The 68,142-nt window shown below is 50.6% G+C and overlaps 4 protein-coding genes across 9 annotated transcripts; all 4 read right to left on the reverse strand.

The window, feature by feature from the left end:
• Positions 1-4,325: 4,325 nt before the first annotated feature.
• On the reverse strand, positions 4,326-8,310 carry NEU1 (neuraminidase 1). Its single transcript, XM_032847289.1, has 6 exons — positions 8,135-8,310; positions 7,477-7,669; positions 6,336-6,598; positions 5,578-5,760; positions 5,169-5,391; positions 4,326-5,069 (listed from the first exon to the last, which is right to left on the reverse strand). Exons 1-6 carry the CDS (start codon positions 8,294-8,296, stop codon positions 4,843-4,845), a joined length of 1,251 nt encoding a protein of 416 aa, XP_032703180.1. The 5' UTR covers positions 8,297-8,310; the 3' UTR covers positions 4,326-4,842.
• A 427-nt stretch (positions 8,311-8,737) lies between these two features.
• SLC44A4 (solute carrier family 44 member 4) lies at positions 8,738-22,124 on the reverse strand. Of its 2 annotated transcripts, none has more exons than XM_032847256.1 (21): positions 22,045-22,124; positions 20,082-20,130; positions 19,473-19,546; positions 19,266-19,344; positions 17,753-17,852; positions 17,547-17,672; positions 17,322-17,382; positions 15,925-16,012; positions 15,755-15,838; positions 15,259-15,494; positions 15,051-15,150; positions 14,104-14,196; positions 13,729-13,831; positions 11,077-11,330; positions 10,900-10,994; positions 10,717-10,820; positions 10,532-10,605; positions 10,228-10,298; positions 10,026-10,120; positions 9,869-9,953; positions 8,738-8,979 (listed from the first exon to the last, which is right to left on the reverse strand). In XM_032847256.1, exons 1-21 carry the CDS (start codon positions 22,076-22,078, stop codon positions 8,855-8,857), a joined length of 2,130 nt encoding a protein of 709 aa, XP_032703147.1. In that variant the 5' UTR covers positions 22,079-22,124; the 3' UTR covers positions 8,738-8,854. The 2 variants fall into 2 exon arrangements, with proteins under 2 accessions (XP_032703147.1, XP_032703146.1); XM_032847255.1 differs by having other exon boundaries at positions 15,755-15,841.
• Positions 22,125-22,587: 463 nt separating this feature from the next.
• EHMT2 (euchromatic histone lysine methyltransferase 2) lies at positions 22,588-35,721 on the reverse strand. 5 transcript variants are annotated; one of them, XM_032847161.1, is made up of 28 exons: positions 35,680-35,721; positions 34,967-35,033; positions 34,652-34,870; positions 34,302-34,555; positions 33,333-33,417; positions 33,188-33,228; positions 32,910-33,065; positions 31,425-31,565; positions 31,191-31,305; positions 30,920-31,021; positions 30,543-30,691; positions 30,305-30,448; positions 29,989-30,224; positions 29,728-29,910; positions 29,536-29,618; positions 29,110-29,216; positions 28,886-29,008; positions 28,680-28,781; positions 27,529-27,633; positions 27,254-27,408; positions 27,003-27,170; positions 26,417-26,561; positions 25,982-26,059; positions 25,608-25,723; positions 25,437-25,523; positions 23,749-23,827; positions 23,432-23,607; positions 22,588-23,090 (listed from the first exon to the last, which is right to left on the reverse strand). In XM_032847161.1, exons 1-28 carry the CDS (start codon positions 35,719-35,721, stop codon positions 22,910-22,912), a joined length of 3,639 nt encoding a protein of 1,212 aa, XP_032703052.1. In that variant the 3' UTR covers positions 22,588-22,909. The 5 variants fall into 5 exon arrangements, with proteins under 5 accessions (XP_032703052.1, XP_032703053.1, XP_032703050.1 ...); XM_032847162.1 differs by lacking the exon at positions 30,920-31,021; XM_032847159.1 differs by lacking the exon at positions 35,680-35,721 and having other exon boundaries at positions 34,967-35,268.
• Positions 35,722-37,786: 2,065 nt separating this feature from the next.
• ZBTB12 (zinc finger and BTB domain containing 12) lies at positions 37,787-40,301 on the reverse strand. The gene is made up of 2 exons (XM_032847202.1): positions 39,892-40,301; positions 37,787-39,386 (listed from the first exon to the last, which is right to left on the reverse strand). Exon 2 carries the CDS (start codon positions 39,364-39,366, stop codon positions 37,987-37,989), a length of 1,380 nt encoding a protein of 459 aa, XP_032703093.1. The 5' UTR covers positions 39,367-39,386; positions 39,892-40,301; the 3' UTR covers positions 37,787-37,986.
• Positions 40,302-68,142: the final 27,841 nt, after the last annotated feature.

The raw sequence follows: 68,142 nt of genomic DNA on the forward strand, positions 1-68,142 counted from the left end.
CTCTCTTCTTTGTAGACAATGGTCCAGGAAACTTCCCCGTGGTCCCTTTGACCTTAACAAATGCCTTGCTAACACCCAGACACGCTGAGACACTGGTCTTCCTCTGATCTCTGTTTTTAAAATTGTGGCCGAGGAAATACCCATGGGGTTGGCATGGTTGTGATTTCTGGTCCCAATCCCCCAGGAGTATGAACTTCTGTTGGGAGTTTTCCAGAGAGACTTCTCTGACCTGGATCCAGAACAAAGCCAGAGGCTAGTTCATCCCCTGAAGATGTGGTCTTTTGATACTTTGTTTACAAAATGAGGCAGCCAGCTTGTGAGTTGTAGTTGGCCAATTTGATTTTTTAGAAATATTGCATTCAAACATTATTTATCTTGTTGAGTTTTTTGGTGTTCTCTTAAATTATGCATCCAAGGAGTGCCTGAGTGGCTCAGGGGCATGTCTCCTTTTGGCTCAGGTGATGATTCCAGGATCCTGGGATGGAGCCCTAAGCCCTGCTTTGGGCTCCCTGCTCAGTGGGGAGCCTGCTTCTCCCTCTCCCTCTGCCCCTCTCCCTGCTCATGTCTCTCCCTCAAATAAATTATTTAAATAAAATAAAATAAAATAAAATAAAATAAAATAAAATAAATATGCACCCAAAGTGCAGTCCTGCTTTGTTGGGGATGGGTTGGGACAGGAAGAAATTTCTTGTTTAATTTTCAGTCCTCAGGCCCTTGGCTTTATCTCCTGACTGCTAATCTGAGATCCACCGAAACCCTGATTTCAGCACTGAGCACTGGCTGATGTCCCCATGGCAAACGGAGCCTCCAGGCCCACTTCATTTCCTCATTCTTGCTTTCTATTATTTATGGGTTTTGAAGATTTCCCTTATCTTTCTGCCAGCTAAGCCTTATACTAAAAGTGTGTTCTTAAAAATATTCCATCCAGAATATAAGGAAAGGAAAAACTACTCTTTCATTGTGATAATTTGAGTGAGGTTTGTTTGGTCAAAAACAAGTGCAAACTTTTGTCTTAGATCTTCTATCCTAATTGTTCTTTTTAAAATTTTATTTAAAAGATTTTATTTATGGGGCACCTGGGTGGCTCAGTGGGTTAAAGCCTCTGCCTTTGGCTCAGGTCATGATCCCAGGGTCCTGGGATTGAGCCCCACATCAGGCTCTCTGCTTGGCAGGGAGCCTGCTTCTCTTCCTCTCTCTCTGCCTGCCTCTCTGCCTACCTGTGATCTCTGTCAAATAAATTAAAAATCTTAAAAAAAAAAAAAGGATTTTATTTATTTATTTGACACACAGCGAGAGAGCACAAGCAGGGGGAGCAACAGAGGGGGAGAGAGAAGCAGGCCACCCGCTGAGCAGGGAGCCCAACATGGGGCTCAATCTCAGGACCCCAAGATCATGACTTAGAGGGGAGTCTGCTCCAGATTCTCTCTCCCTCTCTTTCCCACTCTGCTCCTCACCCAGGGATGGAGCCTAGGGCTCTGCCTCATGCCCTCCTGGGGGAGGATCCTCTCTCAGCTGACCGTTCTTGGCTAAAAAGAAACAAGGTCACTCTTCACAAGACTTCTGCCTCATCTACTTCAGAGAAAGTAGCTCTTGGGTCAGACATTCATGGTATCATTCCCTTTTTTCCTTAGTACTTTTTTAATTTTAATTTTTTTTTAAGTAGGCTCCACACTGGGCTTAAACAGATGACCCTGAGATCAAGACCTGAGCTAAGATCAAGAGTCGGACTCTTATCCAACTGAGCCACCCAGGCACCCCTCCCCCAGTATTTTTTTTTTTTTTAAAGATTTTATTTATTTATTTGACAGACAAAGATCACAAGTAGGCAGAGAGGCAGGCAGAGAGAGAGGAGGAAGCAGGCTCCCTGCTGAGCAGAGAGCCCGATGTGGGGCTCGATCCCAGGACCCTGAGATCATGACCTGAGCAGAAGGCAGAGGCTTAACCCACTGAGCCACCCAGGCGCCCTCCCCCAGTATTTCTAATTACACTGTTAGCAAGACCTTGTCAGATGTGCAATTTTTAGTGATATTAGACAGCAGATGCCCCTGCAGACACCACTCTCTCCATTCTTCCCGCATCATACTTACCTCATGATCTGCATTAGAAAAGCAGAACCCCCCCGCTACTGCTTGGGGCCTGGGTTTCTCTCTCCTTTCTTCCCTCAGATGTCCCCCTGCCTCCTCTGCCAGCCACAGATTCTTCCTCTATATGTCCCCTGTGTGGTTGGTAACAGTGTGGTTTACCCGCCAAGACAAAGTATTACATTAATCAGTTTACTCTGAGAACTGGCAAGGAAAAGGGGGAAAGTTAATCATTCACCCTGACTTTCCCTATAAACCATGCTTCAGGGTAACCCAACACCTTCCATGAGGGAAAGCTCTTTTTTTTTACTGAAGAATTTCAGGTAATACATGGGGTAGAAATAATAGAATTAAAAAAAATCAACATTTCAGGGTGCCTGGGTGGCTCAGTCATTAGGCGTCTGCCTTCAGCTCAGGTCATGATCCCAGGGTTCTGGGATCAAGCCCAGCATTAGGCATCCTGATCTGTGGGGAGCCTGCTTCTCCCTCTGCCCCTCCCCCTGCTTGCATGTTCTCTCTCTCACTGTCTGTCAAATAAATAAATAAAATCTTTAAAAGAAAAAATTAGCATCTCACAACCCCTCAAAAATCATTCAGGCAAAATCCATCTGTGGATGAAATGATCAGTTGGAAGGTTGATGGGGGAACTTACAAAGGAGGGGTCGGGCTGTGGCCACAAGCCAAGCTCAAGCTCGGCTTTACTCAGTACTTGCCCCAGGGGGTGCAGTAGGAAGCCCACATCATCTGGGAGAGGATCCTATCGTGCAGCCCTCCCCCGCCCCCAAATGGAACTGGCAGCGGAACCTTTACGTTTGATAAATGGAAATGTGAAGGATGGAGGAAGAAGTTAAATGACAGTCTGAGGAACAAACTGACAAATCAGAGTAGAAGGTTCTATAGGACAAATGCCTCTATTTCTGCATAGGTGGTATCAAGAAAAAGGAAGAGTGGGGGCAGGCAGATTAATCTAGATTTAAGAGACATCAAAATGAAATGTGTAGGCTTTCTTTGGATCCTCATTTGAACAAAACCATAAATAAGACATTGCTGACACATTGATGAAATTTACACATTGACTAGATGGATATTAGATGATTACTGTTAATGTTTTGGGTGTGCAACAGTGTTATGGTTATATAATAAAATGTTCCATTTTTAAAAAATGAGATGCATACTTAAGAATGTAGGGTTGAGGGCACCTGGGTGGCTCAGTGGGTTAAAGCCTCTGCCTTCGGCTCAGGTCATGATCCCAGGGTCCTGGGATCTAGCCCCACATCGGGCTCTCTGCTCAGCAGGGAACCTGCTTCCTCCTCTCTCTCTGTGCCTCTCTGCCTACTTGTGATCTCTGTCTGTCAAATAAATAAATAAGTAAAATCTTAAAAAAAAAAAAAGAATGTAGGGTTGAATGTCACAAAGTCTGGGATTTGCCTCAAAATATTTCAACCGAGGAAAGGAAAAGAAAAAAGAATTAGAGGAAGCAAATGTTGGACATGTGGGGTGTACATGGGGTTCATTAAGACATTTTCTCTACCTTTGTGCTTTTAAAAATGTCTATAAGTGAGAAAAATTAAAGTATTACATTACAAATTCTGGATCAGATCACAAATTCTGGATCAAAAACAGTAAAATTGTACCATATCCTCACACACAGAAATCATTTCATTTTTTCTGAAGGAATGAATTATTCTAACGTTTCTTAGATGTTAGGGTAATTAGAGAAGCAAGTTCAAAGTAAAATGAACCTTTAACTCTAATTGAATGTGACCCTTACTCCTTAGTCATTAACATTCTTACTACCTCCTCTAGGCATCGTTATTTTTTTTCCATATGGAGGAAAGCTAAGGCTCTCCCACGCATCTGTAGGCTGCCCATTCTCTTCACAGCATCTGCCTGAGGAAGGTGCTATTTTCTCACATCATTCCTCACCGTGCTTATTCCTCTGCCACACTGGCCTGGGAGAGCCTTCCTATCTGCATGTCACACACCTGCCTCACAGAGGATTCCATCTTAGCAATATAAAACAGGGCAGATTTTTTAGTATCTCCCTGCTACTCCTCATTACACCTGTGGAGATGAATCTGTTTTCCCGTGAGAAGGAAGAATGTGAAAGGGAAAGGATTTAATTTGCCAAAATCTGATTTCCACGGGCAATAAGCACACCAACTTCCTCCCCAAAGCTCATTCCCAGCCTCTTTCAAGTGTGCACGAAGACACACACAAACAGAACCAGAGAGACTCTACAAATGCTCATTCTCTTTCATTAAAAACATTAAGTTACAAATATTTCGACTTATAAATAGTCAAGGCGGGTGGTAAACGTAGTTCTTTACCCTGAATCCAAATTTTGCCCTTCTCGAACTTTTACCAACCCGTTCCATAGCCAGCATCTTATCTCAAAGAGGAAGTTCAGCCTTCCCCAATTCCCTGAGTTCGCATTTATTCAATTCTACAGGCCTGCCTAGCCCTGCCTAAGAAAAGGACCAATCATTGCCCCAGGAAGGCAGAAGCCGTAGGGGGCCAAACCCAGCAATGATGTGGAAACAAAGTGCTCTCAAGTGAGAGCAGGACTTCCTGTGTGGAAGAAGCCAGGCTTGCAGTCCTAACAGAATGATCTCCCTATCAAAGAGAACTTGGTTTTGCAAAAGGCTAGAGTCTAAAGGAAGGTGGAACTGTTTTCTAGGCAACTCTAGCAAACCCCCTATGGACCCATAGTCCCGAAAGCTAAGTCCAAGGCCTTCTACTCCTGTGGCAGGCGTATAGGTCAGAGTGTCCCATAGACGCTGACTTTGGCCAGGGAGATGCTCTCTGTGTACTGGTTCCGGCCTTTCTCATACAGGACATAGAGCTGGGGGGCCTCGTCCTTCCCGTCCATGCTGCCCTCTAGGGCTGCCAGTGAGGAGTAGCCACTGGGGCCTGGCCACAGCTGGACTGTCTCTTTCCGCCACGAGGTACCATTGCTGAAGCTCCAGCGCAGCGTCAGGTTCACCCCTGGGGAGGGCACGAGGGTCAGGGAAGGGAGGGGCTCTGGGTGCCCCTTCTCTAGGTAATAGGGGCTCCCCTCACTGGCCCCATACAAGAGATACTCACGAAACTCGGGATGGGCTGGATTGGAGAAGAAGATGATGCCAGAGCTGGTGGCTACAGCGCCTGCAGCCACCACAGGGTCCACGAGCTCAGGGTCGAAGGTTACGTCACGGGGCCGTATTGTGTCACAGGCATCATAGCTGCGGAGGACAATTCGACAGTGGCAGTGGTAGTTGTTCTGGTTTCGGGCGTTGATGACAACTGAGCCATCTGGGAGCTCATAGGGCTAACAAGAGAGAATAGGGCTTCAGCAAGACCCAGGGAGGGGGCAGGGCAAAGGACCCTTGTCCCTGAGGAAGCAGGCTGGGTGGCACAGAGCTGAGAGGCCAGATACTGGGTCTGTGAGGGAAATGGTGCTCTGGAGGGGGCAAGGCAGGTGGGGTGGGTGGGGAGCAGCCCATGGACTTCTGACCTGGCACTCATCAGGGTTGAAATCATTCTCCCGCTTGGGCTGGCCATAGGGGATGCCGCTGATCCCACTGCCATAACGCCAGGAGGCACCATGATCATCACTGAGGAGGCAGAAGACCCCATCCCGCTCCAGTGTTCCATGGCCACACACGATGAGGCGGCCCTTCCGCGGCTCCCGCTGTTTCTGTGGGAAAGGAAGCTGGGTGTCACTGAGGGAGACACTGAAGGGGCTCACAGGCAGGGAAGGGGAACCCATCACCCCCCAAGTGTGGGAAAACACCTGGTCCCCTTCAGTTCCGTCCTGGCTACTGAACGTCCCAGGAAGATTCCATAAACACCCATGGCCTGAATTGAGCTCCTTGGAAGAATAAGCTCCTTCGGGACATCTAGGGTGTACACTGGAGGACAGGTTGTGCACAAGACAAGGGGGTCTAGCCGCAGGGGTGCATGGGAGCTTGAAGCTATGCTTGGTGTGCTCATTCACCAAGCTGTGCACCACAGTACAGGCTTGCATCTGGTCAAAGGAAGGGGTGCCTTTTTCCATTCTGCACAGCCCTGTTGACAACCCCCAAATGGGAAAGCAATGGCAAAGTCCCATCTTCCCTTGGGAGGGAGTTTCTCCCAGGATGTCCCTTTCTTCCAAGGAATCCCCAATTAAGGGGAAACCTGAATTCACAAGACCTTCTCCCCAGGGAAGAAGCCCAACTGGGGGCAGACTCCTCAAAAGGCAGCCCCCTCCACCCATCTCGGAACAGAGACCTGGATGCCGGAGCCTGGTCCAGGGGCAAACATCTCGGTGCCAATGTCCAATGAAAGATTTCGGGGAGGGCTCCAGGAAACACCGTCATCTTTGCTCCACACCAGCATAGTGGAGGCCACCTGGCAGCCAGCCTTGTGAGCGCAGAGGGAATAGAAAAGGAACACCACTCCTGTCTTCATATCGCTCACCACTGCCCCCAGGTTCAGCCCATCTGGGGTTTCCCCATCATCTACAATGAAGGCTGTTGGAGACCATGTGCTGCCTAAAGAGAAAAGAGAGGTTATCCAGGGTGAGCACTCTGAAGGTGCCCTTTCTACCACTCCCTGTCAATTTCCAGCTCTTGATAAGGACCCAAGGCCCCAGAGTGGCCCCAGAGCCCTACAAGACTACCCCACCTCCCCTCTCTGACCTTATCTATTCTACCCTTGCTCTCTCCATCTTGTCCCCTAAGCTCCTTCCCATTCCTCGAATACTTCTCTCCTGGAGGCCTCTGAACAGGCTTGTGACATCTGCCTGGTACATTCTTCTTCAGGGTAACTCTCACCTCCTTTACTCAAAAGTCACCTGTTTAAAATTGCAACCAGGGGTGCCTGGGTGGCTTAGTCGGTTAAGTGTCTGCCTTTGGCTCAGGTCATGATCCCAGGATTTTGGGGATCTGCATCAGGATCCTTGCTCAGCAGGATCTGATCTCTCCCTCTGCTGCTACCTCTGCCACTCCCCCTGCTTTGTGCTCTCTCACTCTAGATATCTCTCAAATAAATAGATAAAATCTTAAAAAAAAATTGCAACCAATCTCCAGCAGCCTGTTTTATTTTTCTCCATTATATTTATCACTTTCCAACACAAAAAAAAATAAATTTACCTATTTATTATGTTTCACAACCATAATCACAGAATCTAGAACAGGGCCCAGTATATAGCAAGTGCTCAATAAATGTTTGAATGTTCAACTCCTAGATGATCACAATTTCTAGAACACTGCTCTGGACAGCTTCCCTCATAAAGTTCCCTCTACCCCTCAGGGAACCCAGGCCTCCAGCTCTCCCAATGGTCCTATCCTATTCTCGGGGACCTTGGGCAGGTCAGGCTCCCCAGCCATGCAACCTAACACCAGCCCTTGTCACCCAGGCATCTTTATACCCTGGTCGGTGGATCTCCGAAGAGCAATGAACTTGGCCCCCTCATCCGATGTGGACATTTTCCTGGCCTCGGCGAAGGCAAGGAGAGTCCCCTGAGGAGTGGTTGTGATGAGCGGGATTCGGAAGGTGTGCACAGAACCGATCTGCTTCCCGCTCACCCACAGCAGCTGCTCCATGGTCACCAGCGGCTGAACCTGCGAAGGGAAGAGGAAGGGAGTGTCAATGGACAAACTCGACTTCGAGTTTTAGGACGGATAATAGAGGCTCCGAGTTGAGTTTCCCTGGGAAAGCGATGTTGGGGATCAGAGTGTGAGTGGGGGGCAGAATGAGGAAGGGGAACCGGAAGAGAGTTTGGAGCAAAGCTGGGGCCTCGGAGACGGGGAAGGGCTAAGAGGGGAGAAGGCGCCTTCGGGCAGCGCGGGGGTGGGGGACCTCCAAAGGGGAACGAGCGTGAATGAAGAGGAAACTCGGAGTACAGGAGGGCAGGAAGACAAGGGCCCCGGGAGAGAGAGGGGTTGGGAGCGTATGGAGGGAACGGGGTCTGAGAACGGCGAGAGAGTCCCTCGGAGGATGGGGTCTCAGCAGCCCGCGTCCCAGGGGACGCTGGGCACAGACGACCTGCGTGGGTCAGGGATGGAGATATACGAGGAGAGACTCACCAGACTGAAGTCGTTCCTTATCCCAGCCCCAAATTCTGCCAGAGACAACAGCAGCAGAAAGATCGCGGCAAATACCTGAACTCTACAGCCTCCCCAGAACCCCGGCATCTGCGGTCCCCCGGATCTGCCCGGGAGCACTGCGCCGGGTCGGCCGGCCATCATATCTCTTCCCGGGCCGCCGGAACCCCGGCCCTCAGGGCTAAACGCGGGCGGGAGTCTGTCAGCTGACCCGGCCCTTTAAATGCCAGCTACTACCGCCCACCTCACCCGCAACTCCCCTAACCCGCCCGGAGTCCAGCCACCTGCCGCACTTCCGCGACTCTAATTGGCCCTCACACACTCCAGACTCCTCACATGACCCTTCGGCGCCGTGGAGCTGGACCTTCCAATTGGCTCCTTTTGAAGCCTCGGAGCTTGTGACCCGGACTAGAAGCTTATTGGCTGGGATGAAGAAGGGCCGGCATCACTCCGCAGGAATCTTTTGATTGGCCATGGTCCTTGGGGCGGGTTTAGGGGCGTGGTCTACTTTAAAGAGCCAGGCGGCGAAGAAAAAGCTGCACGTCGTCATGGAGGCAATTAATTAGAAGTCCCGGACTTTTTGAGAAAACAAAATATCAACATTTAATAATTTGTTTTGAACTACAAATCAAGATCTGGAAGGCGGGGTGGATGCTGGGAGGCTGTACAGGAGGGGAGCAGCCCTGATCGGGGCCGCGTCTCTCACTTCTTTTTCTTCTTCTTGTCCCCGGGGAACGCCTCGTTCTTCTTGCCTAGTATCTTCAGAAGGGATGTGGGCATGTAGTAGGGCCGGTCCGGGGAGCCGTCGTTCCTCTCCAGGTCTTCCACTGAGCCGCAACATAGACCGTTAGAGTGGACCCCAAGGGCCCCCCAGTCCCCGGGAAGATCGGGGACGAGGAGACTAGCCGCACGGGTCCCGGCTGCACCAACATGGGCTGTTCTTTTGGGGGCAGTTTTGGTAACCTACTGGGCACGTTATGTAATCTCAGTTTCCCTGGGGTGACGTGGCGTCAGTAATACTGTTATTTCATAGCGTGCTTGGGCTTAACAGAAAAAATGCAGGTCAGCCGCATACGGAAGACTGTAGTGCGTACTAAACCCTGAATGGATGTAGAATTGACTCCTGAACGACACAGGGATTAGCGGCGCTGACCCCCACGCAATCAACAATCCGCCTATTACTTTTGATTCCCCCCTCCAATTTAATAGCCTACTGTTGACCGAAAGCCTTACTGATAACATAAAAAGTCGATTAGCACATTTTGTATATGTACAGTATACTGTATTCTTAAATAAAATAAGCCAAGGAAAAGAAAATGTTAAGAAAATCCTAAGGAAGAGAGAATACGTTTACAATACTGTATTTATCTGAAGAAATGGGGTTGTTCAATGGTCCTAGGAGGGTGAGAAAATCCGCACTCACTACAGCCACCTGCTGGGAAGTCTCCCGTGGTGAAGGTCTACCTTTGATTTTCTGGGGAAAGACACCAGAGGCCTCTGCCCTGGAATGCTCTTTCTTGGGAGACTCTGCCAGCCCCACAGCTCACTTTCGCTTTTCTGCAAGCCCCTGGCTTGAGGGTGGCCGAAGAGGCTTCCTCTGACTTTGGCTCCTTTAACTCCCAAAGTTGCTGTTTCTAGAAGTCCCAAGTCTCCAAAAAAATCCTAAACAATCTGGTACCTTGACATCTGGGGGAGGTGGGAGGGAGTGTTACTCACAGAAACAGAGGAAGAGCGTGTCCACACACATGCCAAAAACGCTGAAGAAGCCACTGGCAATGACGTAGGCCCCCAGGATGGAGATCTGGAAGATCCAGGGAGTGTTAGAGTTCGTTTGGGGGGTTGGACTGTAAGGCAGAGCCGGGGAGTCACTCACCATGATGGGCAGCCAGTAGTAGTTGAGGGAGGGGTTCTCAAAGTCTCTACCCAGGCCCCGGATGCGACCGGTGAAGAAAAAGAAGGACAGGACCCCTGTGGGAGAGGTCTGGAGGTCAGTGTCATCACTCCTCTGAGGTCACCTCTTTGGCTGCCCTGTGCTTCTGCCCTCTGTCCCCGTAACTCCCAGCCCCAGCTCTTACCGACACCCCCAACCACCAGCAGCTTCCCGAAGAGCAGCAGCAAGTCTGTGACTTTATCCAGAACGACCACCCTGTATGGGAAGTTAGGGTGGGTCAGGCTTGAGTGCCCTGGTAGCGCTAGGAACAGGATTGGCTATATAAGTTGCTGTGACAGATGTCAAATGAAAATCATTTGTGCTTCAAGACAAAGGCAGCAGAACATTTAACCAAGCTTGAGACCCTTCTGAGCCCACCCAGCATGCTCATGAAGCCAGCCTGGGCTGGGAGATCGCAGCAGGGGGCCAGGGAGAGCGGAGAGCCTGACCTGACAATGTTCCGCATGAGCAGCATGAAGGCATTTTTGGCAGAGACACAGAAATTCTTCCCGTAGATGGCGATCTGAGTGGGGTGGAAAGGTCAGAGTCACCTGTGTGGAGCTCACCTGGGCCAGGGCCGGGGCCTGAGCCAAGGGACCCCAGAACAAGGGGCTGCTCATTTCCCGGGGCTCACCATGATGTAGGCGTTGCGGTTTAGGAACTTGATAAACTTCTCCAGACACCAGAGGCAGCACTTAAAGCAACACATGATGCAGCGGGCCACGGGGTTCTGGGCTCCTGGGAGAAATGGGGAGCTCATGTTTGGTCATTATCCCATGGCAGCCCCTCCCCAAGAGGAGGTGAGCCAGCTGTTCACCTCTCAGTTTGTTGTCGATGTACTCCAGAACGACTCGGGCTATCTGCACAAGGCTCAGGATGAGGGCTCCGAAGGCCAGCGACCCAGTGTGGTACCTGCAGAGGAGGGAGTCAGAGGCAGCCCCAGGACCCCGAGACTCCCAGGTTCACACTTTCCAGTCCCCTGCCCCGGGCTTACCGGAGTGTGCGGATGAAGGCAGAGCTCAGGGGAAAGGTGGGGATGTCCTGGGGCTTTTGGAAGGCCCAGTAGAAGGAGGCAAAGGCGCCAGCCAGGACACACTGGCCTAGGGCCAGCACCCAGTTGAGGGTCCAGAATAGCCCCAGGATCCCGTAGATTTGCAAATTGAAGAGAGAACGCTGAACCAGGCCGGTGGATGAGTAGCTCTGGAAGACGCACCTCAGCCCCGGGCACGAGGAGTTCATGGGCTGGGACTGGTGGTGACAGAGGAGGGTCATTCCCAGCCAACTCCTGCCACTCCCGGAGGAGAGGGAGGGAAGTAGCCACCTCCCTGAGCTGGGGAAGCCATTTCCTTCCAGGAATCCTTCGTCAGGTTCTAGTTGGGTTCAGACTGCCTAATGTGTGAGAGTAATTCGTTTTCCTTCCGTCTCTATATGGGCAGGAGAGTTCCCAGGCTGCGAGTGCCAAGCCTTAACGGTGTGAAGGCAGCGTGACCAGCCCCGAGCTCTCTCCCTGGCACTCAATCAGCAAGCCCCTCTAAGACAGCCTCTGCAACGTCAACCAAAATGCTTTCTAGCAAAAATGAACAGACTGGGTATCAGATGGTATTAAGGAATTATTGTTAATCTTCGGTGTGATAATGGTATAGTGGTTATGCTTTTTATTTATTTTTATATTTATTTTATTTATTTTTGGTTGTGTGTATGTTTTTTTTTTTTAAGATTTATTTTTGGAGGGCAGGAGGATGGGTGAGCCTGGGGATGGGTATTAGGGAGGGCACGGATTGCATGGAGCACTGGGAATTACAAGCAAACAATGAATCTTGGAACATTACATCAAAAACTAATGATGTAGGTTTGCCTGGGTGGCTCAGTGGGTTTAAGCCTCTGCTTTCAGCTCAGGTCATGATCTCAGGGTCCTGGGATGGAGCCCCGCATCAGGCTCTCTGCTCAGCAGGGAGCCTGCTTCCCGCTCTCTCTGCCTACCTCTCTGCCTACTTGTGATCTCTGTCTGTCAAATAAATAAATAAAAATCTTAAAAAAACAACAACAAAAAAACCTAATGATGTACTGTATGGTGACTAACATAAGAAAAATTTTTTAAAAAATATTTATTTTTAGAAAGAGAGTGCCAGCAGGGAGAGGGTCAGATGGAAAGGGAGAGAATCTGAAGCAGACTCTTCCCTGAGCAGGGAGCCTGCCCCAGGCCTCAATCCCACCACCCTAAGGTCACCACTCTGAGATCATGATCTGAGCTGAAATCAAGAGTCAGATGCTTGACCAGCTGAGCCACCCCGGTGCCTATTTGGTTATGCTTTTAAAAGTCCTTCCGTGTCAGGGCACCGGGCTGGCTCGATCGGTAGAGCGTGCGACTCTTGATGTCAGAGTTGTGAGTCTGAGCCTCATGTTGGGGGTTGAGATTCCTTAAAAAAAAAATAAATAAAGTAAAAAGTCCTTATCTGTCAAGATCCATCCTGATGTGTTTATGGGTAAACTGGCACTTATGTCCAGAATTTACCTTAAAAAACTCCAAAAAAGAAAATAAATAAATTAATTAAAAAAACAAAACTCCAGAAAAAAAAAATTGTGGGCTTGGGGGCGTAGAGATGGATGAAACAAGGACAGTGGGAAGCTGAGGGTTTCTGTGAGTTTGAAAATTTGCATAATAAAAAGTAAAAAAAATGCAAAAGTAAAAACAAAAACCCTTTACAGGAAATGTGACAAAAATCTTGAGAATTGCTGAAATCGCTGAAAGTGTTTTAGAAATTTGAAAATAAACCACTTTCCACTTTGTAATTGTGTGTTTGTGTCAGTCTCTGCTGCTAGATCCTGAGCCCGCTGGAAGCCAGAACCATGTCGTTTGGAGATTTGCATACCTAGTGCCTGGCACAGGGTTGGGTCCTCCCTAAATGTAAACCTCCCTCCCTCCCTCCCTCTCCTGCTTTAGAGTGCCCTAATGCCTGTGAGCAAGCCCCTAGTCCCAGCTTCCAAGGGGTGGCCCCCCCACCCAAAACTCTGAGGACGGCAAACCGCCTGTAGTCCCTTGCACTTTCTGGAAACCTCACAGGGCAGAATGCGGGGAGGCGGCTTCTCTCGGTCCGCGCCACCACCTGCCTATTGCCCAAGGCACCATGCTGCTAGGAAAAAGGCTTTTAAAAAATGAAACAAAACCCATCTACAGTTATCAGCTCTTATCAGGTGCCAGACATGTACAAAGCACTTTATGTGCCTGATGTCATTCAATCTTCTCGGCCACCCCGAGGGACAGGTATTACAACTGTCTCCATTTTACAGATGAATGGACTGAGACTGGAGGCCGAAGTGGCTAACAGTTCTCCTGGCAAAGGCAAGTCCAGTCCAGGCAGGGGAGGGTGGGAAGTGCCAGTACCCAGCTTTCCCAGGGCTTCATGTCGCCTCCAGCCTCAGTTTCCTTCTCTGAGTAAGGGGTGGCTGAGGGGGAGCACTGCTGGAGGAGTCCACTGCTGGCTCCCTTCCTGGCTCTGCTGGGGGCCTGTTGTGGGATCTTGAGGGACCTCCGTTTGCTCTCCGGTCCTCCGTCTCTGCTGTGCAATGAGGGATTTGGACCAGCTGGCCCCTGAGGTCCCCTCAGCCCTGCTGTGGTCCCCTCCATGTCTACCCCAAATCCCCTCACCATGGGGTTGCATGATGTATTCATCTGCACTTTCTCACAGCCGGGCAAGCTGGCATTGGGTGCCCAGAGGACATATTGGGGTTGCCCCGATGTGGCCAGGTACCCAGAGGGGAGTCAAGGAACAAGGCATAGTCACATGGGGGTCTCCACAGGTCCCCCCCCCCCCTCAGGGACACCTTCCCAGGTTCTTGCACAGGTTGTTCACTGCACGAAGGGTGGGAAATCAGCCTGGGTTCAGTCTTTCAACTCTGTCCAGGGGCAGGCCTGTGTCTGCCCAGATGAAGGGGCACATTCTTCCAATTGCACTGTACAGGTAAATACAACCCCTTCCTCTTCCCCACCCTAGGAGGGCCAGGCCATGTGGGCAAAGGATACAGGGCGGTCATGGCCCAGTAGACAATGCAGATGAGCAAGAGGACAAAGGTGACCAGAGGGTAGAACAGGGTAGACATCATCTGCCCCACAGCCCTGTAGAAAGGTAAGAGCGTCCTTCAGTATGGCCCCAGGCCCCAGCGTCCACCCATCCTCTCCTGGGGCTGACCCTGGCAAGGTCCCCACTGCTGTCATTGCCAGGACCTCCTCTGTCCCCCAGGCTGGACACACAGTAGGTGCTCACTGAATGAACTGAATTGAATAAATCAAGCTCAAGGGACCCTTAGAAGAAATTGGAATCACAGAGAAGCCACCTGGGGCAGCTTTAGGGAGGATAAGGGAAAGAGTCTTTAAAGTATGGTCTCCTGATGGATTTGGCAGGTAGGTTCTGGGTGGGAAAAACCTGGGCTTCTGCCATTCCTCACGTCAACCACGACTGCCACAACGGCAGTTACCGTTTTGACTGATCCTCACGGAGAGCCTGCTTCCTGTTCTGGAAGCTGACAAGACACTAACTCATTTAATACTCATGAAAGCCCTACAAAGTAGGAACTATTATTGCCACCCTACCCCCCACCACGGGCCCCTGGATGGCTCGGTCAGTTAAGCGTCTGCCTTCAGCTCAGGTCATGATCCTGGAGTCTTGGAATCGAGTCCTGCATTGGGCTCCTGGCGCAGTGGGGAGTCTGCTTCTCCCTCTACCTACCACTCCTCCTGCTCATGCTCTCTCAAATAAATAAATAAATAAAATCTTAAAAAAATTATTGTCCCCATTTTACAAATGGGTAAACCGAGTCTTGGAAAACTGGAGTCACTGAGTCACATAGTGGTGTTAACCACTGTGTAACTCTGCCCTTCTCCTCCGCGGCTCCCTGCCATCTTCCCAGCACTGCCATTCCACACCTGCACCCCCATCCTCTGCCTCATCTCCCCCCCAGGCAGATGCTGACTTGCTGGCCTCTTTCAGGAGGGCGATGGCGATGCGAATCCGCTGCCTCAGGAAGATCAGCAGCATCAGCAGGGTGCCTTCAAGCACAGCCAGGACGATCACTGAGGGTGCACAGGGAGCAGACCGGCCGGGTGTCAGGGGCGGGGCTTGGCGAGGCCCCGGGCAGCCCCAGGCTGGCCTGCGGGTCCGGCAGTGGGCAGGGCACTCACCGGCAGCCAGCCAGGTCTCCTGAACCTTGCGGTAGGCACTGAGGTTGGTGGTGATGCCCAGCTGGGTGATGGAGGCACCCTTGTCCCGCAGCACGCGGTACTCCTCCCAGCAGTGGTAGATGCCGTAGGCCAGCACGCCCAGCACCCCGAGGATCAGCACCAACACCAGGGGCCCGGCCACCAGGCGCAGAAGCAGGATGAACAGCAGGCTCAGGACTAGAGCCACAGCTAGGGCTCTGTAGGCAGGGTGGGGTAGGTGAGGGTGTTCCCTGGTCCCCTAAGTTTTCTCCCTTCCAGAGGCTCCCAAATGCCTCAAGCTCCCAGTGTCCCCAGGTTAGATCCCCTTTTTCTTATGGATCTTGTTGGGTTTGGGGTCAGTTCTGAGCTCTGGCTCCTCTCCCTCTGTCCAACATTTCTGTTTCAGACATTGGACTAGGGGCCAGAGGAGGGGGGAGGGCAGCAGGGAAGGAGAGAGTAAGGGAATTGGGTGACTCACACAAGAATCCAATACCAGGACTGGGCAACGTCTTCGAAGATCTTCACAGTGATGTCACGGGCATTGAGGCTGTCAAGCACACCACTGCTGGAGGGGGTGCACAGAGTCACATGGGGCTGTTGTGGGGGGAAGGGGTATGGGACAGGGGTGTGGGGGCAGAGGAGGCCCACCTGATCCCCTGGGAGATGGAGGTGTTGCTGGAGATCCCTGGGAGTTCAGGTAGAGTGCTGTTCAACAGTGGAAGACAACGCCCCAGAGCTGGAGGGAGAGAACCGGGCTCCTGGGTGGGAGGGCCCAGAGCTTTGCCTTGAAAACCTCTGGCTCTGCCCAGCACCCCAGTGGTCTTAGGGAAGGCAGGACAGATGGGCTTTGCCCTCCTCCACCCAGACAGCTGCTCTTGACTCCACAGCCAAGAGGGAATTTCTGCCCCGCACAGCCCCGTCCAGCTTCCTTCACTGTCTCTCAGGACCCCTTCCTCCTGTCCTTGCCGCTGCCAGGTGGAGACCGCATTTCCTCTGGCCTCTTACACTCCAGCCTCCACCCACCCTCCACCCCACCCTTCAACCCACCCTCTGCCTGAGAGCCGGGGAGACCAGGCCTCATCATTCCAGGCTTTAGATCATTCGGCTGCTCAGATACTTCCAGCAACTCTGCCCTGGAGAGCCCATGCTCCCTGGCCAGGCTTCAAGGCCCCACCATCTGAGCTCAGCCCACTTTGGCCTCACCTCTGTACCTCTGCTCTTCCTGAGCCTCTCTCTGAGTGTTCTCCCTCCAGAAATCCCCTCCATTACTCCCTGCTCAACTGCATCTCCAGGTCACTTCCTCCGGGAAGCCTTCTCACCCCTTCCCCATTTCCTGCGGTGCCTATTGTTTGCCTACAGAACCCTTTATCTCCACCTTCCCAATGACTTTGCCAGGCAGGCTGGCTTTGGCATTTCTATTCTAAAGATGGGGAAACGAGGCTCAGAGAGGTTGAGTAATTGGCCCAAGACCACACAGCTCGAAAGTGTTGGAATTTGAATCTGAGTTTGGAGCATTCACTTGAGATCTTTTTATTGTAGTTATTTTGAGAATTGGTTATCTTTTCTCATGTTATAATTAAAATTTTTTCCTATTAAAAATACCATGACCACTGGAAAGAAGAACATATAGAAAAAATTAAAAAGCCAGAGGCAATCCCAGCACCCAGCCACGTTTGCTTGTGAGTCTGGCTGGACATCCAGTCTGTGCCCAGTGCACAGACATTAACGTGTGTGGGTGCATTTGCCCAGCTGTGTTTCCATGGGGTGCTCATGCAGCGTCTTTGCCAACATCTCAGATCCCTGCACCTAAAATGTAGCTCGAACCCGGAGCAGTTTCATCTGCCCTGGGTCTCGCCTGGGTGCCTGGCACTCAGCAGGTGCACAAGATGGTAGGGTCAAGGGGCAGAGAGCAAAATGAAGACCCAGTGCTAATTCCAGTTTGGCCCGACAAGCTGCATGACTCCTCTCTCTGGGCCTGGCTTCCCCATTTGAGCAGTCAGAATACAGGACTAGATGCTGTCCGAGGAAGGAGTGCAGCTTCTCACCTGGAGCAGAAGGGAGGAGGAAACTGGGGCAGAGCTCCTGCTGCAGGCTTTGGATCACTGGCTGGGGGTAGGGGGAGGACATACAGAGGCGCAGACACAGAGCAGGATGAAAGAGGGAGCCCCCGCACCACCCCCACCATGACCATAGTACCTATCCAACTGCCCCTCTCCCCACCCACATGACTCCTCCTTGACCACAGCGATGACACTGGAGGCAACTCTCACCATATCCCAAGGCACCCCTGGCAGACAGAAGTTCCTGTTTGCCGTGTAGAAGACCTCCCCAACATTCTGTGAGAACTGGCTGACTTCCACCGTCCATGCGACCTCGGGGCAGGAGGACACACACACCTGAGGCCAGAGAGCATGCAAAGGTGCTGGTACCCGCACCCGCGGGGCAATCTGGGTAGAGGGGTGTCCCAGGCTCTGACCTGGGATGTGGGACACTGCAGGCCGTTCTCAGCGACCGTGATGATGTTGGTGGCCAGAATACAGCTGAAGATGTTGAAGTAGAGAAGATACGGTTTATCTCTGTTGAGGGGAAGGAAACGTGGGCATCAGGGTCTGGTCGGTCAGGTGTGGGGAGAGGAATGTCAGGGCCATACCTCGAGACTACAGTGGGCCCAGTGAAAGTGTGGGGGGGGGCCCCACACCCTGACCCATAGCACTCAGCTCCTGGCCTTAGGAAGCTCAGTTCTCCTGGGGAGATACAGGAGGCACTCGGAAGATTTCCCAGAGTAATTGAGCCTCGAAACTGCTACCAAATGGCTGAGAGTTTTATGACCTTGAGCAAGTCACTTAACCGCCCACTGCCTCAATTCCATCAGGTGTAACGTAATAGGACCTGCTTCATAGGGTTTAAATGAGTTTGTGTGTGCAAAGTACACCATCTGCCTGGAACATAGTAAACGCCCATGTCGTTGTTAAGGTTTTATTATTTACTGAAAGTTTCCTGCCAGTGGAACTGATGGCAGTTCGGGGACACCCCCCTGAACTTCAGAAGAAAAGATCAAAGCTCAGAGAAGTTGACTACCTTGCCCAAGGCCATACGACCAGAACTTAGCTCAGTTGGGGAATCAAATGTCAAACTCTGAACTTTAAAACCCATGCACTTAACCATGGCCCTGCCTCCCATTTTTGGAGGGAATCAGAAGCTAACTGCCCAGAGATGGAGGCTGCTCAATGTGGCCTCGAGTGGGGAGGCCGTGGCTTGTGGGCAACGAAGGAAGGATCTGGAGCCCAAGTGTTGGGATCCTGTTTTCTGCCCGCTGCCCACCTTACCTCCTGTGGGCCTCCCCTTTAATATTTATTTATTTATTTATTTATTTATTTATTAAGATTTCATTTATTGATTTGTTGGAGAGAGAATAAGCAGGGGGAGCACCAGGCAGAAGGAGGAGCAGGATCCCTGCTGAGCAAGGAGCCTGATGCAGGACTCCATCTCAGGACCCTGGGATAATGACCTGAGCCAAAGGCAGATACTTAACCGACTGAGCCACCTGGGCATCCCCCTCTTTTATTTATCTATCTATCTATTTAAATATTTAATTTATTTATTTAACAGAGAGATAGAGAGAGCACAAGTAAGCAGAGAGGCAGGCAGAGGGAGAGAGAGAAACAGGCTCTCCGCTGAGCAGGGAGCCTGATGCAAGGACTTGATTCCAGGACCCTGGAATCATGACCTGAGCCAAAGGCAGACCCTTAACCGACTGAGCCACCCAGGGGCCCCAGGTTTTTAAAAGATTTTATTTATTTATTTGTGAGAGAGAGGGGGCACAAGCAGGGGACATGGGAGGCAGAGGGGGAAGAAGGCTCAGGCTCCCTGCTGAGCAAGGACTCAATCCCAGGACCCTCAGGATCATGACCCGAGCAAAAGGCAGACGCTTAACCGACTGAGACACCCAGGGGTCCCCCATCTGGTCCTTTTCCTGCCATTGTACTCACTTGTTAGCCCCTACCCCGCAGTAGGCCCCGGTAGAGTTCCTGGGGTAAAGGACTTGCCGGGGGTCTCCGTACACCCAAGCTGGAAGCAAACAGAGAGATGAATCACCAGAGGGTGGGATTTGGGGGTGGGGGGAGAGCAGCTTCTGGGATGGTCCCTGCCCCTCCCCACCTGCCAGGGCCCCAGCACCGTGCCTGCTGGAAACTCACCCACGATCCCCACCACGATGTAACCCAGAATGAAGACAAGGAAGAGGATACAGCAGATGATGTCTGTGCAGTTCCTGGGGGAGAAATGGGGGAAGCTGTTGGAGAGGGGTGGGTGTTGGTCTGGGGGAGTCCTGGGTTGGAGTTGGGGGATGCTAGAGAATGGGTGTTGGTAGGTTTTATTTTATTTTTCTAAGAAAACCTTTTTCTCACAAAAATAAATTCTCACAGGGAATAAATAAGAAGGAGTTGTTTCCATTTGTCCTCAGGAAGGTGTGTGTGGGGCATGACAAAAAACACAAAATTATCATTTTCTGGGTGAGGGAACTTCTGAAGCATGACACAGAAAAGTAAACAACTCCTAAGTGCCCAGCTGGCTGAATTTTCCCAAAGAGCACATACCCGTGTAGCCAGCTCCCAGGTCAAGAAAAAGAATAGCAGCACCACCCCAGAAGGCCCCTTGTGCCCGCTCCAGACATAAGAGTTCATCCAAGGGCACCATTCTCCTAGGGCAGGAGTTTTCTTTTTTATAAACTTCTTACCAATATTTCAGCAAATACAATGCAAAATCAAGACCCCCACCCCATAGCTCGGGAAGTGCCCAGAACTCACCTGTTCCTGATGGGACCTCGAAAGGAGGGGTCATATTTGGCTGGTTTTCCTGAGGGGCACGGGGAGGAGTAGAGAGAGTGAGGACCTAAGGGGATGTCTCTCCCCATCTCCTGTCCCTCCCACCTCCTTCCCTGCAGAGTGATCCTACCCTAGCCCAGGCTCTACCCTGGCCCTCAGGAATGCAGGGGAGATGGAAAGGGCAGGGCTCGTGGGAGAAGTTGGAGAGCAGGAGAGGTAGGATCAAGACCTGGGCAGCAGCCTCACTGCTGCCCACTCACTCTCTTTGGAGAAAGGGGAAAAGGGGGCCTTAACAGGTTCTTTCCAGCCCACACCTCAAGGCTGGCAGCCATGGAAATAGCTTTTGCCTCCTGCCCCTTTTCTGGCCCATTTGTCCTGTGTCTCCCTCCAGCTGGGATGTGGGACTCTGAGTGAAGCCACCTTAGTGGCTCTCCCGCCCCAATCCTTTTCCCTCTCCCTTCCTTGTACCCAGGCTAGGGTGGGCACCAATCTAAGCACCTCAGGGAAGTCACAGCCCTCCCCACAGCTGCCCCAGGCCCTACCTCACACTCTGGCCCAAGGCCACAGGGAAAGAAACTGGAGCCAAAGGCTTGAACTCCTGCAGGACAGGACTGGGCCAAGGAGGGGCCCCTGTAAAGCCCCCCACCCAAAGGGACCCCAGGCCACTGCCAGTCTCTGGGTGAGCAGTCAGGGTGACACCTGAGCCTGGTGGTTGAGACTGTGGTTGGTTTAGATTGTGGCCATGTCCTGTTCCTGGTCCTCCCTGAGTACACACAGGGAGGAGGTGGGGCCAGGCCACTAGGGTCCTGTGTTGGCACAGAGGAGGCAGGGCAGAGGGTTGGGCAAGTGTGGGAAGGGGTGCGAGTCATTCTCCTTAGGTGTTCTGGACTCTGTCCCTCCATGGCTCTCAGACATGAGATCAATGATTGACCCAAAGCTGTTCCAGGAAGTCTATTGAGAGGACTTTTGTTCCTTCCCCTAGCCTGCTTAGGAACCCAAGCTTTGCCTCTGGGAGGGCCCTCCCTCCCCTTCAGACCAGGAGCTCAGACTTCCAAGCCTCAAGGGACCCCTGCAGGCAGGCCCAGGCCTTACGGCTCACAGGGATCCCAGAAGCGGGTGTCCCAATTTCCTCCCATCTCAGACCACCCCACCCTTAATCCTAGGGGGTCTCTGGGATGGGCTCCCAGCCCTGGGTTCTCATGGAGATTCTGCAGATAGGCTCCCTGCTCCCTCTTGCCTCATCTTACCTTTCACAGGAAGCCCTTGTGAAGCCACTACCCATATCTCTCATGGTCTCCTGAGAAGTCTCCCCTCCTAACAGAGACCCCAGAAGCAGACCCCAGCCCCCTCTCCACAGAGGCCCACAGTCTGAACGCCTCATAGAGACCCCCAGACAAATGGCACTCCTGCTGTCACTGCTCATAGAGACTCTGAGAAGCAGACCTCTAGCACCATTTTCCCTCAGAGACCCAGGGTCCAGACTGAAACTCCTCTTCGTCACAGGGACCCCAGTGGTTCCTCCTGACAGAGGCCAGACCGCAGCCTCACCCCTTACAGGCTCTGCAGCACATAGACCCTCCTGACCCCTGAACCCCATCCTCCTGCTTGGGACCCCGACCCTGCCTTCTTCCATTCAGGTTTGCTGCCCAGGGCCCTGCCCCGAGGGACCCGGATTCCAGCCTCAACTCCTTAAGGAGACCCCAGCTTTACTCCCCAAAGTCTCTCTGGCAAAGGCTCCCAGCCCTGAACCCAATCCTCCCCCCAGGACCCAGAGTCTATTTCCTTCCATCAGCTCTTTCCACGCCCTCCCTTCAGGGACCGAGGGCTCCCCTCAGCTCCTCTCCCTGGGGCCAGCCCCAGCCCTCACTCCCCCAGAGCAGCCAGGCTGGCCTCCCCTCCCTCCCAGGGTCCTAGGCCTCTGCCCCAGCCTTGCCCTCAGACTCACCACAGGCCTCATCCCCGTCCTGTTTTCCCCCCATGGTTTAGTCTCCAGAGTGATTGGAGCCAGGGAGACCTAGCGACTCACCTGCCTCCCGGCCCGCCCTCCCACACGTCACAGCCCCACCTCCGCCTGTGGTCCTGACACACTCTGTTCCTTTCTCAACTCCACCTGGGCAGTGCCCTGCTGGAGGCCCGAAGGCCGATCCTGGGACCGGATCAGGGCTGCTTGCCACAGGCGCCATGGACCAGGACACGCTTTAAGAAAATCCTTCATGTTTTTGCAAATTACTTCAGCTGCAGTTGACTCACACCTATACTCTCCTGCCGGATTAAGTGTTGAGATTTGTCTTTTAGCCCTTTGCTGGATTCTGTCCACAGTGGTCTCCCCACAACCCCCCCTCCCCTCCCCTCGGGGAGCTGTCCACACCAGCCACACCTGTCTGGCCGGCTTCCCATCCTGCTCGTTCCCTTGGACCCACATTCCCTCTAGCCACGTGTGCTTCCCCCTTGACCAAACCCCCCAAACCCCCAACAACCATCAAGACAGTTTATTACCAAACCCAGTATTTATTGAGAACAAAGGAAACCAGCTGGCATAGAGGCCCAATTTCAATTCATCAAACTTCAGCTGAGGATAGGGAACAGGGAGTGGCCAGCCCTGAAGTTACCCTCCCAGGGAGGAACCAGCTCTGGGAGAGAGGGGCTGTCAGACCTCCAGGGCCTGGCTGGGGTCTCTGGCCAAGGAATGTGTGAAAGGGGCAGGGAGAGAAGACGGCAGCACCCCAAGATGTGGGCTGTGAGCAGCAAGTGGCAGAGGGGGCTGCTGAGCTGGTGGCCATCCAGGGGCGGGGTGCACGTGTGGTCCGCTGTCAGGGATTGACGGGGGGCAGAGAGCCGAGCTCAGGCAACAGCTCAGGGTGGGGGTCTAGGCGCGCCAGGCGGCTCTGTTCCAGGGCGATGGCCTCGGCTGAGTGCTTGCATTTCTCAGAGCCACACTGACAAGTGAAGTATTTGCTTTTGATATCCCAGAAGCGGTCACCATAGTCAAACCTGTCAGAGGAGCACAAGAGGCTATGGGATCCTGAGCCAGTGGCCCAGGCCTGCCCCAAAGCACCCACCCCCATCTTCTCCTGACAGGCTCCTAGCCCTTCTGTGTGCACACAGCCGCCAAACTGGCCCTGCCTGCGGACTTGTCAGACGTGCAGAATCTTGGGCTCCATCCCAAATCTACTGAATCAAAATCTGGGAGGCTCAGGACTCCATTTATACTGATGTCTTGAGAGCCTTGGCTCTACTCCTTGCCTGGACACTAGGCACTCTCCAGCCTTTGGTGTCTGGTCCTGGGCTCACTGCATGTCCCACACCCCAGCCACACACTGGAGACACCTCACCCCAGCTCCTCCCCAGTCCGGATGTCTCGGGAACTGAAGAAGGCAATGCGTGGAAAGCGGAGGTCTTGGTGCAGCATGAAGACCCGGACAGGGATGATGTTGGGGTCACACAGGTGGTTGATGAAGCGGCTAATGTTGCCATAGTAACGGGCATCGATGCAGTACACCTCTCCATCCTGAGGGGAGGGCGGCACCCTTCAAGTTGTCTACTACCGTGCTTGCCTGGCCAACCCCCACCCCAACAAACCCCCCAGTCCCTCCTCCCCACATTCCCATCTGCTGACTGACTGTAAGGCACAGAGGGGTCTCCTGCCCACCTTATTGTCTAAGTCGAAGAGGTAAGAATCATCCTCTCTCACATCAGCCTCGGCATCAGAGATCAGCTCCCCGACATACCTGTGGGGCAGGAGGTGGTGGTTCTGAAGGTGAGTGGGGGTTACTGGGAGCCAGCTCCAAGCCCTGTCCCTCCTCACCACCCCACGGAATCCTCTTCCATGATCTCTCAACTGCCCTGGTCTGTGTCCATGGATCCCACAGATCAACATGGCTGGGGCGGGTGGGCAGCCAGGGCAGAGTGGGCATGGGAGGACAGCAGACATCAGACATCATGGGATGGGGGAGGTGGGTAGCTCCCCCCCCTGGAGCAAAGAGCAGGAGGAAGAACAGGGGACACCAGCGTGGGAGAGGAATCATAGGGCCTCCCCCTGCCAGCTGGGGTCTCTGCTGGATACCTAGAACAACAGGCAGGACCAGGACATGTGGGGGAAGCTGGGGGCTAGTGGGCTGGAGATGAGCTAGAGAAACAGCCATGGGGAAGGTAAAGGGAAAGGCCTGAGCTGTGCAGGAGGAAGAGACAGTGAGCAGGGAGATGGCAAGCCCCTATGGTTAAGGGGACCAGAATGTGTAGGCAGCTGGTTTTTTGTGGGGGGGAATCCATGTGGGTTTAGTGCCTGGGAGGTGTGTGCACTAGGGGTCACCTAGCACACGGGTGTGAAGCACCTAGCATGTGGGGGCGAAGCCAGGCTGTAGGACAGGATTGACGGCAGGGCTGCAGGAAGGGGTGGAGCCATAGGGGCCGTGATGGACTCTGGGAAGGAGCTAGCGACAAGGACAGCTACATTTAGAAAGTAGAGGAAGAGAAGCTGGTGAAGAGGAAGGATGGACGGGTCCAAGGTCAGGACAGCATCATGGAAGCCAGAGCAAGGTGGGGTGCCAGACGCCAGAAAGAGGACCAAGACACGGGGTGAGGGGAGGTCTGTCGAGAGGCAGCGTCAGCAGGAGGGTGAGGGCTGAGGCTGATTCCAGCAGGGATGAGCAATGAGCCAATGGTGGGGAACTCAAGGTCCAGGAGGAAGCAGTCATCTCCACAAAGTTGAAAGATGACCCAATAAAGAGAAAATGGGGGCGCCAGGGTGGCTTGTTAAGTGTCTGCCTTCGGCTCAGGTCATGATCCCAGGGTCCTGGGATTGAGTCCTACATCGGGCTCCCTGCTCAGCGGGGAGCCTGCTTCTCCCCCTGCCCCCACTCCACTTGTTCTCTCTCTCAAATAAATAAAATCTTAAAAAAAAAAAAAAAAGTAAGAGAAAATGGATGGTCCCTTAAATGGGAAATGGGGTCAAAGGAGGCCTAGAAGTCTGCCAGCCATGGGGGAGGAGCCAGACAGGGGGTGACAGAGGTTGGAAAAGAAAGTGGAGGTGGATGGAAAGGTCGCATTACCACCTCAATTTTGCAGACAAGAGAAATGAGGCTCAAAGAGGTTAAGAACTTGGCCACGGACACCCAGCGGCAGAGTGCAGCTCAAACCAGGTCCGTTTCCCAGCTTGGAAAGGCAGGGGAGGGGTGATATGGTGGTGGTGGCAGGAGGCTCTGCAGTCTGGGCAGGCTAGGGGCAGGTGCAGTCTGGCCAGGAAGGGGCAGTGAAAAGGGGCAGGACCTGTCAGGGAGGAGAGCGGAGGGAGACCTGGGAGGCAGCTGCAGCTGGGCATCCACCCCGACCCCTACTCACTCGCAGATGAAGGTCCCCTGGGGGATGGTCTGCAGGGCACGGACCCCCCAGCCCATCTTGGCTGTCCGGTAGAGCTGCAGTCGCACTCTGGGGGATGGGAGAGAGGCTGGCATCAGGTGGTGGGATGTGGGGTGTGGGGGGCTGAGGGCGGGCTGCAAGGGCGGGCCTCACTTGATGCCACTCTGTACCACCCGGTTCTTGCAGTTTCTCCAGCAGGAGCACGCCTGGTTACACTCGAAAATCAGCGGGGGCTCGATCTTATTAAATTCCTGGAGCAGCCGCCCGTCCTGGGGTCGAGGGAGGGAAGGACAAGTAGTTTCCATGTGGTGCCCACTACGGCTCCCGACCCCACAGACGGGGGAGGACGGGCTGAGGGAGGCCACACGTGCCAAGCTCAGAGACTAGGACCTACACCACACCCTTGGTTGGCACGTAGCTGGGCATGGGCCCAGCTCCATCCTGGCAGCGCCCCCCCGAACCCCTGCCCTGCCCCCCCTGTACACAAGGGAGGGACTGGTGGCAGGGAGCTGGTGGAGAGCACGCACCTTGTCATACCAGCAGCGGATGCTGAGCTGCCCGCACAGGCAGTTGGAGCTGGAGCAGTCGTCCACACAGGTGCAGTGCTGGGGCAGGAGGCAGGGGATGAGCTCGACCCTCAGAAGTAGCCTTGTCCCCTCAGCAGCCAGTGCTCCCTGATCCCCCACCACTGTGCTTCCTCTGAGGTTGTTACTTCGGGACAGTGGGTGCTGATGGTCCCAGGGTGAGGGGGAATCAAGGTGTTGCTGACAAAGGTGTCCCAGGGCTACTGTAAGCCCATATACCTTCACATGTCCTAAAGAAAGCACCCTTTTCCCAGATGGCTGCAGGCCCACACCGAGTTCCCTTTCAGCCTGGCTCCTTTGTTCATCCACGACTTGCCCGACTGGCCCTGGCTGCTCTGGATGTCCCTCTGGGGGGGTGGTGCAGGGCCCCCCACTCACTTGCAAATGGGTGATGTTCCGGTCGATGTTCATGGTGGATGTCTCGCAGTTCTCGGAGATGTACTTGTAATCTTCAGGGCAGGGCTCCCCGTCCACGCCGTTGACACAGGGGATAGGCACGTTCTCATAGCCCCGAGCCACATCCCTGACACAAGGGAGATGGGGCTGGGTGAGCTAGAGGAGGGGGTGCGGGGTCCACCAGGTGCAAGGAGAGGCCTGAGAGGTTCCTGGGGCCGTGGGAGGGAAGGGGGTGTTTCTGGGAGTTCGTCGGGACAGGGGGAGGAAGACTGACAAATAAACTGTGGGACAACCAATGAAAACCGGACTTCAGATAACTGAGAAATAGTTTTCTACTACAGGTATGTCCCCACTGCTGCACCGCACCCTCTTAATACTAAACGCGCACAGCTCCTCTGAAACCCTCATTTAGCTCTATTCTCATTTACTGTCTCTGGCATCCTGTTGGGGGCTGGCTCTGAGGATTCAGCGGAGCTTGTTCGGGGGTGCCCAAGGGATGTTCTGAGAATTCAGCAGAGCTTGGGGGCGGGGCAGAGGCTGTCCCGGGTGCAGAGGGCTCCGGGCTCACCGGCATATAATCTTCTCAGTGCGTATGGCCCGATTCCCCACTCCCAGCCGAAGCTTGCGGTTGAGCTGCAGGGCAAACCACACATCGGAGCGCTCCGGAGTCAGGTCCCACGCCGTGTCCCCCTCCTTGTTCCGCAGCTCCGGGTTCGCCCCGCGTGACAGGAACAACCTGGGAGGGGATGGGGAGCCTGTGGGGTCCGGGGCTGGGAGCCTGTGCCGGGATGCCAGGGTGCAGGGTGGGTGGGGGCTCACAGCACACAGTCATGGTAGCTCTCCCGCGCCGCGATGTGCAGGGGCGTGTCCCCGTGGTAGTTGACTGCGTGGAGGTCGCAGCGGGCATTGAGGAGGACCTCGGCGATGGCCGCACTGCCCGTGAAGGAAGCCCAGTGCAGGCAGATATTTTCTTCCTATGCAGGTGGGAGGGGCATGGTGTGGGCCCAAGCCGTGAGCCCCGGAACCCAGCCTCCCCTTCACTCAGGGCAGGCCAGGGCAGCCCCCACCTCCCTTAACCCCCGCCAAACTCTCACGTTGTCCGTGAGCGTGACGTCAGCGCCCCGGGTCAGCAGCATGCGGATCACCTCAATGTGCTTGTGCTCCGCGGCCCAGATGATGGGTGTCCACCCCCCACTGTCCTGTGAGCGGGGAGAGAGGGAGGAGGGTGAGAGGTCACTGTCCCCTGCCCACGGTCCACCCAGCACTCAGCCAGCAGCGTGAGGTCTAAAGCACAGGCTCCAGAGCTAGGCTGAGAGCAGGAATCTCAGCCCCACCACTCACATGCTGTGGGACCCTGGGTAAGTCTCTTCATCTCTCTGAGTCTCAGTTTCCCAGTCTATAAAATGGGACTAATAGTGACTACTGTCCAAGGTTGTAGAGTAATTTTTCTCTTTCTAAAACACAGACATTTCCTAGGTCTTTCCACTCAAAAGTCCTAGAATGTAATGACCCAACAGCACACAGGCTGCAGTCTCTAAAAAATATTTTCCATTTAAAGGAAGCAGAGTCTCTAAGGGGCACCTGGGTGGCTCAGTGGGTTAAAGCCTCTGCTTCAGCTCAGGTCATGATCCCAGGGTCCTGGAATCGAGCGCCGCATCGGGCTCTCTGCTCAGGGGGGAGCCTGCCTCCCCCTCTCTCTCTGCCTGCCTCTCTGACTACTTGTGATCTCTGTCAAATAAATAAATAAAATTAAAAAATAAATAAATAAAGGAAACAGAGTGTCTTAGAGAAATGGCAGATTCAGCCTGGGGCAGGAAACGTGCTAAAAGGTAAAGATGCTCTCAGAAGTTGCTGGGTTGTAGCAAAAGCCACAGGAGCCTCATTCAAAGGGCTCCTCCTGGACAAACAACGAACAAATCAAAGACTGAAGAATGACTGTAATAGGCCAAAACACACCCAAGATATGACAAACTAAGAGGTAATAAAGAATATCTGCATGTTTCTAGAGATTAAGGCAGCAACTCTTCGTTCTGCAAACTGATAAAAAGAAGCAAAAAAGAGAAAAGTAAAGAAAAAATACGAACAAGGAGGGAGAAAGAGATGGAGACAGACTGGAACAGGGCTGAGATTCAGGGAAAGGGCCAGAGTCAGCGGAGGCTGAAAGGAGGCCCGGGGCCTGAAGCCCGAAGCTGAGCCCAGGACCCTGAGGAAGGGGGCTGGCTGGTGGGGCAGCCAGGCTGCTGACCTGGGCGTTGACGTCCACCTGTCCCGTGCTGAGCAGCAGGCTGACCATCTCCAAGTTCCCAATTTTGGCTGCATGGTGCAGGCAGGTGGAGCCATCCTCCTCCTGAGGGAGAGGCCAGCCAGTGAGTGCCTTGCCAGCTCCGCAGCCCACCCTCTGACCCAAGGCCCCAGGAGGTGGGGGGTGGGGGTGGGGCCAGCTCTGCACACCTTGCTGTAGACGCAGCCGCCACGCTGCACCATGTAGCGGGCCGCCTCCAGGTGGTTGTTTACCACAGCCTCCATCAGCGGCGTCCGCTGCTGCTTGTCCACTGCATTGATGTTGGCTCCCGCCTGCGAGGAGGGGGCACGTGGGCTGGTGCCCCTGGAGGGCCGCGCGAGGGAAGGGGTGCGAGGACCGGGTCCCGGAGGCAGAGGGCCGGGTGGGAGCTGACCTGCAGCAGCACGTGGCAGATCTCCACGGAGCCCTTCTGTGCGGCCGCGTGCAGGGGCGTGCGCTTGCTCTGCTGATCGCTCTGGAAGTTGGGGTCCAGGTTGTCCACTGTGGGGAGAACCCGCCACACCGGAGGAGAGAGGGACAAGCAGTAAGTGAGAGAGCCAGAGGACGGGGCCTTGTTCTAGTCAACCTCTCCCGGCTTTCACTGGGAAGGCTGGCGTGAGTGAACGCATGTATGCACTCAGCACTGTCCCTAGCACCTATGTGCTCGCTGTCACCACTGTCCCCACCATCACAGGTTATGTGTGTGTCTGTCTCCGCTGCACGCTAAGTGATTCAGGGACGGACGGGGACCCTCAGCGTCTGGTACGTAACTGCTGCTCCAGCGAGGTGCGCAGAACAAACGCGAGAGCCGAATACTCACGCAGCATCAGGATCACCTTCTGCAGCTCCCCCTGCTTCACGGACAGGTACAACTGGCGGGGGTGGAAGCGGAGTTTCTTCCGCCTGCCACGGTGAGGGACAGGGGTAGGGTCCTCAGAAGGAGCATCACCCTCAGTACCTTTGACCCACCTTCAGCCCCAGCCGCCCGGCCCGAGAACAGCCCTGCATTCACCTCTCAGACTCCTGGATGACCAGGGCCTTCTCCAGGGCCTCGCGGCCGGGCCCTGGGGGCAGCCCCACAGCTGACAGGCAGCCCCCGTTGGGAAGGGTCAGGGAGGGCCCCGAGCTGTCGATGGTGTCAGCCAGAGGGTCGCAGGGTGGGCGCCGGGGCTCCCCATGCCCTCGCATCCGGGCACTGCAGGAGAAGGAGCTGATGTCTACAGGCCATGGCGCCGGGCAGGGAACAGACAGTTGGGAAAGGGGAGGCCAGTACCTGGGCTGGGAAGTGTCTGCTCTCCCGGGGGCATCCTGAGCCAGGGGTGGGGGGGCAGGGGCTGCAGTGCCAGCTGGTGGGGTCACCCCATCCCCCCGGGGGATGGTCACCTCCTGGGCCTCAGATGCATCTTCCCCACAGTGGGGACAGAAGACCATGCCATTCAGCTGGGACACACAGGCCTTATGGAAGCGGTGGGCCACACGGAAGTCGGGGTGGCACTCCAGGAAGGTGCCCTGAGGAAACAAGGCACTCAGGCTCTGGGACAGCCCTCCCCTGTGGGGTACGCAGCCGGCCTGCCCTTCTGGCCACTCACCGCTGTACAGAAGTAGCCACAGCCTGGGCAGCAGTGGTGCTTGACCATGCGGGCACGGTGGGTCTCACAGAGCACCATCAGTGCCACGCGGCTGGATGGCCTCATGGTCTCCCGCTTGAGGATGGCGGCATTGCAGCCTGACAGCTGTGGCGGTGTGAATGGGCAGGGAGAGGATGAGGCTGGGGCCTGGAGCTGGGTCCCCACCACCGCCACGCCCCCTGGCAGCTCCCAGGCCCACCTCTCCATCCACACTCTCTGTGGCCATGCACTTGTGCCCAGCTCGCTCACTGATTCGGTCAATCTTGGGAGCCTCCATGCGGCAGCTGCACAGCGGTAACTCCTCAAAGCCCCTCTCGGTCTCCAGTGAGGACGTGTCATTGGATACCCCTTGGACAGAGGGAAAAGGGAGCTGAGGGAGGCCAATCCCGTCACCCACAGGGATCCCTGCTGGGGCCTCTCACCCCCACCCTGCTTTTCCCTCCATGCTCTAGAACTCCCAAAGCCTGGCCATGGATAGACACCTGGGCTCCAGTGGGGTCCCCCTCCTCCCCATTCCCTCCAGCCCAGAGGGTGCCTGCCCCCTAGTGGCTCGCCATCCCGGCAATTGGCAATTACCAGCGTGGTTGGGGGAGAGGGTCCCCTCGCTGGGCAGCTCCAGGGACCCCAGAGGGACCTCCATGTACTCACTGGGGCCTGAGGAGCCCACACCATTCACTCCTGACATAGAGACAGAGAGAGTGAGAGTGCGAGCTCACAGGTGCCTGGATGCGTGCGTACATGCGGGCGTGTGTGCGTGAGCACATGCATGAGCGTGTGTTCGTGCACACTCTCTGGGGGCCGGGAGGGGGCTGGAGGAGGGGACCCAAAAGCAGAGGAGCCTCCTCACCTCGTGGCTCCTTGGCCCGGGGAGGCTCGCGCTTCCGCCGTTTCCTGGACGGCTTCACCCATGGGCTGTCCTTTCGCCACTTCTTCTTGGCTTTGCGGCGGCCGCTGGAGCCACTCTGGGATGGCATAAGAATTAGAGAGCCTGGCCCCCAGCCCATGACCTCTTCCCTATGAGTACTCAGATCTCGGGCCCCACAGCCCCCCACTCCTAGGGATGCTAGCCTCCCACCCTTACCCTGTCGGACTGATTGCCTGACTCCTCGTCTTCCTCTTCTTCTTCTTCTTCCTCTTCCTCCTCTTCTTCTTCTTCTTCCTCCTCCTCCTCCTCTTCTTCTTCTTCCTCACTCAGTTGTTCAGCCAGAGCTTCAACCTCAGACTGGGAGGAAGGCAAGGCAGGTCTGAGGAAACAGCAACCTCCAGGCCACAGCCCCGTTGGGGGAAACTTGGGAGAGAGGCAGGGCAGGAGAGAGCCAACCCCCAAGACTCAGACAATGAAGCAAAACAAAGAGGCTACTACTATTAGCCCAGATGGCTCCCCGGAGGAGGTGAGCATGGACAGGGAAGGCAAGAGTGCTGAATGTTAGCTGTGAAAAACTCACAATGTGTGTGAATCTTGGCAACATATTAAGGGAAAAAAATTACCAGAAAACAAGCACATAGTTTAATACTCTATGACGTTCTCACACGTAGGCAAGACTACTACGTGGTTGCTCAAAACACTAGATGAGAGGCTCAGGAGGAACTTTACAATGAGGATGAGGATGATATTCCATAAATCCACCGACCAATCTTAAATATGACTAATAAAAGATGAGATGTCCTATAACTCCTGATGTGATGCAATAGGAAAACATGCACACCAGCTATCAGATCTTCTCGCCACTTAAAAAAAAAAACACAAAAAAAACACAAAAAACCACCCAAAGCCAATAGTGCTTCTAGATCTGCTTTATAAGAAATACCGGGCAGAGAGGAACATGTCAGTCCCCGCCCAATCAGTGAATGCCTAAATGCGAGGAATTCTATATTACAAGTGACCCGGTTCTATCAACAAGTAAACGGCAAGAAAAGCTTCTTTTTCAAAGCCAGGGGCACCCACGCATCAAGACAGACCTAAGGCAAATGTCGATCAAACTAGTAGATGCAGCGCATTTGAATCTGGACAGACAAAACCCCATTTATGAAACCACGGAGGCAATGTGAACCCTGGTAGCGGGGTGATGGTTTTAAGGAGTCATTGGGACATTTTTGAGGTTGTGAATACAGTGAAGCCATGATCTTAAAACTCAGGAAGAGGCCTCATGTTTAGAGATACATATGGAAACATTTCCAGATAAAAACGATGTGATGGCTACTTTACAACAGTCCGGGAGGTGGGCGGGCTGGGGGAGGAAGAGTTGAGTGAAGAGCTGCTGTGTGCTGACAACTGCTGGGGTGGGCTGAGGCTTCGTGAGAGCTCAGCCCTTATTCTTTTATGCATATCTGAAATTTCCCGATGTCACGTTAAATAGAAAGCACGTCAGGGAGAACAGCATTATACCACGTGAGCAAACACGTGTGAGACAAAACCAAGAGCAAAATAACGAATAAGCAAACAAACAACAAAATGGGATGGTAAACCCGAAGTCCAGGATGGAGGTTACCACCCTGGGGAGCGGCAGGGGATGGGCTGGGATGGAGCACACACCGGGAGCAAGTTAGAGGAAGGCCAGCTCCTCACCTTGCTGTCGGAGTCCACACGCTCATCCACTGAGTAGGAGTCGTAGTAGAGGCTGAAGTCGTCCCCCACCACTGTCTCCCACTCCTCCAGGGACCCTGGGCCCCCTTTCTCCATGGTCACTTCTCCCGAACCCCGCGTAGAACCCAACTCCTCTGACTAGGAAAGATCAGAAAAACAGAAGCTGCTGGTACCTGGTACCCGACCCCCATTTCCCCTGGGTACAAGATACAGCCCCCGCCCCGGTGGAGAGGCCTTGTTTTCTGCCTCTCCAGGCTCACCAGGCCACCTCCGGCGTTCAGCTTCCTTCTTTTCGCCACTTCTGGAAGAAAAGAGAGAGAGGGAGAAAGGACTTAAGGCCTGTCCTTAAACCCTCAGGACAGGTCTTATCCAGTGGCCAGTGGGTGGGGGTGGGGTGGGACTGACCTGAGGTCATCTTCCCCAGCGAGTGTACATCATCACTCATGCGGAAATGCTGCACTTCAGGGGGCCGCTTCTCAGGGACCGGGGGCTGGGGACCAAGAGGAAACACACTTAGTAGTTCTACCTAACTACTAGGGTAGTTAGTAGTTCTATTAACTACCTTAGTAGTTCTACACACTTAGTAGTTCTGGATTAGCCTGGAGCCCTGGATGAGGCTGGGGTGGGTGAGACACACCCTCAAAATTGCCATCTGAAGCTCCAATAAACCAGAATGTGGCAATCACAACTCTGGTCTCCTCAGAGGCAGTGTGTCAAGCATATCCTCACCTAACACTTACCTCTTCAAGCACGCAGAAGCAGGCCCTATTTACCCATTTTACAGAGGAGAAAACAAAGGTTCACGCCTTGCCCAAAACTGCCTAAACCATATCCAAAACAAAATGATACCGGAGCCCCAGAAACATTGTTACAAAGCTTCTGAAATTCTGGGGCTTTTGTCCTTTCCCTCACCTCCTTCCTTGTAGGGATTCACAGTAAAAAAAAAAAAAAAACAAAACCCTTAGAAACCCTCTGAAAAAGGAAGCAGGGGCAGTTTCAAAGGGAGGAAAAAGCTCCCTTGGGGCCCACTTTGAGGTAGAAAGAGAGTTTGAAGTTCCTTAGACAGTCATTATCATAAGAATAATTACGAGGTTAACTACATCATTAACTCTCTAACCTTTGTTTTTTTCTATTCTCCTCTCCCCAAGAATTGTAAACTCCAGGAAGATAGGAACTTGTCTGTTCAGATTAAGCCCAGCCCAGAATTTGACACACAGTGGCCCCCAAGTAAGTATGTAGAACCAAGAATGGATGAAGAAAGGTCTCCAGCTAAACTGTTTTAAAAAAAAAAAAAAAAAAAAAAGGCCCAAAAGGAGTTCATAGTGGACTACTTTAGTCTCCCCACCCCCACACCTCTCCCCTGCAAATCCTCACCTGCCCATTTCCTGGTTTGGACATGGTTTTTCTGGCTCGGTGGACCTTGGGCTGTCCCTCTGGGCTGGGTGTGGCCACAGGGGGCTCGGGCCCTGCTGTAGCTGTCCCCTGGGCCCCCGGCATACTCAGCAGCCTCATAGCCAAACTCTGGACTGATGGGGGTGATTTTCCAGTCCCTGTCATTGACATCTTGGCCCGGCTGGGACAGGTGCCCCCCTTGCTGGGGGAAGAGGGGAATGACTTTGTGGCATGGCCTGGAAGACAGAGAGGCAGGCAGGCAGAGGCAAGATAAGAGTGAAAGTGTTCAGAGAATACCCCACCTCAGGCCTCCAGGCTCCCCAGCCTCTCACCCAGCAGGATGCGGCCCCCGTGGAGGTCCCCATCTCCCTCCAGATTCTCAGGTTCATCCCCAATGAGTGGTGCGGCTCCTACAGGGGTGTCAGCCCCCTCATCGCCAACGGTGACCGTGACAGAGGCTGGGGATGCGGGCCCAGCAGGCTCCAGGGAGTTGGGGCTGGCCTTGGGCAGGGTCTCCTCACTACGAGGAGTGTCCCCCAAAGAGCCATGGGCTGTAATGGAAAATAAAAAGTTCAGGGTTAAGATCTCAGGGAATCCGGTGTTGGGGGAGGTGAAGGTCCAACTGGGCCCGTTTCTGCTGCACTCACCTCTCTCAGTGGCTCCTCTAGGCTCCTTCTCCAGCACCAGCGCCCCCATCTCAGCAGGGGCCTCCCCCTGGCAGGGGACACAAGGTATAGGGGGGCTGGTCAGTCCAGTTGGAAGTTGGGGAGCCCAGGACGCCTGGGCTCTGGGAAGAGAGAGTAGGCTCCGGGGCCTACCTCTTCCTCTATGAGGGCCCCCCCTTCCGCGGCCTCGGCTGCCCGGGGGGGCCGCACGACCCCTTCCCCGGGCCCGCATTAGCCCCCTCCCTCTCGGTAGACCCCGCATCTCAGGGGCCGAGAAAAGAGGAGGGGGAGGGGGCGGGGCCTCCGCGCCCCGGCCCCGCCCCCTCCTCCCGGCTGCACGCGCCGCTCCCCCTTTGTCCCCCAGGCCGCGGGGACCCCGGGCACCAACCCCTCCAGCGCCCGCTGCCCCCCAGCCCGGTGGACGGCCCCTCGTGCCCCTGGCGCGTGCTCCTGGGGCCCCGGCGCCAGCCGCCCACTCGGGGGCAGCCGGCGGCTGCACGCGTGCCTCCGTGCCCACTCCCCCCACCTCCCACCCCCTGGACCCCTCATCCGCCCCCGGTGCTGGCCCTCCGGATTGCTGCAGGTCCCGTCCGGGCCCCCCGGCCCCGTTGCACCCCCGGAGCATTGCACGGGCGCGCGCTTCCCCCGGGCGCGCGCGCGGGCATGCACCCGCCTCTCCCCCTCCCCTTCCGCACCTCGGCGGCCGCCGCCGCTGCAGCTCCCGCCGCCGCCGCCATCGCCGCTTGCGCGGGGGGCCGAGCCGGCGCGCGGCCGCCCCGGGTCACGTGGGCGGGGGAGGGAGGGCTAGGAGGAGCCTTAAAGGAGCCACTACGCGCTTTCTGGCCATTTTCCCCTCGAGAGCCGCTTCGGAAATGGCAGTGGCTGCCCTAAGCTGGGGGGCTGCAGGGGAGAATTCCTGCTAATCCTGGCGTCAGCTCAGCGGGGAGCCGAAGGTGAGGCACGCCTGGGTTCAGGTGTGGCTTCTCCATCCCCCGCCTGTTTGTAGGTAACGAAGGGAGTGTCCTCTGACCCTCACTGCTTTCGGCAGCGGCTGTCATTCCAGTCTAGCCCGCGTTATGTTTCTCCCTCCTCTGGGTGCTTTCTGGTTTCTGGGTCGCCAGATGGATCAGGCTCAGTTTTGGCCTGGCTTCACTAACGAGCAGGAAGGGGGCAGTGGGAACGCGCGGAGGACACCTTTACTCCCGACTGTTTCTATCTTGGTGCTTCATGTCTCCTGGATCGGCGTCCTCTTTTGAAAACCTAGGGCTAAAGTCTCTCCTGTTTATGCCAGACCTGTTACGTCACCATAGGCACTAGGGATCCAAGTAAGCCCCCAGAGGCCCTAGAATTATTACTGCCTAGTGACACTACTAATCTTTTTTTTTTTTTTTTCTTTGTGCCAAACACTTCACAAGCATAGTCAGGAACTAAGTGGGGGCATAAGCCCAGTTAACAGTGTAAGTATGAATAATATTACACAAAGATATACAACCTTGATAGTATAACTTAGGATACCATCCCTTTGCGGATTACATTATGGTCAAAGTTTGGAGAAAACCCTGTATGATTTCACACGCAGTATTTGATAGAAGCCCTTAGTTGAGGTATGGGGCACCTGAGGCCATTTCAAGGCCTTCTGGGAACTGTAGTTCTCTTTGGTTAAGAAGTATTCCAGAGCTTTGTGGGACTTGTAGTCTTCTCCATACCCTAATCCAAACATAGTGTTTTTGCCTTTTTTTTAAGCTTTCCGGAGGACATGAAACCTTTCCTCAGAATATAAATGCCCAAAAATAGCCTCCTGCTTACAATTTTGGTGGGCATAATGATCACCTTTATAGCTCATCCCCAGGGTTGATACCAAACTCTTGTAATAGAGGGGGAAGTTGTGTGTTACCACCACCGCCAATCATGGAACCTAAGTATGAGATACCTGCCAGATGCTGAGGTTGCAGAACTGGGAGGGTCCCCAGCCAGAGAAGCCCACTTGTCACAATCCCCTGCTCTTGTCAAGTCTCCTTCAAGCATGGGTCCTACATGAGCTGTGCTGAGTATTGAACAAATGGCATAAATGAGAGACTGTCTAGAGTGGGATAGTCATACACATGCAGTTGCCAGAGTATAAAGGAAAGAAAGTGTGTGGGTTTCTTTTTTTAATTATTTATTTTGTGGAAAACAAAAGCAGAAAAACTAAAACCCCAAACTCCAGAAAAAATCCTAAAAAATACGTTTTTTCTTAAAAAATACTGTATAAGTCTCTACTCCTCTCCCTCCCACCCAACAGCCCTCCTTGTATCCTCTCATCTAAGTGCCCTACCCCCCACCCCCATCACTATTCATCCTTCTCACTATTGTCCCCCACTTTTCCATATCTACCCAGGATGCTCACCCCCAAGTTCTCTTACCTGGCACCTGACATGGTTCTCCCTAGAGTTCCAGTGAGCCTTTACCCACAGTCCCATTTCCCCAGCATGCAAGAACTGTCTCCCCACTTCCTTTTCTGGGATTCAATAATCCTTTCCCCCACCACTCCCTCTCCCAAGGATCTATGCTATGCAGGAGCATGTAAGCTGCCTCCTGCCAAATTCCCTCCCAACTCCCACCCACCCACCCCCCATCTCAAGAAATATCAGAACCTCACCCTGGGCAGCCTTAACCAGGAATAAATCATTTTCCTTTTTTCTTCTCATTCTATAAGACCCTTTCCCTCCCTCCACATTTCCATGCACCTCTAAGAGAAGAAAATTTTTCTCTGGGAGCCCATATTCCCTTGGCCTTCTCAAGAATCCTCTCCCTCTCCATCACTTTTTTTTTTTTTTTTTCCTGAAAAGGCAGGGGTCTTCTCTCCAAGGAATCTTCAGCCCCTCCCTCAGGATGTATCTGCTCAGGTTCCCCACCGTACCTGCCTGTTCCCGACCCTCCCACCCGCCCTGTTCTCCTGGGCTAGGAGCTCCCTTCCCACTCAGCCCAGGGACGCCTGCCTCCTGGCCTCCGAGACTGCCCCGCTAGCGGATGAGGACGTTGATCTCGGCCACGCTGGCCTCCAGCACGTTCTCCGCCGTGGTCTTGCCATGTTGCTCCTTGAGGTGCCGCCTAATGGCGGGCTTGTGAGCGAAGCGCACGTCGCAGTAGGAGCAGCGATAGGGCCTCGCTCCGGAGTGGAGATTGAGGTGGTCGTGCAGCGTGGACTTCTGCGTGAAGCACTTGCCGCAGATGCCGCATGAGTGCGACTTGACGCCGCGGTGCACGTTCATGTGGCGGTTGAGGTTGCTGCTGTGGTTGAACTGCTTGCCGCAGCGTGGGCACATGAAGATGAAGTGCTGCGCCCGCATGTGGAAGACCAGCTTCTCCACGCCCTGGAACACTTCCGGGCACTTGGTGCACTTGATGTTCTTTAGGGGGTTTCCACTGGAAAAGCCCCCCGGCAGGGGTCCCCGGCTGCCCCCTGCCCCCAGGCTGCCCCCCGCCCCCCGGGCAGCCATGGCCACCGCTGCTGCCTCCACCAGGCCCGAGGTGGCCCCCACGCTGGCCCGGCCTCCGGGAATCAACAGCAAGCCCTCCCCTTCTGCGTCCTCAGACAGGCTATAGCAGGCTTTCACGACCCCCTGCGGTGGGGCTACAGTGCTGGGGGGCACGCTGCTCTGGGCCAGCTCTCCTAGGTGGCCGCCCACGGAGCCTCCGATGCTCAGACCTCCCCCCAAACCTCCGGGAGGTTTGAGCCGGTGTGCCACCTCCAGGGCCGATTCCACCTTGACGATGCAGATGTCAGACACGTCCTCGTCCTCGTCCTCGTCTTCTTCCTCGGCCTTCAGCTCCAGGTCCTCATCCAGAGGAAACTCCAGTTTCACGGGCCGTAGGAGTGGAGGGGGTAGAGGGGGCGGGGGTGGGGGCTTGGGGGCTGGCTTTGGGGTCCTGGCGGGAGGGAGGAGGGATTTGGTGGCACTGACACTGCTCACAAGGCTGGCATCGCTGACCCCGTCCTCTTTGAGGCCTATTTTGGGCTCAATGAACTGGCTGAGGGCGTTCCTGCATTTCTCCACCACGTGCTCCATCTGCAGGTAGGAGGCAGCCGTCAGGTAGTTGACGATGTCCCTGACAGCGAATTCCAGAGCACCCGTGTAACAGGAGAGAAGCAGGTCGGCCACGATGCGCGCACTGTGCATCAGGGAAACCTGCAGCTCAGAACTGGGGTTCAGCAGGAACTGGTCCCTCAGGAAAGGCGAGCAGGCAGCCAGGATGACCTTGTGGCCACGGAACTTGAGGCTGTCGGCCACAATGGTCACGTCGCAAAACCGCTCCTCTGCGCGGAGCTGGTTCATATTCCGCAGGGTAGCGGCCTCGTGGCCGGGCAGCTGGAAGCGCAGGACTTCCACCCCAGAGGCCATTGTGGCGGGGGTGGGCAACCCTGGTCGGGAAGGAAACCTGGTCAGAGACAAAGGTCTCTGGCTCTGCTAAGCCAACGCTCCAGGCCCCTCGCCCCCATTTCTGCCCAGCCTCCCAGCTTCGGATCTCCCAGTCTTCAGGCCTTTTCCTCAGTTTCCCCAGTCCCTGGGGAAGCGCTGTCCCTCCGAGAGGACGGAGGCGTGGTTCCCGGGGGCGGGGCAGCGGCGTCCACACCCCCCAGCCCGACCGGGCGAGGACCCGGCGAGCCCGCGCGCCCACGGGGAAGGTAGGAGAAACCGGGAGCAGAGGCCTGGGGTTCTGGGCTCCGGGGTGGCCCGGGCTGCAGCCTCTTCTCACCCCGCCCCCTTTCCCCGCTGCTTCATTCCTCCGCCCCCCCTTTGCACGTTTGCACGCGCCTTTCACGTCCTCCCCCCGCCGCCTGCACGCTTCGTGCACGCCCCCCCCACGTTCAGAGCTCCGTGGCACGCCCCCCCAGCCCCACGACCCTGAGTGCACGCGCCTCTCACCTGGCCCGGTTCCGCGCGCTGTTTTTTCCCCCCCTATCTCCCCCACCCCCCCCGGGGTCGGCAGCGCCCCCAAACACGGGCAGGGCCTGGGCAGCGCGCAGGCGCGGGGGTGCACGAGGCGCGCGCGCGGGGCCAGCTCCGCGTGGGCGTAAGGAAGGAGGGGCGGGGGCGGCTCGTGCAGTGTGTTCCAGGCCCCGCGCGCCTCGGCGTCGGCGAGAACTCGGGGAGGAGGAAGAGGGGAGGGAATTAAAGGAGCAGGATTCCCCCTTTCCCGACCCCCCTTTCTTCACCAGTCCCCCCCACACGGTTAAAGGGCCGGATGGCCTGGCCTCCCCTTTGGCCGGTATTATTTGTCCGCCAGAGCGGAAATACGTTCCACACCCCCCTCTCTCGCTCCCCCTCCTCTGTGCCTCCGGGCCCCGCGGCCCGTCTGCGCGTGCGTGCCAAGTGCCGCGCGTAGGCCCGCTTGCTCGGGCCCGCCCCCCGTTCCCGGCGGCCCGTGGCGCCCTCCGCTCCGCGCCCCCCAGCGCTCGCCCCCGCCTGCGCTCCATGCCTGCCAGGCTCCCGCCGATCGTGCGGCCACCTGCTCTCAGGGCGGGTGCGGCTCTGGCCCAGCTGTGCCGTGCGGGACAGGGCTGCAGCCCCTCCCAGGGACCCAGACCGCCCGGCGGCTATCAGAGCTCAGGTCGAAGTTGCCCACGCGTGCATCCTCTGTTGAGTATGTTCACAGTCCCTCTGGCCACACTTCAAGATTTCTTTCCAACTCTTCTGAAGCCAGTGACCACTTAAGTCCTCCTGGCCTAAACGAAGTTTTAACTTCCTACAGTAACAATCCAGGGCCCTCCACTTGCCTCTGTCTTAACAATAGTGTATCATCACACCCATCCGACCTTCTCCTCCATTCTAAGAACTGATCCTACTTCTTGCCAAGGCAAAGGTCCTCCACTGTGTGTACTGTCGATGACCTTGCCCATTTCACCCCTACTGTATAATTAGCCCTAGCACTAATTCTTCTAATTATGCGATTATTTGTATCAATACCATTTTACCATCTTTGATCTTTCCAACTGCAGCTGTCTCTGGCAAGGTCAGAGATCCATCGCCCTAAATAAAAGCTCTCCTCAACTCTGCACCTCTACTATCTCTTTCTCTGTCACTCCCAATTAACCTGCGGTCTCCACAGCTTTGCCAACACCATTTATTAGCACGTTGGGCAAAGGGTGATTGCCCTCCCCGCCCCTTTCTTGTACACTCCCCTCCCCACCCATCCAAACCCAGGTGAAAAAGGCCCTGCTTCCCATTGGTTGGGCTGGTTGGTTACAGACTCCAGGAGACTAGAGCATTTCTCTTACACATCAATTTTGAGGAAACTGCTTGTTATATAATGGGTTCAGTATCTGGTTTCCCCCATTTGATTGTAAACTACTTGATTGCAGGAATTATGTCATGAATTATATTTTGCAAATAAAAGGCATGCAGTAAATGACTGACTGCTGAAGTCGTTCCTTTTCAGCTCAGCCAGCATCCACCCAGAAAAAGTTTGTTCCTGACTTAAACTGAATTCCTGAACTCAGAGGGATGACCTTTGGTGGGAGAGTTGGGGCAGTGTTTAGGTGGTGCTGGACTCCTTGCTTTCCCTTTTAAATTCTTTGCCTTTTATGCCTCTACCCAATTCTCTTTATTCTAAAATGCACTCTTTGTAGAAATCTCCTTTGTAGTCAGGCCGTATAAATCCAAGCAAGAACTTTGGCTTTTCTGTCAGACACGCCTAGGCTCAAAGTCATACTCCACTACCTTTTTTTTTTTTTTTTTCTTTTTTAAGGTTTATTTATTTATTGTAGAGGAGGGAGAGGCTGGGGGGGGGTAGAGAGAAGCAGGTTCCCTGCTGAGCACTAGGTCCTACCCCAGGCTCTATCCCAGGACCCTGAGACCATGGGCCACCCAGGTGTACCCATATTCCATCACGTTTTAAAAGAGGCCCCTTGGGCAAATTACTCAATTCTCTGAATCACAGCATTTTTGTCTTTGAATTGGAGACCCTGATTTTTCACAAGGCTAATTTGAGGTTTAAGGGAGCCTGGTATACATTGGGTGCTAGAAGAGATAGCTCTCTTCCCTTTGCCTACTTGGGAGACTATAAAATCTTCAAAAGAACTATAACTGGATATTCTGTTTCCCTGTCTCATCTCTTCTTTCCCTCATTACCAGACTTCTCAAAAGAATAGTGCACACTCTAGTGAAATCAGAAATACACAGCCTGTCCAGGTAAGAACTGAAGTTTGTCGAGTTTTGTATTCTGTCACCTTTTTGCTACTTCTCCTTTCTGGGGGAGTGTGAACAGGACAAGGGCCCTCATCTCAGCTTGGGATTTTTAAGACAGGTTCTGTTGTGAGGCAGGTAGAGTTGTGAGCTGATGAATCCTTCAAATGCCAGGCCCGCCCAGTTACAGTTTTATATGGAAACAAACCATAGTGCCCAACAAGACTGCCTTCTCCTGTGCAGCCTGGTAGACAGATGCTTTACAGGGTGTTTTCCCACATAGCCCATGTAGGGGTATCTACATGCTTGTCCCTTGGTTCCAGACTTCTGCCAGGGTGAGATAAGGGACCCTCCAGTCCTTGGCTAGCAGCACTGAACTTGCTGGTGTAGTGTCAAGGAAGGGTAAATTCAGGATTCTTAGTGGGCTTGAGAAATAAAGTCTGACTAGGGAGCAAGGAACAAGTAGGAGACAGAAGGTCTAGGTTCTAGTTCAGGTTGGAGGCCATCAAGGTCCCAGAGGTTTCAGTATTCTCTTCAAGAAATGGAGGGGGTTACCTGGGTGCCTCAGTCAGCTAAGCATCTGCCTTTGACTCAGGTCATGATCACTAAGCAGGATCTGCCAAGAATGTTTTGCAGTTCCAGGCCCCTGAAGAGGAACAACCAGGCCCCTGCAGCAGAACGATCACCTCAGACCTTAAAAAAAAAAAAAAAAAAAAAAAGATTTTATTTATTTACTTGAGAGAGAACACGCGAGGGAGAGAGCACAAGCAGGGGGAACAGCAGAGGGAGAGGGAGAAGCAGGATCCCGTGGAGCAGGGAGCCTGATGTGGGACTTGATCCCAGGACCCCAAGATCATGAACCCAAGCCAAAGGCAGCTGCTTAACCCACTGAGCCACCCAGGCACCCCAATTTTCACCCTTTAAAGACCGCTGCTTGGAAGCTGATGGGGAGTTTAGGCCTCTGAGCATTAGCTCTCGGTTTTCCTGCGTGATGGTGCACCAGTAAATAGCCTGTTTTCCTTCACTCCAAAAACAAACAAAACGAAACCCCAAACTAACCAAAACAAAACTCTGAAAAGCAAACAACCAACTAAACAAATAAAACCCCAAACCCCCAAACCCACAAAATTGAGAAAGGGTAAAAGGGTACACACTGAAAGGCCTCCTGCTACCCCCCACCCAGTTCTCCTGCCTTCCCCGCCACCAATATTACTGGTTTCTTCAAAGCTGTTTGAACTTCTGACAACCTTTTTTTTTTTTTTTTGACCTTTGGACAACTTTTATCTTCACTCCATTTCATCCACTTTCTTGCCAGGCTCGTCCTCTGGTGACTGACAGGATCCAGAACTTCCTCCTTTATAAAATTTGAAACTCCACTCCAACGTACCATTCTCTAAGTAGCCCTCAAATCCACCCCCCCCCCCAGAAGCAGTGAGTATACCTGCCCCACTCCCCAGGGAGACCATCAGGCATCTCAGCTTCCCCTTTCTCCCTGTCCGGACAAGAGAGCACTCACATGCACCACTCAGCCGTTCTGACCTAGCGGCACCTTGCAGTTGGGCCCCTTGATGCACCTGGAAGAGGCCCTCTGCCTGAGCCCCTGACCCCTCTCCCGATCCTCTTCTCTCAACAGACTGGAGTGCCCTCCTTCATACCCCAAACATTTCTTTCTTTGCTTATCCTTATTTCCCTTTCCCTAATTTCAGAGCCTGTTGAAAGCCGGTCCACCCTTCCTAGCTCCCATTCTTTTTTTTTTTTAAGATTTTATTTATTGGGGCTCCTGGGTGGCTCAGTGGGTTAAAGCCTCTGCCTTCGGCTCGGGTCATGATCCCAGGGTCCTGGAATCGAGCCCCACATCGGGCTCTCTGCTCCGCGGGGAGCCTGCTTCCCCCTCTCTCTCTGCCTGCCTCTCTGCCTACTTGTGATCTCTGTCAAATAAATAAATAAATCTTTAAAAAAAAAAGATTTTATTTATTTATTTGACAGATAGAAATCACAAGTAGGCAGAGAGGGAGAGGGGGAAGCAGGCTCCCCGCGGAGCAGAGAGCCCGATGTGGGGCTCGATTCCAGGACCCTGGGATCATGACCCGAGCCGAAGGCAGAGGCTTTAACCCACTGAGCCACCCTGGCGCCCCCTAGCTCCCATTCTTTACCTTGCTCTGTTTCTTGCCCTCTTGGGCTTTATACTCACCCCTTTATTTTCCCAATCTCGTGAATGGAACCAGTGTTCATGTACTAGAGGCCGAACGGTCTTCGCCCCTTTATTTTAAACCCAGACAAGCCTTTGCTGCATTAAAAGAAAAAATCTTTCTTCAGCCTGGTCCCTCTAGGCTGCCACCACATCTTACCTTGTCCTTCCCAGCACAGCCAGCATTGCAACTGTGCCCCACCCCTTCGTGCTCATCCTCTAAGAATATATATTGTGAATACATTATACATATAGAAGAACGTATAAAAGGAGCCTATATAGTTAGGGGCGCCTGGGTGGCTCAGTTGGTTTAGTGTCTGCCTTTAGGTCAGGTCATGATCTCAGGGTCCTGGGATTGAGCCCCGTATTGGGCTCCCTGCTCAGCAGGGAGCCTGCTTCTTCCTCTCCCTCTGCTGTTCCCCCTGCTTGTGCTCTCTCCCTTGCATGCGTGCGTGTGCTGTCTCTCACAAGTAAATAAATAAAATGTTAAAAAAAAAAAAGACAAATGAAACAGAATACTTAAGAAATAAATTCCTAGGACCTTAGATGTCTTGTGGACTGCACACTGATTGTATTCCTCTCCCTTTTTGCAGGGTGACTTTTACCCCGAATTTCTTAAATATATGTCCATCTCTTGTCTTCATAATTTCACTCGCTATGAGTGAAATTTCTATGCATATTGTAGGTATTCCTAAATAGCATGCTGTTTAGCTTTGTATGTTCGATCTTCACATGGATGGAGTCATATGTTGTGTTTTTCTGGAGCAGGCTTTTTAATTGGTTCTGATTTTGTTGAGTTGTGTAGTTGTAATTCACTCACTTCCTTTCTATTGCAAGCTTACACCACAATTAATCCTTTATCCTGTTGATAAAGATTTATTTATTTGAGAGAGAGAGAGAGCAAGCAGGGGAAGGGGCAGAGGGAGAGGAAGAGAGAATCTTTAGCAGACTCCTTGTTGGGCATGGAGCCTGATGCAGGGCTTGATCTCACAATCCTGAGATCCTTACCTGAGCCGAAATCAAGAGTCGGACGCTCAACCAACTGAGCCACCTGGGCGCCCCCTTTTTGTGTGGTTTAAACTAGTGGTTATCACTGCAATGCTGCTACAAGCTCTCTTTTATTTCTCTGAGTGGGACCTGTACGCTTCTCCAGGGCAGCTGGCTTCAAACTAGGGATGTGTGTCCCGGTAGTATGAGAGGGCTGTCCAAGGAGTAGGTGGACCTGGATAGATGTAAGGGAGCCCTTTTCAGATCTGCTCTCTCAAAAGGCATGGGGTCCCGAGGAGACCCCTGTGAAGGAGAAACACATGTCCGCATCCCCTTGCCCAGCCTTCCCTTACCACAGAAACTAGGTCCCAGGGGCATTCAGGAAGGTCGAAGCAACAGGGCACCAAAGGGACAGTTCCGGTATCTGTGTTGGTTCTGAGAAAGTGAGTGGCCTAGCGACATCATTCTGCAAGTCAGCTACGTTCTCTGTCCTTTCAACAAAGGTGAGTGGCAGCTGATTTATTTATTATTTTATCCTTTTTGTTATCGAGGGGACATCGACACAACATAAAATTAACCATTTTGAAGTGAACAATTCAGTGGCATTTAGTATATTCACAATGTTGTGCAACTTGTCTCATTCCAAAATATTTTCATCACCCCAAAAGAAACCTGTACCCGTTAAGCAGTTGTTCCCTTCCTCCCTGCAGCTCTCCGCAACCACCAGGATGTGTTCTGTTTCTCTGGAATTACCTATTCTGGGTATCTTGTATAAATGGAATCATACACTATGTGGCCCCGGGTCTGGTTTCTTTTACATGACATAATGCCTTTTGAGGTCCATGCACACTGAAACATGGATCAGTACTCCCTTCCTTTTTACAGCCGACTGACATTCCAGTGTATGGATATACCACTGGGTCATTCATTCCTCTGCTGATGGGTGTTTGGGCCACTTCTACCTTTTGGCGATTGTGAATAGTGCTGCTATGCACATGCATTTGTTGAGTACCTGTTTTTATTTTTTATTTTTTTACAGATTTTATTTATTTACTTGAGAAAGAGAGAGATCACAAGTAGGCAGAGAGGCAGGCAGAGAGAGAGGGGGAAGCAGGCTCCCCGCTGAGCAGAGAGCCCGATGTGGGGCTCGATGCCAGGACCCTGAGATCATGACCTGAGCTGAAGGCAGAGGCCTAACCCACTGAGCCACCCAGGTGCCCCTGTTTTTAGTGTTTTGGGGGGTATGTACCTAGGAGTTGAATTTCTGGGTAATATATTAATTCTATATTTAACTTTTGAGGAAACACCCAACTGTTTTCCACAACCTCTGAGACATTCTATATTCCCACCAGCACATTGTATGAGGGTCCCAATTTCTCCACATCGTAGCTATCACTTATTTCCATATATATGTATTTTAAGCCGTTCTAGTGGGTATGAAGTGGTAGCTCATTGTGGTTTTGATTTGCATTTCCCTAATGACTCACAATGTTGCGTTCTCTTTTCATGTGGTTGTTGGTGCCACTTGTGTATCTTCTCTGAGAAATACCAATCCAAGTCCTTTGACCATATTTAAATTTTTTTAATTTTTTTATTATTTTTTTTATTTGCCTCTTTGTTGTTGAAGTGTAAGAGTTCTTTATGTATTCTGGATATTGGATTCTTATAAGATATGTGATTCACAAATATTTTCTTCTATTCTTAGGTTGTTTTTTTTACTTTCTTGATAACATGTCTTTAGATCAGGGCACCTGGCTGGCTCAGTCAGCAGAGTGTGCCACTCTTGATCTTGGGGTCATGAGTGCAAGTTATATGTTGGATGTAAGCGCTTACTAAAAAAAATAGTAATAAAGTCCTTAGAAGTACAAATATTTAAAATTCTGGTGGTGTCCAATTTATCTATTTTTTTCTCTTGTTGCTTGTGCTTTTGGTGTCCATATCTAAGAACCCATCAATGAAGGCTTGGTCAGGAGAGTGTGCGACCCTTGATTTCAGGGTCATGAGTTTGAGCTCCACGTTGCATGTAGATTACTAAAAAAAAAAAAAAAAACCTTAAAAAAATCACCAAATCCAAGGTCATGAACTTCTAACAGTTTTATGGCTTAAACTCTTATATTTAGATTGTTGAACCATTTTGAGTTAATTTTTGTATACAGCATGAGGTAGGGGTTCCACGTCATTCTTTTGCATATGAATATCCAGTTTTCCAGCACCATTTGTTGAAGAAACCAGCTGATTGATTTTTGATGATAAGTCACTGTGTTTTGGTATATAACTTCGTGTGATTTCAAAGAACTTAGTGACATTGCTATGACAAGACTCTATTTATATCTACATATTTATGGGAACAAAATTTTCAGTTCTTAAATCTACAAAAATGAAAACTAGGGGGATGCCTGGGTGGGTCAGTCAGTTGGGCATCTGCTTTTGGCTTGGCTCATGATCCCAGGGTCCTGGGATAAGGTCCTATGTCAGGCTCCCTGCTCCTCAGGGAGCCTGCTTCTCCCTCTGCCTGACACTCCCCCTGCTTCTGCTCTCTCTCTCTCTCTGACAATAAATAAATAAATAAAATCTTAAAAAAAAAGAAAACTAGAATAGAATTCATACTGAATCCTATCTAATTCTAATGGTAAGTAATGTTCATCCGTAAATACATGAACTAATTGAAAAGAAAGGGCCCAACGATGTTATTTAGAATTCTACTTCTTTTTAAAAAAAAATATTATATGTTACCAACTTATTTTTTAAAATATTTATTTATTTATTTACTTACTTACTTAAGCTCTATACCCAATGTGGGGCTTGAACTCATGACCCCAAGATCAAGAGTTGAATGCTTTACTGACTGAGCCCGCCAGGTGCACCTAGAATTGCACTTCTAATCTAATCTGATTAATTGATTAATTAGAAGATTTATTTATTTACTTTAGAAAGAGAGAGTGTGTATGGGGGAAGGGGCAGGGGGAGAAGAATAGCGAGAGAATCTCAAGCAGACTCCCCACTGAGTGCAGAGCCCTACACAGGGCTCCATCCCAAGACCCTCAAATTATGAGCTGACATCACTGAGCTGAAATCAAGAGTCAGACGTTTAACCAACTGAGCCACCCAGGCACCCCTGTAATTTTATTTTATTTTTTGCTTAATCATTATTTAGCAAAATTTATCATATATGCATGTTGTTTTGACAAGCTAACTATTAATGATAATCATAATAATTACTTAATCCAGAAGGAAAAGTTTGAAACTTAGAGCCTTAAGGCCACAGAAAGTTAAAAAAAAAATTTCTTTTTTTTCACTAGGTTCCATTCCCAGCGTGGAGCCCAACTTGGGGCTCAAACTCATGACCCGGAGATCAAGACCTGAGCTGAGAATCTGATGTTTAACCAACTGAGCCACCTGGGTGCTCCTAAAAATTCAGTTTTTTTAAAGAAACGTTATTTATTTTATTTTAAGTAAGCTCTACACCTAATGTGGGCTCAAACACACAGCCTCCAGATCAAGACTTGTATGCTTTCCCCACTGAGCCAGCCAGGCACCCCTGGCTGGGTGATAAAATTGAAATTGATAAAAATCAATTTTTATCTATATACATATTTTCATTGCAGAGTATAGTAGACTTTCAGACACAAGCCATATTTTATTAAGATAATGTTTTGATAGGCCGGAAGAGAAATATGAATTCAGACGAAATGGAACGTGAAATTTCTGACTGTTATAGAAGAGAGTGGTCATGGGCTTTTTAATGAATTGGAGAGGCTGTCCTTCAAAGAGAGAAATAGCACTTTTTAAAAAGGGTCAGTGTTTACAACACACTGGAAATTGCATCTTTTTGCAACAACTTAAACATTTGAGGAACATTTTAGATGATAGCATAAAAATGCGCAAGGGTGGGGGCACCTGGGTGGCTCAGTGGGTTAAGCCTCTGCTTTCGGCTCAGGTCATGATCTCAGAGTCCTGGGATCGAGGCCCACATCGGGCTCTGCTTGGCAGGAAGCCTGCTTCCCCCACTCTCTGCCTGCCTCTCTGCCTACTTGTGACCTCTCTTTCTCTGTCAAATAAATAAATAAAATCTTTTTAAAAAAATGTGCAAGGGGTACCTACATAGTTTACAAACTTTTTTATTTTTAAAAGATTTTATTTATTTATTTGACAGGCAGAGATCACAGGTAGGCAGAGAGGAGGCAGAGAGAGAGAGAGGAAGGGAAGCAGGCTCCTCGCTGAGCAGAGAGCCCAATGGGGCTCGATCCCAGGACCCTGGGATCATGATCTGAGCCGAAGGCAGAGGCTTTAGCCCTCTGAGCCACCCAGGCGCCTCTACAAACTTTTTAAAACACGGGCAAGAAAGGTTGAAGATGAGGTGCTTCTCACACTTTGTTGGGCATGTGAATGATCTGGACATGTGTTCACATGCAGATTCTGAGGCTGAAGGTCTGGCTGGCGTGGGAGGCTCTGCATTCTTCAGGCTTCTGGCGATACCAGGGCTGCTGGTCTGTGGACCAGATTGAGTAGCAAGCATCCACACACAGCAGGCCCCCCCTTCCCTGTAGGGGATACACTCTGACACCTTCATTGGATGTCTGACCTTACAGAGGTCCCGAACCCCATAGATATTAATTTTTCAGTAATACACACCTAGGATAAAGTTGAATTTACAAATTGGCTACAGTAAAGAATTAACAAGAGTAACATAATAAAACAGAACAATGATAGCAATATCCATGAAAGTGATATGAATGCGGTCTCTCTCTCTCAAATGTCTTATTGTACTGTGCTCACTTCTTATGAGCTTGTGAGATGGTACAGTGCCTATGTGAGAGATAAATGAGATGAATGGCTGGCATTAGGCTCCTGTTGACTTGATGCACTTGATCCGGCAGAAGTAGGATCATCTGCTTTCAGACCGAGGTTGACTGCGGGTAACAGCAGTGGTGGAAAGTGAACCTAGGGATGCGGGGATGCTGCCGCGGATGGGGTTACTGCTGCGGATAAGGGGTTGGGTACTGCTGTATTCCTACCAGTGGAACTGCTGCTGGGTGATGGGATCTTCACATCTCCACATCTTCACTCCCTGCCTGATTCTGAAGTATCTTCTGAAGTAGTCGTACCGATTTATACTCCCCAGCAGTGGCCTTGCTGCCGCTTGTGAAAAGGTCACCACAAGCTTCCTGATTTCCAGAGCTCACCTCACTTGTGCCTTCTGCAGCCCAGGGCACATTTGATCGTGCGTGTCTGATACACTGCCTTCCCCTGGTTTCTGGCTTCCCTTCCTTCTACAACCTCAGGCTCCTCTGCAACCCCTCACTCTCTTCCTTTGTCCACCTTTTAACTGTTGGTGTCTTTGGCCTTTATTCTCCTTGTTCTCCGTGGGCCATCGCTTGTGCTGTTAAGAGGTGGGTTATCACCCGGGAGACTCTGTGATGGTTAGTTTTATGTGTCAACTTGGGTGGGCTGTAGTACCTAGTGCTTTAGTCAAACACTACTCTGGATGTTTCTGTGAGATGTTTTGTAGATATGATTAACATCTACACTTAGTTGACTCAAAGGAGGTTTTCCTTGATAACGTGGGTGGGCCTCATCCAATCAGTTGAAGGTCTCAGGAGCAAAAAACCAAAGTTTCTCAGAGAAACTCAAGACTATCACATGGAAATCTTACTTCAGTTTCCAGCCTGTCTGCCTACTCTACAAATTCGAACTCAAGACCACAACATCAACTCTTCCCTGAGTTTCCAGCCTGCTGGCCTGCCCTATGGATTTTGGACTTGGCAGCTCCCATAAATGAATGAGCCAATTCCTAAAAATAAATCTCTTTGTATGTATTTATCTTTAAATATTTTATTTTTATTTATTTGAGAGAGAGCAAGAGTGAGAATGAGAGAGAATGAGTATGAGCGGGGATGGAGGGAAGTGGGGAAGGGCAGAGGGAAAGGAAGAAGCAGACTTAATGCTGAGCGGGAGCCCAACGTGGGGTTTGATTCAGGGCTCAATCCCAGGACCCTGGGATCATGAGCTGTGCCAAAGGCAGACGCTTAACCAACTGAGCCACCCAGGCACCCCAATCTCTTTGTATTTATGTTCTGCTTCTCTGGAGAACCATGACTAGTATAGAGTCCCATGTTTCTGTTTCCCACCAGACCTGCCTCTTGTTTCAGGTTTAGAATATCCACCTTCTCCTGAATGTTCTAGAAGTACTTAAAACACAATATGTCCTGGACAGCATCTTTCTCTTTCTCTCCAAACCTGTTTCTCCATATAGGTGCCACCATCCATCCCATCACCCAAGCTAAAAACTTGGGATTTGATGTAGACTTCTCTTTGCCCTTCATCCCTCATGTGTTCTTTACCACCAAATCTCTTCCCCTTCCATTTAATAAATATATGAGTTCCTACAGTGTGCCGATGGTGAGCTAGTGCAGGTGGTTCAAAGGAGAGTAAGACACACTTGCTGAGGGTGTGGAGAAACTGAAACCCTGGTTGGTGGGAATACCAAATGGTACTGAAAACACTATGGTGGTTCCTCCAAGAAATTAAAAATAGAATTACAATGTGATTCAGAAACTCCACTTCCGGGTATACATCCAAAAGAATTGAAAGCAGGGTCTCAAAGAGACATTTGTACACCCATATTCACAGCAACATTACTCACAGTAGCTAAAACGTGAGAACAACCCAGATGCCCATCAACAGATGAATGGATGAGCCAAACGTGGATGCGCATATAATAGAATATTACTCAGCCTTAAAAAGGATGGAAATTCTGACACATGCTACAACTTGGATGAAACTTGAGGACCTTGTGGTAAAGGAAATAAGCCAGATGCAAAAGGACAAATGCTGTATGATTCCATTTATATGAGACACTTAGAACAGAATTATAGAGGCAGAAAGCAGAATGGTGGTTACCAGGGCTGGGGGAGGGGGAAAACAAGGAGTTGGTGTTTAATAGGTATAGAATATCAGGTTTTTTAAAAAAGATTTTATTTATTCATTTGAGAGAGAGAGTGTATGTGCAGGTGAGAGGGAGAGGGAGAAGAGAACCTGAAGCTCTCCTTGAGCATAGAGCCCGATGTGGGGCTTGATCCCACAACCCCAAGACCGTGACCTGAGCCAAAACCAAGAGTGAAACCCTTAGCCGACTGAGCCACCCAGGCACCCTGGAGCAATCATTTTAATACAGAAAATTGTCCTGTCAAATATAACTCTGGAAAAGGAAAGCTATCTCTTTAAAAGCTAAAAACCCGTGTCTGTTTATTGGACACGTTTTGCTTTTCTTGTTGGTTTCCCAGGAAGTTAAAATCTCTCTAATATTTCACTGACTTTTAAATTGAATAATAAAATGTTAATTTATAAAAACAAAAACAAAAAAACAGGGGTGCCTGGGTGGTTCAGTCATTAGGTATCTGCCTTTGGCTCAAGTTATGATCCCAGCATCCTGGGATCAAGCCCAGTATCAGGATCTCTGCTCAGCAGGAAGCCTGCTTCTCCCTCTCCCACTCCCCCTGCTTGTGTTCCCTCTCTCGCCGTCTCTCTCTCTCTGTCAAATAAATAAATAAAATCTTTAAAAGAAAAAACAAAACAAAACAAAAAATGAAAGAAAAAGATATTTCCTACCCTCAAGAAGACTGCAGTTAATAAGTAAGTAACCAGAGTATGCTGGGGTGAGCACTGAGATGCGGGCAGCCTGGGTGTCGTGAGAGCCCAGCAGAAAGCACAGAGGGGCCTCTAAGTTCTAACCCTCAGCACTTGTCCTGGCTCTCCTTCCCCACTACTCTGCTTCTGTGTAGCCCCTGGTCTCTGGGATGGATTATAAACGTCCCCTAACTGGTCTTCCTATTCACCTTCCGCAGTTTCCAGAAGAATCTTTTTGAAATGCTGATGAAATCATTTCACTACTCTGCCTAAAATGCCATGTAACTAATTCCTTACAAGCCACCAACGTGGCTCCTGAGTAGGACAGACTGTCCTCCCCAGCCTCATCTTACTGTTGCCTCCCCTTCCCTCTCCCACCCTACAACTTGCTAACCTACCTGCAGTTTCCTTAGCACACTCTGGGGTTCCAGACTCCAAGCCTTTCCCACACAGATTGCTTTGCCTGGACTGCTCTCTCTCTTCCTTGTCCAGTGGTTGAATATTCGTCTTTTAAAGCTTATTTCCGGTTCCCCTGTGAAGCGTATCTGAAACTCTGAGAGATCTGATTCCCTGCCCTTTGTGTCTCTGTGAACTCTAGATGCACTCCTATCTCAGCTTGTATCAGTCAGAATGGCTCAGCAACGCTGCAGTAACAAACAGGACCACAATCTCAGGAGCTTCACACAGCTGTTTATTACTTTCCAACGCTACCTGTTGGCAGTGTGATGGTGTTGGGGGCCTCTAATGACAAGTCACTTGGGATCCAGGTTAAAGAAGGTACCACCAAAAGAGGGCGCCACAATAGCTCAGGTCACACTGGCAATGAGCACTTCTGCCTGGAAAAAACAGCACACATGTCTTATTCTCACGTTTTATTGGTGAGAGCAAGCCATATGGCTTTGCCTAACTTCGAGAGTGCTGAGAGAAATTCAGTGCCACCCTGTGCCTGGAAGAAGGCAGAAAACAGGAAAAACTGGTGAACAGCCTCAGTGACTACCACAGCTTGGTGTAGTGCCTACCTGCTTCCATTGGACACTTGCCTCCTCTTCCATTGGACACTGAGGGTCCTGAGTGTGTCACAGGGTCCTTGCCCTTGAGCAGTTTGTGCTCTAGGAATGGGCAAAGACCAGTAAATCAATGGGTTGTAATTCTCCGTGTTCCTGTTACAGTCCAGGTTTGGCTGGCGTGTTGGTTGGGGAAAACCCGTGAAAGAAGAGCAATGGATTATGGGAGAGGAGAGTGGGAAAGGGACAGTCTTAATTTGTGTGTCCCTGAAATTGGAGGCTGAGATGTAGGTTTAGGCAGTTAATTTAGATGATTCTAGAATGCAGAAGTCAGGCAGTGTGATATCGTGAAGAAGGAAAAGCCCATTGAGGAGGAGGATGTTACTGTTGTGCGCCATGGAAGTTTCTGAGGAGGGAAATAGAACATTCTCCAGAAATTGCCCACCAGAAGGACAGGAGGCAGGAGCATTTAGCCACCAATGGGCACCAAGGTGCTGGAAAAGACCCAGGTTGGGATGATTTAGCACAAGATGAGTCTGAGCTCCAAAGAACTGTACACCTCAGCCACAGCTGAAATCAGAGAGGGGCAGAGAAGATACAGAGCACAAAAAGTGGCTGCCACAGGGGACCTAATGTTTCTTAAATTACTGCTTTCTGTCAGTTACTCTACTAGGTGCTAATTTATGCACTTTACTCTAGTACAGCAACCTCGTGGAATAGGTTTTGTGGTAACTTATAAAAAGATTGTAGCATGTCATCAGAACAAGCATGATGGGTGGCTCTGATGGGGTGGTTTGACCTCCATCTGGTCATTTTCCAAAAAGGTCTGTCTCAGAAATGGGATTTTAAAAATGCAGATATGACTGGGCTCCAAAGGACTGGCTCATGCCAGTAACACTCATGGAAGTCTAATGTATAAATGGCTCATTTATTAATTTCTGTGGTAGGTGTAACTTACAAGGTGACTTGGTACTTATGTTCCTTGAGCTTTATCATTTATTTGTTTGATATTTTTGACAGAGCCTATTGTGTAGCAGGGTCTTTGTGTCTTTTCTAGTCTTTTTATTTGCTTGTTTGATCTTAGTCACTTAATGGTCAAAAGGGGTTTTAAAATTTTTATATTTTAACTTTTTAAAAAAAGATTCTATCCATTTATTTCACACACACACACACACACACACACACACACACACACACAGCATAAGTAGGGAGAGCGAGAGAGAGAAGCAGACTTCCTGCTGAGCAGGGAGCCCAACTTGGGACTCAACATGGGGCTCAATACCAGGACCCTAAGATCATGACCTGAGCTGAAGGTAGATGCTTAACTGACTGAGTCACCCAGGCACCCCCCAAAATAAATTCTTCTTTAAAAAGTCAATGCATTGTATACTTAATATTTGTGCACTATATGTGTGTTATATCTCAATTAAAAAAAGGACCAGTCAGTGTGTCAAAGGTGAAGTGTCACACATATTATTCAAAATAGATCTGACCAGGGGCACCTGGGTGGCTCAGTGGGTTAAAGCCTCAGCCTTCAGCTCAGGTCATGATCCCAGGGTCCTGGGATCGAGTCCCTGCATTGGGCTCTCTGCTCAGCAGGGAGCTTGCTTCCCTTCCTCTCTCTCTGACTGCCTCTCTGCCTACTTGTGATCTCTGTCTGTCAAATAAATAAATAAAATCTTAAAAAAAAAAAAAAAAAGATCTGACCAGAGGTGCCTGGCTGGCTCAGTGGGTTAAGCCCCTGCCTACAGCTCAGGTCATGATCTCAGGGTCCTGGAATCGAGCCCCGCATTGGGCTCTCTGCTCAGCAGGGAGCCTGCTTCCCCCACCCCGCCTGCCTCTCTGCCCACTTGTGATCCATCTCTCTCTGTCAAATAAATAAATAAAATATTAAAAAAAATAGATCTGTCCATTTCATCTAGGTTTTCCAATTTGCTGATGTACAGTTGCTCAGAGTATTCACTTACAATCCTTTTTATTTCTGGAACAATGTCCCCAATTTTATTTCTGAATCTAGTAATTTGTGTCTTCTCTTTTTTCTTAGTCCAGTTAGATAAAGGTTGTCGATTTTGTTGATCTCTTCGAAGAAACAACTTTTGGTTTCATTGATTTTCTTTACTGTTTTTCTAGTTTCTATTTTGTTTATCTCTGCTCTGACCTTCATTGCTTCCTTCCATCTGCTAACTTTAGGTGTAGTTTGCTCTTTTTCTAATTCCTTAAGTTGTAAAGGTAGGTTGTTGATTTGAGAACTTTTTTTTTAAATATGTGTTTATAGTTATACATTTCCCTGTTAATACTGCTTTTGCTGCATCTCATAAGTTTTGGTGTGTTGTATCTTCATTTTCATCCATCTTTAAGTATTTTCTAGTTTCCCTTCTGATTTCTTCTTTGATCTATTGTTTAAAAGTGTGTTGTTTAATTTCCACAAATTTATGAGTTTTCCAGTTTTACTTTTTTTTTTTTAAGATTTTCTTTATGTATTTGACAGAGAGACACAGCAAGAGAGGGAACACAAGCAGAGGGGGTAGGAGAGGGAGAAGCAGGCTTCCCACTGTAAACTGAGCTGAAGGCAGATGCTCAATGACTGAGCCACCCAGGGGCCCCTTCCAGTTTTACTTTGGTAGATGGTTTCTAAATTCATCCTGTTGTGATTGGAGAAAATATTGGGTATGATATCTATCTTTGAAATCTATTGAGACATAATTTATGGCCTAATACCTGGTATATCCTGGAAAATGTCCCACATGCACTGGAAAAAGGATGTGTGTGCTATTGCTGTTGGGTAGTGTTCTGTACAAGTCTGTTAGATCTAGTTGGCTTATTGTGTTGTTTAAGTCCTCTGTGTCCTCACTTACTTTTTGTCTGGTTATTCTGTTCATTGTTTTGCTTGTTTGTTTTTTTTTTAAGTAGGCTCCATGCCCAGTGTGGAGCACAATGTAGGGCTCAAACTCACAACTCTGAGATTAAGACCCAAGCTGAGATCAAAAGTTGAATGCTTAACTGACTGAGCCACCCAGGTGCCCCTGGGTGTTCTGTTCATTGCTAAGAATGGGGTATTGAGGGGCGCCTGGGTGGCTCAGTGGTTAAAGCCTCTGCCTTCGGCTCAGGTCATGATCCCAGGGTCCTGGGATCGAGCCTCACGTTGGGCTCTCTGCTCAGCAGGGAGCCTGCCTCCTCCTCCTCTCTCTCTCTGCCTGCCTCTCTGCCTACTTGTGATCTGTCAAATAAATAAAAATCTTTAAAAAAAAAAAAAAGAATAGGGTATTGATGTCTCCAACTATGATTGTAAGACTTGTCTATTTCTCCCTTCAATTCTGACCCTTCTTGCTACATATATTTTGATGGTCTATGATTAGGGTGAAAGTGTTATAATTGTTATATGTCCTTGCTGCATTGAACCTTGTATTAATATATAATGTTCTGCTTTATCTCTTAATTTTTTTTTTAATTTAAAGTCTATTTTGTCAGTTACTGGTATACCTACCCCTGTTTTCTTTTAGCTATCATTTGCTTGAAGTATCCTTTTCCATCCTTTCACTTTCAATCTATCTTGATAGATTGTCTTTGACTCTCAATTGAGTCTCTTGTAGACAGCATATAGTTAGATCATATGTTTTTAAAATCCAATCTGCCTATCTCTGTATTTTGATTGGAGAATTTAATCCATTTACATTTAAAGTAATTACTGATTAGGAGGGACTTACTCCTATCATTTTGCTATTTCTTTTCTATAATGCTTTATAGAATGCTTTGTCCTTCATTTCTTGCATTACTGTGTTCTTTTGTGTTTAGTTGATTTTTTGGTAGTGAAACATTTTAAATTCCTTTCTCATTTCCTTTTGTATAAATTATATAACTATTTTCTTTGTGTTTACCATGGGGATTGCTTTTGATATCTTAATGTTATAACAGTAATTTGCATTTATACTGGCTTAACTTCAATATCATATGAAGACTGCTCTCTTATAACTCTGCTCCTACTCCTTTTGGTTGATGATGTCACAATACTATATGGATGTATTTAATACCACTAAACTATACACTTAAAAATGCAGAAGATGTGGGGCACCTGGGTGGCTCAGTAGGTTAAGCCTCTGCCTTCGGCTCAGGTCATAATTTCAGGGTCCTCGGATGGAGCCCTGCATCAGGATCTCTGCTCAGCAGGAAGCCTGCTTCCCCCCTCTCTCTGCCTGTCTCTCTGCCTACTTGTGATCTCTCTGTCAAAAAATCTTTTTTAAAATGTGGAAGATGGTAAATTTTATCTTATGTATATTTTACCACAATAAAACAATTTTTGATTTTATTTTATTTAAAGATTTTATTTGTTTATTTGATAGGGCAGAGGGAGAGAGAGCATGAGTGGAGGGAGAGGGGCAGAGGAAAAAGGAGAAGAAGACACCCTGCTGAGCAGGGAGCCCAATTTGGGGCTCGATCCCAGGACCCCAGGATCATGACCCAAGTTGAAGGCAGACACTCAAATGACTGAGCCACACAGGCACCCCTAAAAATAGATTTGATATTGCTGATTTTTTAAAAAGTGGGATAATTGTATTATCATTGTGTTCTCAAAAAGGAGTATTTATCTCTTAGAGGTATGTACCTATGTATATTAACAGGTGAAAGGTAATATAATACCTTGAATTTGTTTAAAGATAATCCCAGAAGGAGTGAGTGGGTCTGAGATGAAGCAGTAGTGTCCATATACTGAGGACCCTTGAAGCTAGGTGATGGGTACATGGAAGTTTGTTATACTCTTCTCTACTTTTGCATCCATTTGAAGTTTTAGAAGACAAAACTTAAATTGTCTGTGGAGAGACTATGTGAGGAGCTCCTGTTAGTAGCTCAGCGGGGTGACTCTTTTGGTGTGTTGGAACATTTAGGCAGATATTCAAGCCACTTTTCCCTGTAAGATGGCTTTTCCAGGACTTCCACTGGGGACAGACCGAGGATACAGAAGAGGCGCTGACTCCCCCAGAGAGCCTCTGCAAGAGTCTTCCTGCCTGGTTCCAGAACTTTCTCCTCTGTCTCCTTACATTCCCTCCATCAGTCTGAATTTGTACCACATGTACCCAACAAGAGTGCAAAGAGAAAGAGAGGGGATTTTGAGAAGAGTGCATCTTTCTCCTTGCCCCGCACCCCATTTTCTAGCCCCTAGGTCTCCCCAAAGACAACTCTCTCATCCAGTTTTTTGTATACCTTGCCAGAGAAATTGTGCACATAGAAAGAGCAGATGTAGCTACATCCTCTTTGCCCCCACTTTTCTGCATAAATGGCAACAGACCGTTTACGGTTTTGAATGTCGGCTTAGTTAAAAAGTACATCTCGTGAATAATATCTTGAGACCTTGCACTTCATATATACATAAGCCTGAAAGCTTTGGGAAGCTGCATAATGTCCTACAGTCCAAACTACAAGATGTGGAGTGTTATTCCTCTGTTAGTGGATGTGGGTTATTTCCAAACGTTTGTTTGTGCTAACAATGAATGCTGTGATGAATAGCTTTGTACACCCCCCTTCCACACCTGTAAGGGAAAAGAAGCTTTCATTTTGATAGTCCTAATTTAATTCTCACAGGTAGCCTCAAGGGCAGTGGATTTTGTTGTTGGCTCCCCATGTGACAGATGACAAAACAGGATAAGTAAGGTTGTAAAATGGCTAATAAATTTGTCAAGCCAAACCTGAGGTTCCAGGCCTTCTTCAGTCAAAGCCTGAATTCCTTCTACCACACGGTGGCTGGGGCCAGACATGGGGACACAAGGAGTTCTGCTGGAGTGTGACTTTCATTTGAGTCTGGTCGAAAAGCAAGGCATGAATGTATGTCCCTTCTACACTGGAAAGTTCTCTCACTGTCCCTTGGCAACATTAGGGGGTGGGAGACTGCCCTTCTTTGAACCCCAGCACTGCCCTTTTGGTGGGAGGGAGCTAGGATCCAGAAGAGGAAAAGAGATGAAGCATCCCCCCTACCTGCCCCCACAACACACACACATTCCCCAGGATATGGAGAAAAACATTAGAGAGGCATTTTTTTAAATTTATTAAACATTTTTTTTTAAAGTAATCTCTATACCCAGTGTGGGGCTCAAACTCACAACCCTGGGATCAAGAGTCACGTGCTCTACCAACTGAGCCAGCCAGGCACCCCTGAGAGGCATTTTGAATGAAAGGGCAGAGGAGGGATGGTAAGGTCCCCCTTCCCACCAAAAATAAGTCCAGATCTGGGGGATGGAGGTGGTGAGAGCGGGATCCAGGGAGGTATGGCCTGAGGCCATCTCTCCCCTTGCCCTTTTCCAGCTGACCCCTGAGTACATGAGTCAGAGTCATGGTCACCACCATTTCACCTGGGCTACGCAGGACAGCCTCCCCATAGGTGGCAAAAAGTGAGGGAGGGTGAGTGACATGCATCACTGGCCACCCAGGACTGGGAGACTTTGGAGGGATGGGATGGACAGAGGTGAGGTGAGAGCTGTGTTGTGGAGAGACAGACATACTGGTGTATCCCAGGCTTGTCTGTTTCCAGAGACCGAGTTTCCATATGAAAGGCTTGTCACAGACAAGCCTTCCATTTCTTGGGAGGTCTCCACTCTGCCTTTGATGTTTTGCTTAATTCTCAGGAACTGTTTGTGCAATGGATAAGTGAGAAGAGGAGGTTCAGTGTCCTGACCCAGAGTCTAGGCCTGCAAGTTGGCCTTGGGTTCAGAGGCCTGGAGGAGTCTGGGGTCGGGGAGGGACTAGGGGCATAACCCTTTCCCAAGGCTCTAAGGGTGATTTATGGTTTCTCACGGTTACGGTTGGGCAATTAGTTCCATGTATGTAGGTCAATGCACAGTAGAATGAGGGCATTGTGTACCTAAGCCCTAACCGTGGCCTGTTCCAGAGGAAGTGGGTGGGGTCCAACCTTATGTAAACATATTTTTTTTTTTTAAAGAAATGGATGGGGGCGCCTGGCTGGCTTAGAGAAGAATGTGACTTTTGATCTTGGGGTTGAGATTTCAAGCCCCACATTGGGGGAGAGATTACTTAAATAAATAAAACTTAAAAAAAAAGTGGAAGGATTAGAAACCAAAGACACTTCTGTTGCTGATCTAAAAGGTGTGTTTACCCGGAGTGAGAATAGGACAGGGGAGGAGGTTCTGCTGGGGTGTAATCTTGAGGCTGGGGTATAACCATGAGCCTTGATCTTACTCAGGGAGCTCATTGTTTCAACAGAAACCCATGGTCCTTTCTTAGGGGAGGTTGAGATAAGCACACAAAGGACTAGAAGGCAGCACATCCTGTGTGGGCCTTGTAGGAATCTGGAGAACTAAAGAGAGCTTCCTCAAAGATGAGGGGTTGGAGAAGAATGGAGAAGATGTCACAGGACAGGGGGTAGCCAGAGGCAAGCATCCAGGGGAAGGAGGGCTCGGGAAGGTACTGTGCGAGGGGGTGGGTGGGCAGCTGGGACTGGAGGGGAATTCAGAAAGCTCAGATGAGCCTCTTCAGAGAAGGGGTTAGGAAGAGGCATGAAGCACTGGGCGATGAGTGTGGACTCAGGAGCCATGCTGCCTAGCTTTGAACCCTGGCTCTGCACTTGGCACCTGTGTGAATCTGGAGTGAGTCACTGAACATTTCTGTGCCTCAGCTTTTCCATCTGTAAAGTGGGGGTGATGACAAAAACTGTGTCATAGGCTATTTGTGGGGGTTAAGGGAGCCTCTACACACAAAGGGTTTAGAATAGTGTCTGGCACAGCGCACCTCCTTCATATGAAGTCTTCTTCTCCAGAAGCAGCCTGTGAGAAAAGGATTCAAGGGCAAAGGAGGTGGTGTCAGGAAACAGGGGTAGGGGAGTGGGAAGGTGGCATAGGGAAGGAAAGCGGTTAATAAAAGGCGTGTCATCAAGCAAATTTATCATTGCAGATGAGTGGAGATTAGCCCCACTGAGGAACCCTGGAGAAGCCTGGGGTGTAGAACCTCAGAGTGGTCCTGTGGTGGGGAGTGAGTGAGCTGTGATATTTATATGCCCATTTCCTGAAGTCACAGGTTGAAGGCTGCTTCCAGCGGGGCCTTCATTCTCTGACATTCCCAGGTTTCTGTGCACGGGATACCTGAGACACCCTCAGGCAAGAGATGGAGACATTGCTGTTGGAAGTCAGTGGCTCTCCCCAGTGGTGGGGCCCAAAGAATGTGAGTGAGGCAAGAACAGATCCCCTACAAACATGAAGAGGCATGTTGAGTAATATTGAATCCATAGCTAAAGTCACACAGTAGGATATGAAGCAGGCCAAGCCAGCCTTGTTTCCAAGCCAGGGGGTGATCTGAAAATGGGAATTGGCCCTGCAGTTGGAGGTTGACGGGGGCAGATCCTACGATGTCACTTAGGTCCATGTTAAGTGCCCAGACTGGACAAGGAATAGACTGTCCGAAAGGAGACTACATTACAAGGGCCCTGCCTGTCCCATAGGCCAACCATTTTTCATATAAAATTTTCATTTGGAGAATAGGAACAGGGACTCTTTTTTTTTCAGGTTTTATTAATTTATTTGAAAGAGAGAGCACGAATGGTGTGTGGGGAGGGCAAGGCAGAGGAAGGAGGAGAAGCAGAAGCCCTGCTGAGCAGGGAGCCCTATGAGGACCCAATCCCTGAGATCATGAGCTGAGCCGAAGGCAGATGCTTAATGAACTGAGCCACCCAGGCGCCCCTCATATAAAATTTTCAAGGAGTTGAGGTCCCCACAGGAGTAGTAAGACATCCCGAGAGACCATCACGTCATCATTTCTTTTTTTTTAACCTGTGAATAGAAGATGAGTTGCAGAGTATGGGGTGTTGCTTTCTTCTCTTTAGGATTGGTCCCCTGGGGGTGCCTGGTGGCTCAGTCGGTTAAGCATCTGCCTTTGGATCAGGTCATGATCCCTGGGTCCTGGGATTGAGCCCCATGTCAGGCTCCCTGCTCGGACAAGGAGTTGCTTCTCCCTCTGCCCGCTACTCCCCCTGCTTGTGCTGTCTCTCTCTCTGCCAAATGAATAAATAAAATCTTAGAAAAAAAAAAGAATTGGTCCCCTGAAAGTATGTATTAGAAACCTTGAATTTATAAGAAATTTGGATAAGAGGGAAGGCACTTGCAGGAATGGAAGGGCTATCATTTGAAGCATTACTTACCTCCTTCTTTCCATCTGGAGTGAAAACGTAGGGGGCATTTGCCAGGCTTTATAATCATGCCAAAAATAGATTAGCCAAGGTCACCTTCACCAAATGGGATCTACTGAAAATCTACTTGGGAATCTAAAGAGGGGAATAAAGATCTGGTGTCTTCAGGTTCTGAGCCTCTCGGGTCGTGGTCCTTCCACACTGGACTGGGCCTCATGGAGAACTGGAACTGGGACCCAACTCCAATGATCCACTTCTTTGTTCACCTTCTTTTTTTTTAAATAAAGGTTTTATTTATTTGAGAAAGAATGAAAGAGAGCATGAGAAGGGGGAGGACCAGAGGGAGAAGCAGACTCCCCACCAAGCAAGGAGCCCGATGTGGGACTTGATCTCGGGATTCCAGGATCATGACCTGAGCCGAAGGCAGTTGCTTAACCAACTGAGCCACCCAGGTTCCCCTTTGTTCACCTTCATTTCTCACTATGCAATGTAGCCTTTCCACGGGCAATTAGTTTCCCACTGTTGTCTCCCGAAATCCATTCTCTTCTAATATGTATTAGAGTTCCAGCTGTGCACATGGTAGGCAAACTTGGGACCACATTTCCCAGCCTCTCATATAATCAACTTCTTGCCAACAGAATATGAGTGCAAGATTTGTGTGACCTTCCATGTCATCACGTGTTCCCTATTTTTTTCTTTCATTCCACTTCCTTGGGACTGGAATGCAGACTTTTTTTTTAAGTTTGTATTTATTTGACACAGAGAGAGTGAGGGAGCTCAAGTACAGGGAGAGGCAGGCAGAGGCAGAAGCAGACTCCTCGATGAGCAAGGAGCCCGATGTAGGACTCGATCCCAGGACCCCAGGATCATGATCTGAGCCAAAGGCAGATGCCTAACGACTGAGCCGCCCAGGTGTCCCTGGAATGCAGGCTTGATGGAGACTTCGACCATGCAGACAAGGACAGTCCTCAGTGGCATGGCAGAGACACCAGATGGAAGGAGCCTGGGATCCTGAGTGATACTGATGAGCAGGCGGTGCCCTGCCAGCCAGGGCTACCCTTGCCAGATCATCCCTGTCTGCTTACCCTGTCTTATTTGCAAGAGTTGCAAACTTCTACCTTATGTAAAGCACTGCATTTTGGGTTGTCTTTATTCCAGCAGCTTAGATTAGACCCTGATAAGCACATGTCTGTGGGTGTTGCCTTTGGCTGCCATATTGATTTCTGGCTAAGCATATTAGTTGCATACATGTTTGGCAGCTAAAACTAGGGCTAAAATAACAGTGGCTTAAATGGCTGAGCATAAATGGTCCAGGGCAGTCACGATAGCATGGCAGGATTGGGAAGCAGGGCTTCTTTGATTTTGTTGATTTGCCATCATCAACATGTCACTTCCATCTTGTGGTTTTAGGGCAACTGTTTTGGCTTCCACCAGTGTGTCTGCACTCCAGCCAGTGGGAAGGGGAAAAGAAAAATTGAGGGGCATACCCCTTTCTCTCAGGGCATCCCCCACGGGTCCAGTGGAAAATTTGTGAGCTTTAAAATTTAGGGCTCCTGGGTGGCTCAGTGGGTTAAGCCTCTGCCTTCGGCTCAGGTCATGATCTCGGGGTCCTGGAATCGAGTCCCACATCGGGCTCTCTGCTTGGCAGGGAGACTGCTTCCTTCTCTCTCTCTCTGCCTGCCTCTCTGCCTACTTGTAATCTCGCTATCAAATGAATAAATAAAATCTTTAAAAAAAGTTTAAAACTTAAGGAAGAAGGGAGAATGAATTCTGACACACTGCTAAGTTTTTTAACTCAACGAATGCTGGGAGAAACTCATGAAAGAAAGGCACCCCCCCCTTTAAAAATTTTTTTTAGGTTATTTTTTCAGTGTTTCAAGATTCATTGTTTATGCACTACACCCAGTCCTCCATGTAATATGTGCCCTCCTTAATGCCCACAACCAGACTCACCCATCCCTCCACCCTTGCCCCTCCAAAACCCTGTTTGTTTCTCAGAGTCCACAGTCTCTCACGGTTCGTCTCCCCCTCTGATTTCCCCCAATTCACTTTTCCTTTCTTTCTCCTAATGTCCTCCATGTTATGCCTATGCTCCACAAGTAAGTGAAACCATATGATAATTGACTTTCTCTGCTTGGCTTATTTCACTCAGCATCACCCCCTTTTTAAAGGCAGCTATTACGTGTGAGCTGGGCAGATAGACTAGTGTGTGTGGGCTGCCATAACAAAATGCCCTAGAAGGGGTGGCTTAAACAACAGAAATGTCTTAGCTCACAGCTCAGGAGGCTGGAAGTCTGAGACCAAGGTGCCATCATGGTTGGTGTCTGGTAAGGACTCTCTTCCTGGCTTACAGACAGCCATCCTCACCTGGCCTTTCCTCTGTGATGCAGGGGATAGGAGGGAAAGCTGTTGGGGAGGGAAGGAGAGAGAGGGCGCTCTGCGGTCTCTTCTTTTTTTTTTTTTTTAATTTTAATTTTTCTTATTTTTGCCTTTTTTATTAACATATATTATTTGTTTCAGAGGTACAGGTCTGTGAATCATCAGGCTTACACATTTCACAGCACTCACCATAGCACATACCCTCCCCAATGTCCAACACCCAGGCACCCTCTCCCTATCCCCGCCACCCCCCAGCAACGCTCAGTTTATTTTGTGAGATTAAGAGTCTCTTATGGTTTGTCTCCCTCCCGATCCCATCTTGTTTCATTTTTTCTCTCCCTAACCCCCACAACCCCTCGTCCTGCCTCTCAAATTCCTCATATCAGAGAGATCATATAATTATCCTTCTCTGTTTAACTTATTTCGCTTAGCATAATACCCTCTAGTTCTATCCACGTCATTGCAAATGGCAAGATTTTGTTTCCTTTGATGGTTGCATAGTATTCCATCGTATATATATACCACATCTTCGTTATCCATTCATTTGTTCATGGGCATCTAGGTTCTTCCCATAGTTTGGCTATTGTGGACGTTTCTGCTATACACATTCAGGTACACATGCTCCTTCAGATCAATACATTTGTATCTTTAGGGTAAATACCCAGTAATGCAATTGCTGGGTCATAGGGTAGCTCTATTTTCAGCTTTTTGAGGAACCTCCTGTTTTCCAGAGTGGCTGTTTTCCAGAGTGGCTGCACCAGCTTGCATTCCCACCAACAGTGTAGGAGGGTTCCCCTTTCTCCACATCCTCGCCAATCTGCTGTCTCTTCTTATAAAGATGCTTAGCCTATTGGATCAGTGCCCCTGATGACCTCGTTTAACCTCAGTTACCTCTTAATAGGCCCTATCATCTTGAAATATGGTCACAGTGGGGGTTAAGGCTTCAGCATATGAATTTGGGGTGACATGATTCAGTTCCTAGCAGTGGTCTAAAGAAGGTACTCAAAATTCGATGGCTTAAGTATTCAGCCAGGTGAGAATTCATTGTGTTCTGATGACAGACAACTCCCAAATCTTGGCTGCCATAGTGGTTTGCAAAATACAGCCATAAATCTCTCCTATTCTAGTGTGTTTGCCTCTTTGCAATATGACTTTGCCATTCCTCCCATCGTGAGATAAGGTTTCCCCCACCTTATATCTTGGGCTGGCCCTTTGATTTGCTGTCACCAGTAGAACAGGATGGAAGTGTTGTTATGTGATTTCTGAAGACAGACCTCAAGAGACTGTGCAGCTTTGCTTTGGATCTCTTTGGATGCTTTCCCAAGACTACTCTTGCCATGCAAGGCTAGGGATGAAAGACCATGGGACAGAGAGCTCCCGGTGTCCGACTCTTCTGCTGAACTCACCCCTTAGTTGCCTGCATGAGTGAGCCCTGAAGAACCAGCTGGCCAATGCATGAGAAAGAATAAATCATTTTTTCCAGCCCCCCAAATTTTGGGTGGTATTTACTTTTTTCCTACTCCAGTGGTAATATAATAGATTAAAACAAGGATTTGGTTTTTGCTCATATTACGTACATATCCTGTGAGGGTCAGCAGAGACTCTGCCTTTGGTGTCAATCAGGAATGGCTGATGGAGCAGCTACCACCTCAAATGTTGCCATACTAGCAGAAAAGAGCATGGTGAGGACTGTCTTGACCCATAAAGCTTCCATTTAGAAATGATACATGTCACTCAAACTAATATTTCATTGGGCAATGCAAATGGATAGGGAAGCTCAATCCTACTATGTGACCAAAGGGTGACAAAGCCAGACTATTTGTGAATATCTCTAATATCCACCACCCTTAATACAGTTCGTTTCTCTCTGGAAACAATCTGAGTAGGTGGGCTGGGCACAGTGTCAGGGACCCAAGCTCTTCTCTGCTGGGTCTTTCATCCTCAGGGTGTTGCTCTTGAATCACCATTAGATTTCTATTTTAGCCCATGGAAAGGGTAGGACACACTCCCCTTTTATTTTAGCAGCTTAACTTGGAAATTACATGTTTCAGTTCTACTCAATTCCTATTGGCCAGAACCAAGTCACCCATTTCCTAGCAACAAGGGTAGCTGGGAAATGTAGTCTTTAGCTGGGTGACAATGTGTCCTGCTAAACTTCTTACTATAGAAGGAGGGAGAGAGAACCGACACTGGGTGCCAGGCAGTCACCATGAGCTCTTCTGCCCCAGCAGCTTTGGGACCCCCAACACCAGGGGTATCGTGGTCTTCCTGCATTCAGTCAGTTTTGTCCAAGGTGATCCCCACTTTGCATGTGTTTCTAGAAGTTATTCATAAGTCAAAAGAGTTTTCACAGACTTAAATGATCACTTCAGAAATGTTTTATCTTCATTTTTAATTAATCTTATTTTTTCATATCCCACATTGTTTGACAAAGTATTAAAGAGACTTCTGTGGGATGGAGGGTTAGCACATTAATTTAGGGTTTTTTTGCTTCCTATATTTCATACAATTGCAGGTTGTAATTTAAAGGTACATCAATAGAGGGAATGTACCTCAATATCATAAAAGCCATATATGAAAAGCCCACAGTGAATATAATTCTCAGTGGGGAAAAACTGAGAGCTTTCCCCCTAAGGTCAGGAACACGGCAGGGATGCCCATTCTCACTACCGTTGTTCAACACAGTA

The sequence above is a fragment of the Lontra canadensis genome, unplaced genomic scaffold (assembly GCF_010015895.1).
Source record: "Lontra canadensis isolate GAN:19392208 unplaced genomic scaffold, GSC_riverotter_1.0 scaffold186, whole genome shotgun sequence".
Classification (NCBI taxonomy): Eukaryota; Metazoa; Chordata; class Mammalia; order Carnivora; family Mustelidae; genus Lontra; species Lontra canadensis.

Excerpts from the sequence above, each read along its gene's own strand:
- EHMT2 (XM_032847159.1), bottom strand. The coding sequence starts at position 35,246 with ATGCGGGGTCTACCGAGAGGGAGGGGGCTAATGCGGGCCCGGGGAAGG. Across the intron at positions 33,066-33,187 it reads TGAACGCCGGAGGTGGCCTG|TCAGAGGAGTTGGGTTCTAC; the intron begins GTGAGCCTGGAG and ends GATCTTTCCTAG. Across the intron at positions 29,619-29,727 it reads GTCATCCAGGAGTCTGAGAG|GCGGAAGAAACTCCGCTTCC; the intron begins GTGAATGCAGGG and ends TCACCGTGGCAG.
- ZBTB12 (XM_032847202.1), bottom strand. The coding sequence starts at position 39,366 with ATGGCCTCTGGGGTGGAAGTCCTGCGCTTCCAGCTGCCCGGCCACGAG.
- NEU1 (XM_032847289.1), bottom strand. The coding sequence starts at position 8,296 with ATGATGGCCGGCCGACCCGGCGCAGTGCTCCCGGGCAGATCCGGGGGA. Across the intron at positions 7,670-8,134 it reads TAAGGAACGACTTCAGTCTG|GTTCAGCCGCTGGTGACCAT; the intron begins GTGAGTCTCTCC and ends TTCCCTTCGCAG. Across the intron at positions 5,070-5,168 it reads TCCAGCCCATCCCGAGTTTC|GGGTGAACCTGACGCTGCGC; the intron begins GTGAGTATCTCT and ends TGCCCTCCCCAG.
- SLC44A4 (XM_032847255.1), bottom strand. The coding sequence starts at position 22,078 with ATGGGGGGAAAACAGGACGGGGATGAGGCCTGTG. Across the intron at positions 15,842-15,924 it reads TCCATCTCCCAGGGGATCAG|CAGTGGTGTGCTTGACAGCC; the intron begins GTGGGCCTCCTC and ends CACCCCCTCCAG. Across the intron at positions 8,980-9,868 it reads CACGCTCTTCCTCTGTTTCT|TGGAAGACCTGGAGAGGAAC; the intron begins GTGAGTAACACT and ends GTTGCGGCTCAG.